At 38.9% G+C, this 65,673-nt stretch overlaps 1 protein-coding gene, 1 long non-coding RNA gene and 1 pseudogene across 6 annotated transcripts; 1 reads left to right on the top strand and 2 right to left on the bottom strand.

Moving 5' to 3' along the window:
• Positions 1-11,050: 11,050 nt before the first annotated feature.
• LOC145780803 (uncharacterized) lies at positions 11,051-16,115 on the top strand. The gene is made up of 3 exons (XR_014290673.1): positions 11,051-11,149; positions 15,519-15,795; positions 15,996-16,115. It is a non-coding gene; the product is annotated as an uncharacterized LOC145780803 (long non-coding RNA).
• A 5,431-nt stretch (positions 16,116-21,546) lies between these two features.
• LOC145781005 (uncharacterized) lies at positions 21,547-65,173 on the bottom strand. Of its 5 annotated transcripts, none has more exons than XM_082592702.1 (12): positions 65,053-65,173; positions 44,783-44,879; positions 34,065-34,193; positions 27,662-27,793; positions 26,918-26,981; positions 26,638-26,767; positions 26,360-26,507; positions 23,334-23,410; positions 22,893-23,040; positions 22,499-22,655; positions 22,272-22,354; positions 21,547-22,039 (listed from the first exon to the last, which is right to left on the bottom strand). In XM_082592702.1, exons 4-12 carry the CDS (start codon positions 27,671-27,673, stop codon positions 21,995-21,997), a joined length of 864 nt encoding a protein of 287 aa, XP_082448828.1. In that variant the 5' UTR covers positions 27,674-27,793; positions 34,065-34,193; positions 44,783-44,879; positions 65,053-65,173; the 3' UTR covers positions 21,547-21,994. The 5 variants fall into 5 exon arrangements, 4 of the variants coding, with proteins under 4 accessions (XP_082448828.1, XP_082448832.1, XP_082448830.1 ...); XR_014290692.1 differs by having other exon boundaries at positions 21,984-22,039; positions 22,808-23,040; XM_082592706.1 differs by lacking the exon at positions 34,065-34,193.
• LOC145781251 (general transcription factor II-I repeat domain-containing protein 2 pseudogene) lies at positions 36,295-38,085 on the bottom strand (annotated as a pseudogene).
• Positions 65,174-65,673: the final 500 nt, after the last annotated feature.

Below are 65,673 nucleotides of genomic sequence, written 5' to 3'. Positions count from 1 at the left end.
TCTACGTGGCGGAACTAGTAATGCTGAGGATTAACCCGAAGCAGCCAAGATGGTGGGGCACTGTAGATCAGGACTGGCCGACCTACTACAGTAAACTCTTGGCCACATATACCTCGATGAAAATTTTACATGAAAGAATAAAGCTAAACAGCGTGAAGGGGGCCTATCCCTCAAAGTAAGGTTCCTCGCTCGGTCCGAATTCTGATGGTTTGCAGGTCAGACCGGACCGTCAAAAAGCTACTGCAAACCAACAACAGAAGCAAAATATTCGAAAACAATGGAAGAAGAAAACTTTTAAGATTGCAACGTGGAACGTCCGAACCTTGTATCAGAAAGGAAAATTGGACAACATCATTAAAGAAATGAAAAGAATGGATATCAAAATCTTAGGCATATCAGAGATGAGGTGGAATAACAGCGGACGAATAAATAAAGATGGCTACACAATTATGTATTCTGGAAACAATAAGCACTCAAGGGGAGTAGGAGTTATAATTAATCCTGAATTTGCAAACAATATTATTTCCCATCGGCAGACTGCGATAGTGATCACAATCCTGTTGTTGCAAAATTCAGATTAAGACTACAAAAACTGAAAAGGAAGAAAAGAACTATTCACTTCAACTGGAACGCATGTAAAGAAGACAAAACCATTAAAGAGAAATTCCAACAAGCTTTCACATTGCAAATGACAAGTAGTAATACCGAAAACAAAACTGAAACGACGACCACGGAAGAACATTTTAACATTATCAAAGATTCGATTAATAAAGCCAATGAAATAGTTCCTAAAATAAATTACCAACGACATAAAAACTGGATGACAGAAGAAATCTTAGAAATGATGGAAGAAAGAAGGCAAAAGAAACACAATAAAAGTGAATACCAAAAGTTGAACAAACAAATAAAGAAAGCATGTAACAAAGCCTGTGAAAAATACTTGAATGACGAGTGCACATCAATCGAAAAATTATATAATCTCAGCCCAAGAGAAACACATCAACGAATCAAAACGTTAACTGCAAAGCACAATTCTACGTCAAAGTCAGGATTTTTGAAGAGTAAAACAGGTGAAATACTAATGGAAGAAAATGAAATACAGAAAAGGTGACAAGAGTATTTATCTGATTTATATGACGATCCAGATCGAACTGTAAAACCTTTCAAATTCAGTGAACCAATGTCAGGACCAAATATTCTAAAAAGTGAAATTGAACATGCCATAAAACAAACTAAATTGAATAAGGCTGTGGGACCAGATGAGATCAGTACTGAGATGCTAAAAACACTTGAACATGTAGGTGTGGATGCATTGCATGAACTCTTCAATAACATATATGATTCAGGAGAGATGCCTACCGACATGAACAAATCAATTTTTATCGCATTACCTAAAAAACCGGGAGCAAAGGAATGTGAAAATCACCGCACAATCAGCTTGACATCACATATTACAAAAATTTTACTACGCATTGTCATGAACCGAATCAAGAACAAAATCAACGATGAAATTGCTGAAGAACAGTACGGATTCATGCCAGACCGCGGCACAAGAAATGCTGTATTTGTATTAAAAAATATCGCTCAAAGATCAATTGAAATGAAGAAAGATCTGTACATCGCATTCATTGATTATAAGAAAGCTTTCGACCGAGTAAAACATACCAAATTACTGGAGATGCTAGATAACATTGGAATTGATGACAAGGATCTACGTATTATTCAAAACCTTTACTTTGATCAAATTGCAGCAATAAAGATAAATCACAACATTAGCGATTGGATATCCATCAAGAGAGGAGTTAGACAGGGATGCGTGCTCTCTCCAAGCCTTTTTTCATTATACAGTGAGATCATCCTCCGATGTCTTGATGATGAAGCTGGCGTAAATGTTGGGGGAAGTAACTTTAATAACCTGAGGTATGCTGATGACACTGTTTTGGTGGCTGATTCGGAAGCAAAACTACAAAATTTGTTGAACAAAGTAAATGAAAGAAGTAAAGAATTTGGAATGGAAATGAATGAAAAGAAAACGGAAACGATGGTAATCACAAAGAAAAAAGAAAATGAAATTCCAATTTGTCAAATTAAAATGAAAGGAACAACTATAAAACAAGTAAAAAGCTTTCGATATCTTGGAACAACAATAAACTGGGACGCCAAAGATGATAAAGAGTTCAATATACGTATTGCTCAAGCAAAAGCCTCTTTCCAGCAAATGAAAACAATATTATGCAACAAGAACATATCTTTCGCAACCAGATTCAGAGTATTGAAGTGTTACATTTATCCAATTTTTAAATGTAATTCAGAAACCTGGACAATTACCAAATCAATTAATAAAAGAATAAATGGGTTTGAAATGTGGGCATTCCGAAAAATGCAGAGGATTTCCTGGACTGACAGAAAAAGCAACCAAACTGTTTTAAATCAAGTCAAACAAACAAACAATCTTCTAAAAAATATCAAAGAAAAACAACTTCAATTTTTAGGACACGTGCTGCGAAAAGGAAAATTAGAACATCTCTCTCTCACAGGCAAAATTGAAGGGAAGCGTGCCCAAGGCAGACAAAGGTTAACATACTTAAACCAACAAACCGACAAAACTAACACCAACATACACCTAATACACAAAGCAAACAACAGAGAATCCTGGAAACTTTTCATACACGAGGCAGTCAATGCTTGGAATCAAGTGCGACAATAAAAGAAGAAGAACACTGTCTGCATTTTGGTTTGCAAATAATCGCTTAAAAGTGACGTCACAATATGAAATGAAAACACTTTTTCAATTTTATTTTTCATTGCTGGCGCAAAAATGAAAAAAACGATAAAGTAAACACTCAAGTTTGGCTCTCTAAAGAACAGGATAAGATGGCAAAACCAAAAAGTTTAAAATATGCATCGCTAAAACAACGTTTGGAAATCACTACCTTTTAATTTGCACAGCCACCAAACCAACTTGTTAGGAGTTCAAATGCAAAGGAAAAGAACAGTCACCCCCATAAAAAAAACAATAAAAGACAATTTATTAATATTATGATGCTAAAGTTAGAGTGAGCAGTCATTGTAACTGCACAGAGAAAACAGAGCAAAGAAATCTGAAGATTCAAACTAGGAATGAGAAAGTCTTAAATGAAGCTTCACCCTGACGCTTAGCCTCAACTTGCTAAAGGCCAACATTGGTTGAAATGTCTCAACTTGCAAGTTATATGGATCTAGTTCTAGTATACCTCACCCAGTGGCCGATCCAAGAAGAGTGACCTCCTCATATTATGTTATGTTCATCCGCCTTATTTTATTTTGTCACCACAACTCAACACTTCACTAAAACTCACCAAGTGATCATCAACCACAGTTGTTAATACAGCAACCGAATTCGAGGCTGCCCGTCTGTTTTGCGTCTTCGTCAAGGTCCAACAGCTGCTGTTTGCCGAGAACCAACGAACTTATCAAAGACTGAAACACTGGTCGAGTAACTGACCTACAAGCAGGCCTGCTTGTACAATATTCGTACGCAATTCTTATGCAACCACCCACGCCATCTATCCGGAAATATCCCAGTCAGCAAAATTGACGTTTTTGCATCGTTTCAACGTCGCCAATCGTTAAAAACGTGTAGAAAAGGAAACTTTTCTGGCTGGGACATACTCCACCTACTCAACTGTGGAGCTTATATCATTGATACAGAAACCTTATTGATCATTTGCAGTTTTTTGCACCACATACTCTCGCAACTGGCATCGACCAGTGTTGCCAGATTTTTTTTTAAAAAAGAGCCCAAAAATGCGCCAAAGCAACTTAAAAGTAGCCCAATTTGCCGTCGCGACGTCGACGGTTGAGCAACGAAGGCGCAGGCTTTCTAGGGGGGTTTTTGGGCATGCCCCCAAGAGTCATAGACAAAGCAACATCTTTGTCCATCATGCTGATTGTGTAGATACAAAATACATACATTAATACTAATAATACAACATACAATAAGTACAATGTTCAATATTGAATCAAGCATTGTTCAATAGAAAAAAACTTAGACGAGCCAATGCTATACAAACTTCATACAAATTCCTATTTTCAAATTCAAGATACAAATGGTTCCATAGTAGATGCTAATGCATAGCATAAGCCCGTCAACTCAGATGAACTACCAAGAACCAACACCCAACAAAATTCTATCATCAACTGCTGAAGCTTCATTTTCATATATAGAGCTGTCATGCTTCCGCATTGATGACCGGGGATCAAACAGTATTTTTCCAATTGTTGCAGCAAAGTTCTGATCCTCACAATCGCTGACAAAAGTTGAAGTCCGATACGATTTCGCAGTTTGGTTTTGATTGCAGAAACTCTCGAAAAGGCTCGCTCAACTACCGTAATGCATTGCTGATTGGTATAACTATAGGCTACATTGTTAGTGTCAATTGAGCAACTTCTCTAAATTTATACTCCCCTGCAGCATTTCTAAACTCGTACACCTTGGTACAAAAAATACAAGAATCTATCATTGTTTTTCCCTAACAAGGAAGACCAGTTTACATTCAGTAAGTTTCTCCACTGACATTCAATTTTTCCCACTTTAATTTATAGCTTAGACACCAATAAAAGCTTCAAAAATTATGGTACGGTACCGTACTATACCAAGATCATAACTACCGGTACCCTATAATTTCCGATATTCGATACAAGTGCAATTTCGCTTTCGCCACTCGCCAGTCAGTCCTTCCATTCTCCCGGATGAAAATGAATACAGCATTGCTGTAACAACAGTCAAAGCTGCTAATGGTCAGCAGTAAATTTTAACAGTAAACGTCATTTTTTCCGTAATAAACCGAAACTTTACCCACATTTTCAAAGGCTGGTCGGATTCTACCAATTATTCAGTACTGCCAACTCAAAATTCACTGTCAAACAACTTAAAATTCTGCCAAATCTAGGCGCCGTCTCGCGCCAAATCAGAGACTAAAAGTAGCCCAAAAAAGCGCAAGTCGCAAACCAACATTTTTTGGCGCCAAGCCCAACTAAAAAGAGCCCAATTGCAGATAAATCGCCCAATCTGACAACACTGGCATCGACATTTGAAGAAAGCAACGCTTCTCAGCACGGCCATCCACAAGGCACTAGGCCCAGGGCCGTTAATAATTTCGGTAGCAATGAGGTCCTTGGGCCCAAAATCAATACAACTTAAGAAAATACACCGAGGAGGTTTCTTTAAGTTTTCGGGGTTATAAGCCCATAAAATTATCTTGGTTCAGGGTCAAAAAGTCCCCCTTGTGAGCACTACTGACTAGACCTATACAACGCAAATTGGGCCAATAGACCAGAGATGTAACAGCACTGCCTAGCTAAATATTCATAATCAGATGGATCCGCTGACTGCAACTTGGTTCAACAAATGAAGGTCTACAGCGTCATTCTGATCAGGAAACTTGAGAAATAAGCAGAGGCATGCGGCAAACTCAAGTCTCGAGCCAGCTACCTCCCAGAATGGACTGGTTTCGTTGAATGCACACTGGTTGAATTTGTCCGGTTTGCCTAAACAGTTTTGAGACAAAAATAAAAATCGTCGCCGCAATGGCGTCATCTGGCGAATCTCATTCTCTATGAAACATTTTATCAGGTTAAAATTTTTGGACATATGGGTATTGGGTACACCACTAGTCAGTTAGCCTCCATTTATTTGAAAATTATTCAAAAACTATATAATTTGAAAAAGTGAATTGACTGAAAAGATTTGATGCCAGTGGGAAAAGCTTCGTTTGCAGCTACTTGGCAGAAATGCAAATGCGAACTCGAAGATTCAAAAACATAACGTTTGTCCCATATGGCTACTTACGCCGTCTTGTCGTGATTATTAAGGTTTTTAGAACAATTGAATCCAAAATAATTATGGTGAAATTTTATTTTTTTGTCAATAAACATTTTCAACCCAATCTACCCAATGTTTTTGCAGCCTCTTTGCCAGAGCTCAGTTCGAACAAACTCATTGTGCTCGGTTTGAAAGAAATAAAGAAAAAGGAGAATTGATTATAAACAAAATGTTCGAAACTTTACACTATTTGTTGCAATGATTGGTTGGTTTGGTTTTGAATCTTTATCCTCGGACTGACAAAGCCTTGATTGGTTATTCCTGGTACTTTCGCACATTTGTAGAGGCTCTCGACGCAGGGCCGGTTACTGAGACTGACAGCGACAGAGTGAAGTTTCCGATTGTTGAAGTATTGTTACCAGGAAATTATTTCATCCACTAGTTGCCGCTAAATGGAGAGCAGTCCTGAAATGCGTTGCTAAAACACACGCCCCGAAAGAGCCAAATGATGAAATGAATGAAAAAGCCAAAAGAGAAATGAGAGCCGAACTAGCGCTGCTTGATTATGTCGGGCGCATAACCACTGAGCTAACGGACGCACTGTCACAAGTTCTCTTTTAATCTCGGCATGATGTCCAAGAAGCGTTCATCAGAAGGGCATGAAGTTTGAAAACAACTTGAACGTATTCGAGTAGATCAGGAAGTGTGTTTGTACTTTTGTTAACAAAGTTGCGATTTATAGCAAATTTCCTAGTAAAGCTCCATTGAAGGCTTATTACTTTAGAATTTTTTTTTAATTTTGTTGTAGATGAACTAGCGACGTACAATGCTGTAATGGTTTCATGAACCAAAGTAAATTTGTATCAAAGGTGGAAATTTTTTTTTATTACACAACAATAACAACACAGATAACAAACACAAAGATATTGTATTCATCAGCACATCAGCAAGATGCATGCAAGTTCGAGTTCACAAGCCAACTGGTGACAAATTAAACTCAGTTTTATTGTCCGTTAGATGGTACTGCGGAAGTTTTTAGACAGACATGATGTACATCAGTCGCGTCGCTATCCAGATGTCATTGGTTCAAAGGTCACCCGTTCAAATTCTTGCAGAGTCATCTTTATATGGACACACAGTGTCGTGTCCAATAAAAGATCGAGGAAGTGAGGGGGTCAGGGAGGGCAAATGCTGCACACTTCGACTTTCGGATGTAAAGCCAGACCCATTTAAACTGCATGTTTGGAGAAAGAACGTAGATTGCATGGAAATGACAAAGCAGTTGAAGTGGTTAGTGACAAGTTCTAGATGTTTGATCATTTCAATGTTTTCAAAGCTGAAACTGAAATTGTGCAACTTCACGATTCTCAAAACGCCGTTGTAGAAAAAAGGTAAATGGGTGGGGAGGGGCGCAACCAACTGGGGAGAACAACCAATGGAAGCAAACGACGGACGAGGGCCTCCTTGGTCAGTTGTGTTGTCATACATGGCATTGTGATGTCACCAAACTTAAAGGTACCGTGCATACCCAGACAACAAATCGATCGTTTGCAGACGTTGAATCAATGTAAAAAACGATTGATTTGCTGTCTGGATAGTCCAATATAAGATTGTGCTTCCCAAAAATATTACACAAAAAGTTGATTGGATCCTCAGATCGTATGTCGAGCACTTTGACAAAGCTGCTGTGCTGTGATTGGTCGTGGGAATCTAAACATCACAGTTATAATTAATGTCTGGCAACTCTACTATCGTATTGCTAGACACTTTTCAAAAAATGTGTAATGGTCTGGGACGTATTAAAATTCATTCTGTTTTAACATTCCAGTGCTGTCGCTTCTACCTTTTACTGAACCTATACAATGTTTTTTTCCATCGATGAATGGCTCAAAATAATTAGGAAAATCCAAAGCATGAACTTTGAAGGCTGCACATTTTGAAACACAATAATGCCACAATGAATACAACAACTACGGAAGACAAACCAAAAAGTTCTTGAAAAATTTCTGCCTTTCGATTGAATACTTCCCACCCCTGTCCCGGGTCACGTCCTTACCCAGTTTCACGCGAGTCGCGGAATCTAACTGATTCTTTTATTTATTATTTAGAGAAGCGCGCTGTGTCTAGACTTGTCACGTGACATTGTGTCGCATTGCTTTCATTTTTGTATCTTCACCTTCAACTCGCCTGAAGTACAAACGTGATAATTTCTAAAACCAAAACACTGGCAACACTGGAGAAAAATAAAACTTTCAAAGACGTTAAATCAACGTAAAAAGAACTGATTTCCTGACTGGAAAAACAAACTGCACCAATGCGGCAAATGTTGGTTTGTACTTTGTTATGCAACAATCGATTGAAGTCAGACAAGTTGTTTCAATGTAGTTTACCATTGTTGTTATGATTAAACAACAAACTTCTCTAAAGATTTCTACTGCATCTGCCCGCAAAGCCAGGTTAGAAAAAGGTAACACATTAATAGGAATTGACCTATAAAAGTGTTGAAACACTTTCTTTCTCTAAGAAATTATACGAACGCAAACAATTCACAGAGTAGCTTGTCAGAGTTCCTAAACCTTGGAAAACTAAATCAGAAATTCTAGGAAAGTTTTGATGAAATTTTCAAACTTCAGGTGGCGGTCATCCTTTTTAAATGAACAGAGAACTAGTTTATTTAAAAAAGATTGAACATCTCCGAAGTTGATCACTGCTGTGTTTGTGGCCAATCGGGAGCTTTGTTGAAAGCTAAATATCTTCTCAGTGTCGGCATTCGATCATTGTGTCGTCACTTGCATCAGTTTCGTCGTTGAGCCGACAAGTTGATTGTGACATTGAAGTATCGTTCGGTTCATGAGCGCGGTCGATCGCGAGCGAGTCGCCGCGATAAGCCTCCACGCAGGTTATTGAAGAAACAAAGCGAAGCTTCTCTCTCCGCGGCGCAGACCACAAAGAAACAAAGAAAAAATAGTTTATTGAGCACATCGCGCGGCTCGACCAACCTAGCCCTGGAAATAGCCTGCGCGACTGTTGTGCGCTGATGCATTGTGACCCACACAGACGCAGAACAATCAGTTAGATTCCAGTATTTATTGAGAGGACGTCATTGACTTCGTTTGCTCAAGGCAGTTGTTAGGTTTTGGAAGTTTATCAAAAACCAGAGTTGCCCTAATTTAACTTATTTTTTGCTGATTGGCCGCTGAACCAGCCTTAGTTTGGTAACAATCACACGCGATGTTACAAGGTCAGACAGAGATTCCGCAGCTTCCTTCTTATTGTTGCATTGTAGAATACTCTACATCAGACTTGTCAGATGAAGGGCATTAAAGTTACAACCAATAAAATATTTTCGCTAAAATTTCTAACTTATTTACGTTAAAAGTACAACCACCTTCCCCTGTCTACCACCAGCATTGAACTTGAAGTGGGATTTGAACCGGTATCTCATGCATCCCCACCATACTTGTGGCTCATAGGAAAGTATTCACAGTAAGAAAGTTCAAAGTCAGATTTAAAGAAGTTTCTGCTTTCAAATTTCAAGTGGTGACGTCACAATGCCATTATCGATCAGTGACGTCATGATTTTAAATGAAGTTAAAAGGAGGGGGCGATACTGGGCAGAGACGTCATTGGGTCATGAGGCGCCGGTGACTAGTTGTGGACTCGGACAATGTGAAAATAAAAATATAAAAAATTTCACTCAGCGCATTCTTTCACCGAGTCTTGGAAGCATCTTCGGAAGTTTTAATAGAATTCCTAGCTACTACTGTGAGGTAAGATGGCAGGTTCGCGACGTAAACGCTTTTATTGTGAGTTGTGACACGATCATTATTGCAACACATTGCATTTTGTTTCTCGGCAGCCGATTGTGTCAACAATTGACAGCGATAGACACCTCGTTTCTGTTGTTTTCTCGTTTTCTCGTTTTATCAAACAGACTTGAAAGACGAGAATTGTTCGTTTTACAGAGCGTAGCATGAAACTGATTGTTAGCATCGCTTCTACCTCACCTCGGGGCTCGTTTGGATTTACCGACCGACCCTGCAAATAGTTTGTGCCACAACAGAAGGTTCTTCGCGCAGTCGCGAAAATAATATGCAAATCGCATCGTTTCCGCGAACAACAATGAGGAGCATCGATCTGCGGATAGCAGCTTTCTCAAATTTCGCTTCCGATAATTAAGTCGTGTTTGGATATTTCCAGCTATTCCGAGTAGTTGCTGTTTTGCTTCTGGTAACTTCCCAACGAATACAAGTTTCCCTCTTAGCGGCACCTAGTGGATGAAACAATTCACGGGCAACAACATTTTGGTTCAAAATCTGTTTAATTCTTTAATTACATATTTTGAAGTCTACCAGTAATCTTGGTTTGCTTATCCGCAATACTTTCTGCTGCTTCCCATTTCATGGCATTTCTCTTCATCAAGTTTGTTCCTGTTATGTTGTCCTCAATCTTCAACGATCTTCAATCCACCACGTTTTCTTCTCCTTCAAATTTGTCTTCCAGTTATGCCTCACCAGTAGCGTTGTCCAAGAGTAACTTTTTACTCTGGCCCTGGATGATTTTATGGGCCTGTAACCAGGAGGGTAGCCAGGACAAAATTTCAAAGGGGGGAAGGGAGAATGAGTATTATTGAGTAAAAATTATTAGTAATAATATTTTTAGTGATAATAATTAGTAATAATATTAGTAAAAATTTGTCAAATAATGCTGCAACAGCGGGTGAAATGTTTATTAAAGTCTCATAAAACCAAACCAGGTGAAAAATAATGGGATTGGTTCAATGACACTGACAGTACATCAATATCTATTGGCCAATAGCTTAAAAGTTTGTCAGTCGGTGCATATATAAGAATATTTTGGGGAGAGGGAAAAAATTCTTCTTTGCCTGTAACACATTCAAGGGGGTCGGGTACTTAAATAAACCACCTGGTATTCTTTGGGTGTAGCTGGTGTCAACTGTTAGCTGGTTTTAGATATAGCTGGTGTCTTTTCTTGAAGCGCCTTGATTTGGAGCCTGAGAATTTCATTGGTACCGGGCCCAAAATATTCTCTCAACAGCTCTGTGCCTCACAACCCCCTAGCAACCCACCTCAGCAACAGCGGCCAACAATACTTTAAGCCTAAGGTTTAATTGGTTCACTTGTCATTAGGAACTCACGATATATTGATGTTTGGTCTAATTCAACTTTTGTTCCTCATTCATCATTCTAAGGTTTCTTTCTTTAATATGATTTGCAAAACCGCAGATGAGTGTCCGCGCCTTGCATCCAGCCTGGGGGAGTAGGCCTAGGTCACGTCAGGACAAAATACGATTCTACGAAGTGTGAATGACAAAAGTAAAGTTTGGTGAGTTGAAGTGTTTATGAAAAGTTAACGAAAGTGAACGTTGATTCAATGATTGGTTTCTATGAAAAGAACCAGGAGTTGCTGCCTGTGACTGTGGTTTCCATTACAATCCAGTGCGTAGAAAACGTTGACAAATAAATCTTGTTGAAAACTTGTTGGATTATTTTGTTAGCTTAAAGAAAAAGCGTTGACCGAGGAATTGCTACTTTGATCACGCGACTACTCCGCAGCTGAGATGCAGCTTGATATTTCAAGGCAGTAACGATTCTTGAAAAGTATTTAAAGGGAACAGTAGAGTTTCGACGAAACAAAATATTTTACCTTCTCTTGCTCGCTTTTACGTATTTCGAGATCTAACGTTGCAACTTTTGCTAGAAAAGCCACAACCTGTTGTTGTTGCAATTCAGTTGGTGAATTGTCTGAGCATTTTGTGTTGAAAATTTGTGGAAATCGAAATTATTTTATCAACTTCTGTTCCACTTTTGACGATGATTTCATAAAAAAATATGCACAAAAGTTTTCTGGCTTGGCTTGCTGCCCTGTTCCGATCCCAACTGATCGTCAGCTCAATAAGCAAATCGTCTGCAGCCCGTGACCTAGATAGCGCGATTCGCTTCTGTGACGTCACTAGGATAAATGAACAAGCCGGACTTGAGGTGCTCAAGTCGACCGTCTTCAGGCTTGGTCGCGACGCTGACAATCATTTCATCTATCCGCGACGTTGTATCAACGTCCGGTGGTGGGTTTGCTATTGAACTGATCAGGTGTTGCCCTAACGCGGTGGCTGTGCGCGGTCATGCGTAACGCCAGACACCATTATGAATCATCAATGATGTCTGGCGATAAGCAAATACAGTAAATCAATGTCGAGCTGCCATTGAAGTGCTTGTGACGACACCGGCCGAGACAGAGTGAGGAGAAAATACAAAACGTGAAGTTGATTTTGTCGGCTGATTATTCTTTTCAACGCGTCATGAAGACAATATCTACATTATCTAGTACAGTAGTTTCCAACCTTTTTGTCTTGGTGGACCACTTTTGGTGCCTTCGAAGCGGTCTCGGACCCCTAAAAATTTATATTTGAAATTTTAGTTTATTGCGTCTCCTTATGGAATCATATGTTACATAACTTTCGAAGCAACACAATAAGAGGAATTTGCTATAAATTCGCAACGCACTTGACGATTGACTGAATTATGTTATGAGCTACACGGTATCAAACATCAGTAATCTATAGCCTATGCTCATTTGATGTTTTTCTATAATTTTTATCAAAAGTTAATAGAATACTTGCGACCGATACAAGGAATTTCTCCCTTTTTTCATTTGTAATCAATATTAATTCGTAAAAATCACAGTCATTGCAAAACTGTGAGTGCTGATAGAATGCTGACTAACGTTTGCATTTCCAAGTTAAGCATTGATCAACAATCTGCTGTCTCAAAAGAATTAAGTTGAACATAGCCAACATAGCCTTATTAAAAGGTTTAAGTCATTTATGAAGTAGCCTATGGTATTTTTTAGTTAAGAAACCAAACCTTTGTGCAATGTCCCTTGCAATTCCAAACGAAGCACCAGTGCGTTGCGACTTACAGTTTGAGAATCACTGTAGGCGCATACATAAAGCACAAATAATTTTTAAATTTCGTAATTTATCAATCATGCTGAAAACTCGAAAACTTTCACTGACCCCCTGAAATCGCTTCACGGACCCCGGTTGAGAACCACTGTTCTAGTATCTTCATGGAAGTCATTGTTCAACGGCGATCTGCGCTCCTTCCATCGACAACTCCTCCACTGCAAGTAGTTCGTCTTTCCATGGAAAATCTCGCCTCATTAGTTCGGTTTGCAATTGAAACTTCTTTTCAGTTCTTTGCGCACGACATTTTCTAGCGCTGAGGATGACTGCTGGTACGGCGCTCGAAACGTCAGTGAAAAGATTTGTTATTGTGATGTATCTGTTGGTATTGTTTTGTTTGTTTTTATGTTTTCTTTTATTATTTTTCTTGTACAGCTGAAAATCTGGCTCTTGACATGATCATACTGAGGAATGAGGATGCTGTGATAGCGAAATCGATATGTGATTACAAAAATGAGGCTGGTACACTGTTTGTTGCATTGAGTAGCAAGTCTTATAGTAATGATACGAGGCAGTTAACCGCTTCAAGTGGACAGTTTGCTGGGTTGGTTCACGAAAATAGAAAAGTTTTATGAGTTACCTATAATCTGTTAAAATATTTAATTTGTTCTTGTTCATTTGAATTTTTTTAGTTTGAGTTGATAATTCGACCCGCGCATAAATGCGGGAGCCTGGTGTCAATTGTCTACGTGGCAGTTGGTATGATGGGCTGTTGCTACGTCGTGGAATAGTTTCTATGTCATCACAATGAAAATGTTATTTTGAATATTCAAAATGGATCCGGTCATTTATTTCTGTTGTGACGTCATCAGTGAAGTTAAAGAACCAAACGCCGAGTGGCGCGCGTGGACGGCCGCGTTGGACAGTGCTTGTTTGGGCAAACGTTGGGCGAGTTTATGTTATGAATATTGTCTCTTTGTTTAACATCCCAGCACTAGGTTTCCTTTGCGAGCGGAAAACCCCGAACGATTGTCGCGCTATTTTGACAGAATGGGAAATTCCTTGAGGTCTTGTAGCGTTGCCAGTTGGCGGTCGACATGTGCTGAGAGCTAGGAACTCTTTTTTGTACGGCTTTCTCTTGGCTTGACGTGGTTGTAATATTTGATAAGCAACTCATCTCATGATGACTTCGAGTTTAATCTTCGAGTTTAAAAAAAAAACGATTGTTGCAAAACTAACCCGCGCGTTTGAACTCGTTGCTTTGTGAGGTAATAGTTTGGTGATACGAGTGGACGCAGAAGCGCAGTTGGTCTTCTGAAGGAGGATGACGAGTGCCCGGTTAGTATGGGCAAGCTGCTCCACAACTTTGATCTTACTTGTTATGTAGCTTTCTATGTTGAACTGCAGGATGGTGGGGCGTCTGTACTTGTTGACTCTTCTCCCTGTTGCCTTGTGCAGCTGGGCCGTCCGGTGGAGGCTTTAATTGGACAAGTTTAGTTTGCTACGTCACCAGATGGTGCGCGCTGGACCGGTCACGTGTAGCTACTTGTTCTCCGTTCGCAGGCCACAGGTTAAAAATAACTCGAATTTTTGTTCACCTGAAGATAACCGGACAATGATAGTTGTCGTACCTTTACCTCTCTCCGTGGCCAACAAACCCTGTTTTTCTGAAAGAACCCAAGTACCCAGCTAATTCCCAAATAAAGATTGTATCGTATTTTCGCCTCTAACATAACATGGGCGTGCAATGGCTTGCCGTACAAGCTGCTGTAATGTCAGTTCATCACAAACGAAATAGAGGTTTAAATTTTTTTTACGATTTTGAAATTTTGTCGACTATTTTTGAGTGATCTGCTGGTGTGTCTTGTAAACATTCCAGCGTCCCCCGGCTACTACGGTCAACCGAACCTGAATGGATCCAGTCGGTACTCGGGAACAATGTTGGACAAATAGGTGGCGAGTGTTGCCGAGGTTGTCAGCACTCACAATTAAAAAGTGACGACTTGAAACTCGAATGGGGCCTCTTTTGTTCCCATCTTGAATGGATTTGTTGAAGTTTGTGGAAAACTTGGTTCTCATCCTTCAGGAAGCAGATCTTGCGAAATGATTCGATTGTTCTCGGAATAATTGCCAGGCTCCTATGACGTTTCATGCTCCACCAATAAAGCGGCTGTCTAAGTTCAGCTGCTGCGTGCAGTGGTCGCACGGGGTGATGGTTCACCGGTTCCTGCGACTTCGCTCGAGCGCGGCAAAGAGCTCCACCGCTTTTCTGCGATGCAAGCGATTCTTATCAATGTCGATTCTCCGAAGTCAGATATCGCCGATATCCTTAGCGACTTATCAGTGGATTGCATTGTTGACCGCTACGCCGTCAACCAAGATAAAGCGAGGGCTTGGTATGAGGCTCAGGGCTGGATAGGAGTGGGCGTGTTATAAATTCCTCAAGTGTTATATTGTCAAAACTAATTTTTTTAATTATTAAAAGTATTGAGAGTCAGAACAACTCATGAAGTTAGATTAAAAGATAATTGACGTAGAAGCTTCTTTGTTACTCTGGTGGTAATAACCAGTTTATGTGCTGAGCCCAAGTTTTTTCATCACCCAAAATTCCTAAATTTCCCGGCTGGCAACTGACCGGTAGATCGTCTGGCTGCTTAGTCGACTCCAGGTCAACAAAACAAAGCATCTGATTTTGTTTTATATCAAATTTTCGTCGTCATGAATAAGGTAGAGAACTAGTGTTAGAAACAATAACATTCCTGATAAATTCTTTAACTTTTCACTTTTCAGTGTTATCGACCCTCGAAGCGCATGGAAGGTGGCGCGCGTGGAATCTTGCATGGAACTGCAGCATCTGAGTGTGTGACTGGCTGTCACTTTCTAAGCGGATCCTTCAAAACTCTCGGCATTTCCTTCGCAACAACAATGCAACCACAGACCGGATATCGAGCAGACTTTCGCGATCCCGCAATCAAGGTCAACTTCCACAAAAAGCTTTCTCGGTCTGGGAAGTGCTGGAGATGCTTTGCCACTTTCAACTCAGGACTTAGTATTTTGGGCGAGAAAAGTACGTTGTACGTTTCATTAAATTTTACGACTTCTGTGGTTTCTAGAACTCGACAGTCTCTTGCGGTGGAAAAATTTAAGTGGAATTTCTGAGAATCCAGACTTTCCTCCCAGGTCGACGTAAGAATTTTCTCAAGCTCAGTTTGATGATGCATTTAAAAACATCATTTGTGTACATTGAAACTACGTTTATTATTATAGATTCAATCGACTTGCACCAATCTCAAGACCGTAATTTGAAGGAGCGTCTTGTCGCTAGATGGCGCCAATGAAGACGGATCAATTGTTCAAGTTGGAGTTGAAGTAAAAATTGCTAAGACGTAAAATTCTAAAGTAACAAGTTGGAAAATAAAATCCTAATTCTCCAAGATCTGTTGTGTGTGCTCTGATGTCATCATGGCCGAATACAATGATATAAAATGACATATCTTTGAGTAATAACTTTCATAATTATTTAAAATTATCTACATTTTTAGATGTATTGAATTATTCTGATGAGAGCATAGAATTTTGTTGAAAACGATTGAAATTATTATAAAAAAATAATGGTCTTAGTTGCTGTCTTCGTTCGGTGCGTTGCAATTGCTGGGTGAGCAACGAAGTGGGTTTGTACCGATGACCAAATGCGCCTTGTTGAACTTCTCTTTGGTATTTCTCACTTTTGTTCGCTTTGTTTTGGCGACATTTCCTCACGGTTTGTGTTCTGTGCAAACGAAACTTTCTCGGGATTGTGGGCGATCTTCAGTAAATTGTCTGACGAATGACGTAGTTGGTACACGGGTGTTTCTCAACATCGGAGTGTAACAAGAATTGGACACGTGTATCACCCCAGTATCGCACCACTAGTTTATGCCACGGAGATCTCGATCACTGCTTTTGACAAATAATTAAGTTCTTAGTGAAATGAAAGCAACCGAACAAGCTGTCACTTAAGTCTGAGTGGTCATTATAGAGCAACGGGTTTGCTGTCAATTTTTGCTACAATCGACTGCTGAGAAACGTTTGTTGCCCGATTGTCCTAATGGCTAACATGGAGGCTACATTGGGTTGGGTAGCGAAACGCAGTGCTCGCTGTTCTACAATGAGTGTTCAGCCTTGCGCTGATGGCATAAAAATCGCTTCCTTCTTCACAGTGTCACAATACTCAGAACGGTAACGACTAGAACATCACACAACTAAGGCGAAAGAGCCATGTCCATTGAGTCCTGTCTTTGTCATGAGTTACCAAGGAGGGTGGGGGGGGACTTGTATACCAGTCCCAGGTATACAAGTCCCCCCACCCCCCTTGGTAACTCATGACAAAGACAGGACTCAATGGACATGGCTCTTTCGCCTTAGTTGCGTGATGTTCTAGTTGTTACCACTCAGAACAGCTCAGACGCGCCATTTTGTGACCACTAGTCGTGACACATCTTTACCAACAAATAACACTGGTTTACAAGAAATTTTTACAGTACAAACTAACAATCATTTCCAAGTAGATTTGGTACGCTGAGCTCGAATCTGAAATCAAAATTTGGCTATCACGTCAGGATTTTATGATAATTGACTTTTTGTTCTTTTTCTAGCAAATAGCAAACATTTGATAGAGTTCATTGTCTCCAACGTTGTATTTCTGACGTAACAATTGTGTTAGCACTATGATGTAAGAGTTGCAATTGTTTGAGATAATGCATTGGTGTTCAGCGATTTTGTGACATCACCATATATCATAATTGACTGCTAGTTTTGTATGTCCCTGTCAAGGTGTTATGTCATCTGGGGACTATGTCATTGTTTTCGAGGTTGTTTGTCATGCTTTTGCTCAGTAGCGTAGCCAGAAATTTTGAAGGGGGGGGTTTTGACGACCCAGCGGCGGGGGTCTGGGGGGCCTCCCCCAGAAATTTTTGAAAATTTACTTTGAATTTGGTGCATGAAAATGTGGGTATGAATATTCCTGTAAAATGGTGCTGTCCGGTGGCATAGCAAAAGGATAAGATCATGTTTTCTTCGGCATTTTTCGGAAATAAAGCTAAGTCTCTATGTTTTCTTGTTGCTAATTCCTGGCTGAGATGTTTAAATGTTTGGTATTGGCAAAACTCGTTCTTTTAATGCAGTTTTGTTTAAACTTAGGCAATTTTTTTTTAGACTGAAAGCATCATTTTCAATATCATGACGTCACACGCGTGCCAAAGGGGGAGGTTGTAACCCCCAAAACCCCCCTTGGCTACGCCACTGCTTTTGCTGTAGTTATACGTAGCCAGTGCTGTGCTTTGTCAAAATTAGTATTGTATTTGGAAGCGCTTAAGTTGTACTGTACAAGGAAGCTGTCAAGTCGCTGTATGTTTGTTATAAGCATAGATCGCAAGAGGTATTGCAACAAGTATGAGTACCAGACCAAGTAGCTCCAGACGAGGTTGATTGAACATCTAACGAAATTTTTGCTTTGTATGCGAAGCGTAGACCTACACTTTACCTTCTAATTCTGTGAAGCAGTCCACCAGGCACAAGCTTGCCTGCAAACAATACTTTGATATAAAGTTGGAGATCAAAACATAAGCCACACTTCACATATTGCTATAGATGTAGTAACACAGAGCTTCTGTTGTGGTTTGACGGTAAATGGAAGGCTATGACTTCTGCTCTGTCAATGGTATGGCATGAGTAAACTATCATTACCACAGAAATATATAGTTGCTTTTGTAGGACAAAACTATAAAAATTTTAAGGAGAAAGAAATCTAAAGTTTAATATTCAGCTTGCCTTCTCTTCATCCTCTATCTATGGTTGTGAGCTATTGAGCTTCTTCCATCTAGAAATGAAGAGTTCTTATTGACTGATGAACCTGCGAGTTTCTTACAATGCTGTAAACGTTTGGCCACCAAAGGAAAATCCTACAATCGAGAGAAAGCGTACGTGTCTAATTTAGGCTTCCAGAAGTAATACACCTGCCTTCGATTTGTGTTGGGGTTAGCTATGGAGTTTGGCTATGGGTTCAGGTGGAAATGGGTTTGTTTATTTGATAAAAAAACTTTTCTGCTTGCAAAACTGATGCCAAACTGGTTGTTATATTTATTGGACCATGAGTCGGGCACCCTTTGCTTGACGATGGCTTCAAAGAATTGTTAAGCCTCCCATGCTAGAAGGATGGGTTGGATTAAAAGTAGCAGCTGACAATCTTTTTAAAAAATTCAAGCATGAGCAGTTTAGTGACGTTGTTAGGAACATATTGAAAGCATTGTTTAGCTTGTTAACATTTTTGTTGACTTTTTATCATTGTTTTTAGCCTTCGAATATTTGATGGACGCTGAAAATAATTAAATATGGTGCTTACTGATATCTTGAAAACTTAACGTGATAGAGAAAATTGAAAATTTGAGTTGAGCTAAGACCACCTATTTACATGTTCTGTATTAATTTTTTTTTTTTTTGTAGACCAGTGTAATCAAAACACACCTCACCAAGTATCCTATGAAAGGCTTTGACTTGAATCGCAATTGGTTGATAACAATACCTCACCATCTTGGGCGTGCCAGCGTATGAGGTAGTTGGTTGTATACTTGAACGGGAAGTGTCCGATCTTCTACCTCACTCCCTGCCGCTGTATGTCAGCAGAGAGCACCTTATCAAATGTAGTGACGTATGGAATGATACAAATCGTTGTCCTTCAGGAATGATGAACAGGTATGACATTCCAATTCCCAGGTATATTTGAAAGTTGCAACTTGAAACTCTACAAAACTCAGGGTACGAATATTTTTGGCGGAAAATGTCCCTGAGGCCCTAAAACGTGACTTATGACGTCATCACGAGTTAGGCACTCAGCCCACTTCCCGCCTGGCTACCTCCGTCACAATGAGGGGGACCACGAATTGCCGAGTCCGGTTCAGATAAACAACATCATCTCCAGCAACCACGTCAGGCCAAGCATCACCGGTCGCGTTGGCTGTTCTTTTTCCACATGCGTTGTTACGTCATAATGGGCTAACCTGTAGCGGCATTCAGACAAATCGTTGGTTTGTTTCGATGGTCATGTAGACGCATTGATTTGCAATGTTGCAAAGAATCACGGCTTGATCTCCTAGTCCTACCTAACCATCTCAATGCTTGTAGCGCTCTCAATAGGCCCTATCACTTCTCACTCGTATTCACCAATCAGCGTCAGTGCCGGTCTTAGGGTATTTCGGGCCCTGTGCGGAATATGCTTTGCGGGCCCCAATGACAATGATCCAATTCAGTAGTGTAGCTAGGTATTTTGAAAGCGGAAGGGGGGGGGGGGTGGTTTGACGGTCGGCGGGCGAAGCCTGACGGTGTATTCACCGAAGGCGACACTCAGCGGCGGGGGGTTTGGGAAACCTCTCCCAGAAAAATTACTTTGAATTTGAGAGCATGTTCAACAAAATTTGGGTATGAATATTACTGTAAAATGGTGCGGTCCGGTGGCACAGCAAAAGGATAAGATCATGTTTTCTTTGGCATTTTTCGGAAATAAAGCTATGTCTCTATGTTGAGACTGGATGCAACCTATTTCGTCCCCTGAACAATTCGTACCCTGAAATCGGGGTACAAAATAGGTTGAATCCCTAAACATTTGTAAGGCTGACGTGATTGCATAGCACGAACAATTGTTGAGAGAATATAATTTCCAGCACATTCTAGGGCGCATCTAGAAAATGTTAATACTGTATCCCTTAGCTTCCATTTAAGCAGAAAAGCTTTGGATTTTTAGATTGCTTCAACGTTTGATGACATTGAATCAGCGTAATAACGGTGAATTCTTCGCTAAGAATGGATGGCAGTACCTACTTCTACACTAATCAGCGCAATTTAGTTCAAGTGTTACATCACAATGTCTGGCTTTGATCTCCGAGTAATATTGATAAGGCAAGGTTGGTTACAAAATTAACTCATACGAGTAGGCTAAGTTTTGGTATTACAGTAAGAAAGAAAAGGCCCAGAAAAAATTCTTTAAGTGAGAATGAATACGATGAACCTACAGTACTTGCTCTTCATCACTTTCGCTCACATGACACACAAAAATAAACCTAAGGATAAAAGCCGATAGTAAAACTTTGCACAGCAGAAAACAGTAACGTTAGTACAGAAGTTTTCCAACTCCTGCCCAGAGCATTGTGACGCAAGAAGCCACACGACCTGTTCGGTGGAAGTTAATCAGTTATGTTGTGTACTGGGCAGCTACAGGGCGCTTTGACTCTCCAATGGCCAGGTCTGATGAAAGCCTTTCAAAGTGAAGAATTATCAACACAAAGTGATTAAACATGACGATCCAAGTTAAATCTCGGGTGTCCGCCGTAAGACTTAATTTGTCCGCCGAGATAGCTGCTCAGACTGGACATGTTTGTCCGCTTTCAACAAAATCGAATTTCGACCTATTTCGTCCCCTGGAAAGATCGAGATAAATTTGAAATGTTTGCGGCAACTTCGATCAGCGACTTCGGCTCTGTTTTTTTTCTCAATCTTTTTAGGGTACGAAATAGGTTGCACCCGTTGAGTCTCTATGTTTTCTTGTTGCTAATTCCTTTGTTGAATTCGCTTGTTGAATTTTTCCATTGGAAATGACAAAAATTACTGCACTTTTTGAGTAAATTGCGGCCCCCCCAATTTGCGGGCCCTGTGCGATCGTACGGTTCGCACACCCCAAAGACCGGCACTGATCAGCGTGTAAGGTTTACGCGCCCGCATTATGACGTCATGCTAGCCCATCGACTGTCCACTATGTTGTTACAACGGGCAGATTGCAATGATGTGAATTGCCGGTTGTTTATTGTAGGAGCAACTGCAGGTAGCCAGGAAGTATAAAGCAGTGTTGCCAGACTATGGGAGAGCGCAGGAGATTAGGCAAAATTTTACAGCAAGAGAGCACATTGACGCTTGGAAGTAGATTTAAACTCGAGCAGGTAGCAAAGAGATCGTGACACGACAATCTTCATTGCGTCCTTTCTTTGAGACAGATTCTTTGGCGCAAAAAACATTACAGTGAAACCACAAAAAGCAAATGATAGAATGCAACAACTCACAATCCGAAAAACCCTACGACGTGGAAGCATGCATAAAGGAATAAACAAACATCACATGAGCAGCGAGCAAAAGTAAGCTTGGAAATGCAAGCACCTATGATTGTAGAAAAAAATCAAAAAATATAACTCAGCAAATATTGTCATCGACTTTTCCACAAGAAATGATTGGAGCACTGGAGAGCGCTACCACCCAACATACTCCAGACCGGCCGCGATTTCTAGATGAGGCTGAAAGAAAACAAAATAAGATGGTAGCGTGAGTCTTCGGTCATAGAGACACCGCTCGTTGGCGGGATCAGCACTCCTCTTACAAAAGTTGGATGAACCACCCCTCCTACTTGTTTGGATTTAGCTGAACTGTTTCGCAATTCGATTAACAATTGAAAACATTATCGCCAGCTACTGAATGACGTCATCATTGTGAATGTGATGTCATGTCGATGATGACGCAATAGCTCACCGGTGACAGCAAGAGCATCCAGTCGCTGTCGATCAGTTTGAATCCGAAGTGACGAGGGATTGGGAAGCCGCGCTGAAGGAGATCTGTGAGTTTGATGTAAAATGATGATCAGTGATGTCCTGGTCTTCTCTCAAAGCCTTTACAAGTGCGTGGAACTTTAAAAAATTAACTTGGAACGCTTCCCAGCCTAAAACATCTAAACACTTCCACGAACACTGCAATCTCACCGTTGAAGTCTGACATCATCTCCGGAAGAAGTTGGTCAAGGATCTTTGTGATCGTCTTCCTCGGCAGGACTGCGTGACGTTTGATTGACGTCATTGCAACAACCTTCCCGGTCAATTGGTCGTCGGTGAAGTTGAAGGTCACGTTCATTGTGACGTCCTGATGCCGCAACAAACAATACATAAACGGCCAGGTAAATGATTCACTGAAAGAACGCAAAATAACGTCGGTTTGACATCAACGTTGGAGTAAGAAAAGCAGCCGCCCACTAGCATGAAGCGCAACACTGCCAATAATAATTAATTGGTTACCTCGACAACGGTTTCCATCTACTACGTTGCTAAGTAACAACGGTGTCGCTCCACAAGTCCTTGAACTAACAATCACGTCACTCACCACTATCGTGGGCGTGACGACAAGCAAGGTTCCGTTACTTAGGATTCCTTGAGGAATGATGTGGAGCCTGGATGGAATTTGTATTCCAACTCCTTTGGGAATCGTAATGGGAAAGCTACGAGCGAAAGCCAAGCGAACTTGGAACCACCTGGACAACAATTTATTAATCAATGATTTTGCATTCTCTTTTACCCTGGCAACGGTGACGTATTGACTGACGACAGATAACGCGATAACGAAACGGCAAGAGTAGGGATTCGGTCTTTCTGTCATTACTTTCAAGTGTTCAGCATACGGGTTCGATCCCAGACCAAGTCACGTCAAAACACACGGCACTGGTCAATTGACATTGGCATCACGCGTTGCGAATATGTCGTTACGCAAAAAAAACGGCCCGGCTTGATGCAGAATCGAACACCGGTGCTCCAGAACTGAACGAACCTTTTCACTTGTTTCCAGTTGGGATCTTTCCGGAGTATCTTCCTCCTCGGTGAGATCCGGATGCCATAAGAACGCAACTAAACGTGGAAGTTAGTTAATCAACCAGTGCCGTCATAAAACAGAAGCGCGGCCAGATAATGCACCAAGGAACAGGCAGCGACATGTTATGAGTAGAGATGTACCGATACCAATATTTTGGCCGATACCGATCCCGATATCACTTTTTTAGGCCGATACTGATATTTTGGCCGATACTTTGGTGTTACAAAAAGAAGCAATTTTGGTATTTGCAAGGAATTAGATCAAGGTTTTAGTAATGAAAGTCCACCGTAATTGAGGACTGGGGTATATGGGAAGAAACATTACATCATAATTTGGGTTTCTGACAAATTAATAAAGGGTTTGCGCAAACTCTCGAAATAAGCTATCATAATTTATAATAAGATGTAAAATGTAAACCAAGTGATTTGTGTAGTCGTACAAAAACTATTGGACAAATAATGTGCAACCTAAGGGCGCTTGTCGTTTGGTTGAAAAGCTTTTGCCAGGCCAAGACTACCCAGGTAGCAAAAATGTATAATTTTGCATCGTTTTTACGTTGCTAAACGTTTAAAAAACCTGTGTAACTTGGTTGTTTTTAGTAAGCTGGTTCTATCAGTTTGTGATTTAATTTCCACCTTTCGTTGTAATAAACTCATCAAGCTTAAACAATGTCATGGCAGAGTAAGTAGGCTCAAAATGAAAGCAATGGGACTACGAATCCTCACTAAACTAATCAAAATAGTCTTGTTGCGCCTAAGATGACAACCTCATTGTGAAGAAAGGAGCGTTCTTCCCGGCTATCAGCACAAGGTTGACACACTAGCCATTTCAATTCTTGTCGATGTCAATTCTTGCTACAAAACGGCTGCCGAGAAGCATATAGTTGATTGGATAGTCTAAATGGCTAGCGTGGAAGCTACTCCGTTGTGGTTAGTGAATCGCAACTGCTCGCTGTACTAGTGAGTGCTCAGCCTTGTGCTGATAGCCGGGAAGAACGCTCCTTTCTTCACAATGAGGTTGTCATCTTAGGCGCAATAAGACCATTTATTGATTAGTTTCGTGAGGATTCGTAGTCCCATTGCTTTCATTTTTAGCCTACTTACTCTGCCATGACATTGTTTAAGCTTGGTGAGTTTATTACAACGAAAGTCAAAAGGTGGAAATTAAATCACAAACTGATAGAACCAGCTTACTAAAAATAACCAAGTTACACAGGTTTTTTAAACGTTTAGCAACGTAAAAACGATGCAAAATTATACATTTTTGCTATATGGGTAGTCTTGGCCTGGGTTTATCCTCTGCAAGAGTAAAAAAGAAACACAAATGATAAATATTGGAGAAATTGAGTCTCCTTCACAACTTAAGAATCGAACAACGCAAAACTGATAAAACAAAACGTTTTGTTTGAGTGAAAGAATCACTGTAAGCAAACAATGCCCAAAGGTGCGCGCATGAAGTCATGGGGGTGTGAGGTATCAAAAATTTGAATAGGTTGTTATTTTTCTACATCAATGTGACGTTAGTTACTACTTTAAAAAATCTATATCTTTGCTTCTGCAGAAAATCCGCAGCAAACGCCTTTTGTTTACATGTTTAGTATCGGCCAAATTTTTCCCATACCGATGGCGATACTCAAAAAATGGCCGACATCACCGATACCGATATATCGGTACATCTCTAGTTATGAGAATCTTTATCCTCGGAATAAGTTGCAAACATCAAATGATAAACAGGGGTCTCCTACAAGTCAGCAGTTGTGAACTAAGCAAGCGAAAACTGAGCAAGGGACAACTGAACTAGCAACATTTCAGCAAGTGGCAGAAGTGGTAAATGGTGAAACTGAGCAAGTCGGAACTTGGCATGTCACAAGTCAGCAAAATGAGTTTGACAAGCAATACCAAGCTAGTCCGACCTGAGCACGTAAATCTCATTTGCTGACTCGGGAGTAGCTGCAGTGAACTTGCTGATTGTCGCATGTCGAGTGGTCCGTTTTTTTGTCGAGTTTTGCCGAGTGGTCCGACGACCGACAAACAGTAAATGCAGGAACATTGAAGCAACCACAGCGACTTCTACCGGTGAAGTATTTGTGAAACCTATTTGTTCGGCATGTCAGACTTAATTGACCAATCACAAAGCAGGAATCGATTCACACTTATCGGGAGGAAAAAATTTCTCCAATGACGCATGACTTAGTGGTGGAATTATTTTACCATCTTGAAGTGAGTGTAGGCTAACAATAAAGTACATTTAGATCGAACAGAAGCAAAAGTATTTACTAATTGTGGGGCGCAGCGTAAGGTCTATATTTCAGATTATCAACTCTGTTGCAGAATTAAAACTATCTTTTGGCTTTTACACACTATGCTATATTTTTAAGATTGAAGTGATTTTAAATATAGAACTAGGCTGCAGGCTCACAATGAGCAAGTTACAATCATTCAGTTACCACTGAACTATGGACTTCTGAAAGCTTGAAGGTCTAAATAAATTCATCTTCGACAGCAAACAGAACCAAGAAACTTAAAAAATATTGTAAATTTTAGCACTCAGTTATATTTTGATGGTTAAACTTAAAAAGATTTTTGTTGTAGCACACTTTTATGAGTAGATGGTAATTAACAACAAACAATTTCGTTCAACGACAAACTATATGCTAAGAACTTTTTTTGTTTTATTTAGACAAAAAACTTTCAAGAACGGTGAGCTTTAAACTTCAAACAAACTTCCCATCAAACTAATTGTTGCATTAATCGATGTAGCTGTATAACGTTATCTGCAACTACACAATGAAACTTCGCCCAATTCTTCTCGTTTAGAATGAAACCGGCATCTCTACTTGCAGTACGGTAGTGAAGACATATTTCTCTTCCTGAGAAAAAATGTGAATCGTTCCCTGCTTTGTGATTGGTCAATTTGGTCTGGCCATGCCGAGCTGTGACAAGTTTTACAAATACGTCACAGGTGAAGCCTCCAACAATCTGCACCTGTTTGATGCTGAACGAGCGATGGAAGAGCCCGTTGTCGTGGAGGGCGTTCAGGACGCTGGAGAAAATCTTTAGGTGTATGGAGAAAATCACCATCTTGTTGCTGTTGACCATCGATGGAATGCAGTCGGTAACAATTTTAGGGTAACTTTGGAAAAAAAACGTCGTTAAAACATTAAAAGGCTAGGATGAGATGCTAGAAGTAAACAAAGCACTACCAACGTTTGAAGTGAAAACGGTTGAAAGACAAGGCGGCAGCAAACAATCTTGGAACTCACCTGGTGTTTGGTAACAAACGGTTCGCGAATGAAAATCCATAGAACGGGAAGCCTAAGTAATTGTCTTGGACATCCAGTGACGAGGTAATCCCGAGATAGATGCTGGTGTTGTAGAAAAGTGGGTGCAGAGCTGTAATAGCGGCAATTGTTTACCAAAAAATCCGTGCGGGCAACGCAGAATTACCAGTTCCGCGCTCTACAAACGAGGTATTTAAGACATTGCTGGCAAAGTACTTGGGAATCCTACATACAACCTCGTAAATCTAACGAAGCCACCCACCGTTGGCGTTGTCAGTGAGTGCAGAAGAGTGCTCCATCGTGATGCTTGTGAGAGTGAAACAAATCTGCAACATAACGTGTCACAGTCCGATATGAGGCAATGACGTCATTGTAACAACAAGCGGCCGGACTTTCCAGATTGGAAGGTCAGGAGGTCGCCAATGGAATGCTTTGTCTGCAACTTGTGAGCGCCATGTTATGGCCGGAACAGGGCACCGATAAAGTTGCCTTGACAAAATGTGAGATTGCTAGGTTGTTGAAGCTAACTACTGTATTAATAACCAAACGTAGAAGCGACAGATGAAGTTTATATCAAGAAGTAGCAATCAAGTGTTAGTCTTTCGTAAGTCCAGCATCAATAAAGAACAAACAGGCGAACAACTGTACAATGTTACGTCGGAAGCCGAAGTGCTTTATCAGCAGCTCTGATGGTCTGTGTAGAGTTATGAGCATGCTGATGTCACACAGTTATGTAGACTGTAGAGGAACATAAGTCGATGCGTTTAACTATTTACCGGCGCTTTCCAAACAGCTATTATGTGCATTTTAAAGTCAGGCCCTTGAAGATTTATTCTTATATTTTTCCCGTTTATTTGGCTTCTGGTATACCGTGTTCGTCTGGGACATGACGATTACAAACATGGGATGAGACCATGAAGTTGAGCAAAGAAACCCCATAAAACAAACCTGAAAAGCAACCAATTGTAAGATTCAGACAATTGTTGGCAACACTGTTGTAGTTTACCGCGTTTTCCATTTGATGACGCACTTCGACACCGACCAATGTTAGAACGGAGCCATGAGAGGGATCTGCGAGGGAGTCATTCAAGCGGAACGTGATGTCTCCAACTGTTGCCGAACAATTTCCAGGTTTCAACTGAAATCAATCAAAGTTTGCGACAATCACGTGAACGATCCCGATTCATGACGAATCAATTGAAGCGTTATTGAATGACGTCACACACCGCCATTCCTGACATCACACATATCCGGCACGCGCAAACAACGCCCACAAGTCAAGGGCAATATTGACTGTGAATGTATAATTAAGCTATCAGCAGCAAGACGGCACAGGTTTGTGTGGTGGTGCCGCCATCTTCGTTTAACCTCTGAGATCGAATCTATTGTCTTTTACAGCCCGAGATTGGAGGCGTCTTCCCTACTACACAGCAACCAGTCCTTGATCGCATCAGCAATACAGCGAGCACAACAGACGTGATCCCCAGGAAGGCTATGCCATACAATGACGCATTTTTTACCTCCATAAATGGCATATTTTTATATAGCATTCTTCCGATGATGATAAAAGCAGAAACATATTATTTGGCTCCAATGACGTTTCGCGCACCCTGTCAATGCGCATCCTCAGGGCGAGTGACGTACAAAACGAAACTTTGAAAATAAATACTAGAGCACGCGTAGTGACAAATAAAATGCTGAGCCAAAACAGATTTAGAATTTAGATAATTGTTTTTGCGTGAAACAATAGAAAATGGTCAAAAAGACTGAATATGTAGCCCGATGGTTCCCAACCTTTTTAGACTTGCGGCACCCTTCAGAAGATAAAAATATTTTGTGGCACCCCATGATAGACCAACAATTTTTCACCTCAAATGCAGCAGGTTGTTGGAATAAACCTTAACAGTTTCATATTCCAAAAGTTTAAAAACTGGAATTCATGGCTTCTCTGCTTGACTTTCAGCTCTAATACAGTGTGGAGAAAAGTGGACACGTTCGCTTGTTGTGCGTGTCCTTGGGAAAGACAATTAATAAAAAAAACTTCAGAAATCAACACAATACTAGTTCAATTTTACTTGGAAATTGAATGCCACTTCGGAACGAAAAAAATAGAATAAATCTTTCTTTTCGAAGTCAATGTGAAGGTTAATATGTCGCTATTCTCTTAGCAGATAAAATTGGCAAACGTGTTTCTATGCACAGCATTCAACTACTGAGCTACAAATTCATTGACACTGCCATTTCAACGTCGTTGTAGAAAACACGTTCTAGATGAAATTTATATCCATTGTTCAAAAATACAAGCATTTCAAAATGCAAGTCACTGAGTCCTGCCCGCTTTGGCTTCAGCGCGTCTTTTCCAACCGAAAAAAGTTCCCTACAGCAGCACTGGAAGGAATGGGGGTTACACTTAATGAACAAACGTTTATAACTCGCTATTGGGAAAGCTCAAGGACTTGCTTCTGTCTGAAAAAAAGCCTCCACAATTGACTTTTCTTTCCGTACCGAGGTTTCATGCCATGGCACCAACACACCAAAAAAATCATCCTTGGAGTCATGACTGGTGTTGTTGGTGTCATTCTTGTCGGTATCAACGTGGCTTGATTTCCCGCAATAGCCGAATAATTTGTGTTTTAATTTTTTCACGCATTGTTTCTATAAGGAATCACCAAAAACGATTCTAAATTAGAAAGAAGCGGGTAGCGGTAGTGCGACTAAAATAAATGTAGCGCCTCTTTGCTACACTGGAAAAAAATAGCGCCGCTACCACTACCAAAAAGGTAGCACGCTAGTAGCGGCATTACAAAAGTAGTGCGCTACTGCCCATTTTTGGGTACCACAGTAAGAATTTGCAAGCACGCAACATCACATGCCGGAATGGCCCGATTCGGTGAGTCCGATTCGGTGAGTTCCCTATTCGGTGAGAACGTTTTTCGGTGAGAGCCCTATTCGGTGAGTTTTTTTTTTTAATTATTGCGCGCCGTAGCCAAATTATCATTGCCGTTATAGGGTTAGGGGATAGGGGTTGGGGGTTTTTGGGGTTGAGGGTTTTTGGGGTTATGGGGTTGGGGGTTTTTGGGGTTGGGGTTTGGGGGTTTTTGGGGTTGGGGGTTTGGGGGGTTTTTGGGGTTGGGGGTTTTGGGGTTGTTTGGGGTTTGGGTTTTTGGGGTTTGGGGGGTTTTGGGAGTTTTGGGGGTTTGGGTTTTGGGTTAGGGGGTTTGGGTTTGGGGTTAGGGGTTTTAATTAGGCTACGGTACCCAATAATTTTCAAAGTAAATTCAAAAAAATCACCGAATAGGGCTCTCACCGAAAAAGGCTCTCACCGAATCGGACTCACCGAATAGTAGCAGACCCAACTGGTACCCAAAAAGTGGGCAGTAGCGCACTACTTTTGTAATTCCGCACCCGAGTTGGGAATCATTGATGCAGCCTATACAACTACACCAAGAACAAAAACGAAGGAAACAAAATAAAGATTCAATTAGGGGTCATTCTTTGTGAGGTCATCCAGGCCATGTCACCAATAGTTACTGATTTTCATAAAATTTGATACAATTGTAGAGCTCAGTTTTTGGAGCAAAATGGTACCAATTTGAGAAAAATTGGGTCAGCACTTTAATACAAAAATCGAAGTAAGTTTTTAAATTATTACAACAAACAGAGTTTTCAATCTCTAAGTAAGGAATTTGATCAACGTGTTGCTAATGCATCATGATTTTTGTATACAACTTTCAATCAACTTTAGTCACGCTTGAGTGATTTTCCACGTTCTTGTAATCACAACATTATTAAGGGTTGTTTATACGTTTTCAATTATCAGATTATAAACTTCAGTTCAATTTGTTTTTATTTCTGACCATCACAACAAAAACAATACAGCAGAGGTCTAGAAATTTTCAGAATCGGTCGAAGTTGCGTCACGGATGAGTAGTTACATGAACGCCGTAGACTTAGAAAATGTCTGGAAAATCACTGCGTTACAAAAATTATGATGCATTAGCAACAAGTTGATCGAATTCCATACTAAAAAGTTGAAATCTCTGGCTGTTGTAATAATTTTAAAACTGATTTCGATTTTTCTTTTTAATTTCATGCTTGAGTAATCACAGAAATTCTTCATTTTCAAAGGGCCATAGCTTAAAAAGTACTAACCCAATTTTTTTTTTAAATTAGCACCATTTTGCTCAGATAACTGAGCTCTACAATTGTATAAAATTTCATGAAAATCAGTGACTATGTGTGACAAAATGGAAAATTTCTGGATGATTTCACAAAGAATAACCCTTAGGTCAAAGTTTCCAGTTGTGTTAATTAGGAATGAATTCTTCCCATCAAGACTTTACATTAATTGCCATCATCATAGAAACTGAATCGTACGAGACCACGCAGCAAGTTTCCATCGTCACGGTTGAGTGCATTGCATCTTTCAGACAAAATATAGCAGTTCGCTTCAGTTTTCCCAATTTTCGTTATAACCAGTTGATTCTGTGGTTTGTGTCCGACTCGGATTTCACAACCAGGGCTAACTCTTGTTTATTGCGTGAGTGCGTCATAATCGAAGCACAGGATTTCACGAACCTCAATTGTTGTGAAATGGAGTTGGATCTTTGGGTAGGGATAAAATACTAAAGATTTGGTAGTTGTGATAAAATATTACCGATGGTTCAGAAACTCCCTGTACGTATGAAGTGGTGGTGAAACTGTTATAAGCTTCGCTGGTCGTTCGTTCTACGCGACGGTTGATTGAGAAATGAGTGCGTCGCTCAGCCATTTTCTTAGAAACTATTAAATTTTAAAGTGTTCTAATTTGTTTTTTTATCACTTACTGTGAAAATCGATCTGTTGGCACGATTGTAAAGAGTTAAAGTCAAAGCAGGCAACGTTGCAGATATTATTGACAATAATCGCGTGTTTTAACTTAGCAATTTATTTGCCACCACCCGGAGTAGCTTATTGAGGTGTAGCCTATATGTTTGATATTTTGTGTTGAACTGGTAAGTAACTTGCTCTGAGGATGCGCATAGCCATGGTGCACAAAATGTCAGTGAAGCAATGAAACAATTTATTTGCTTCTGGTTCCACTTGTTCAATGCTCATACGTCAGATAAACGTTGCAACTATTACTGGAAAACTGAAAAGTTCTGATGAACATTCAAACTTTTCAATATTGAAGAGCGGAATTAAATAGCTGCACTTCGTTTCCGGGTAGTGCACGAAGAAATCAAGTAGGGACTGGTTGAAACATGATCAATTGATAGGGTTGCCAATAACAGCGCAGACCTAGAAAGTAAACTACGTTTTCACAACCACCAAGTCCATTGCGGTACGCCTCCTTTTGGAGCTGTCAAAGAGTGATGTAATGTCATGGAAAACTGCATGCAGATTGCTATGTGACATGCTTATGTAGGTTGCTACGTGACGTGCATACCTCCCCGTCAGGCGCGGATTTATGGGGGGGCCCAGGGGGCCCGGGCCCCCCCCGAAATGTTGTGAAGAATTATTGTTGAAATTCTATGTATCCGCATCAAATCGTTTAATATGCGTCTAAACAGCTGATATTAGTCCCACGGCGGACTTAAACTTATCCGGGGGGGGGGGGGTAATTTTTTTGTTATTATTATGATTAAAATCATCCATCGATCAGACTCCTTTATTCCGTTATACAACTGCAAATACATTTTAATAGCAAAATTTGTTGAAGCTGACTCAGCTGAAACCAACGCTGAACCAAATGACGTCAGTTGAAACAATCTGAAACCTTGAATGGCTGTTTTATAGTTTTTAGTCTTCACTATAATTTCAATCAATTGCCGTCTATGCTTGCAAACATACAAACATCCATTTGGTCATGGACACTGCATACAGGGTTTTAAACCAGATTTCAAGTTTACTTTGCATGCTTAGCAATTTTTATTCAAGCAAAATGTATTTTTCAAACATTCACAATTGATGAAATGGCTGTTTCTTTTAATGTCTATTTTATTATATGGCATATCGTATATGTCGTAGTATAGTGGCGTAGCCAAGGGAAGGGGGGGGGTTGGAAGTTACAACCCCCTTTGGCACGCGTGTGACATCACGACATTGAGAATGATGCTTTCAGTCTCTATGCCTCAAAACAAAGTTTTCCTAATTTTAAACGAAACTGCATTAAAAGAGCGAGTTTTGCCAATACCAAACATTCAAATATCTCAGCCAGGAATTAGCAACAAGAAAACATAGAGATAGCTAGCTCAATTGGTTAGCCTCATGGTCGAAACACGTGTCTATCGCTGTCTATTCGATGCTACAATCGGCTGCCAAAATAACTAAAACATAGAGACTTAGCTTTATTTCCGAAAAATGCCCAAGAATTGATTGATTGATTGATTGAATTTTTATCCTCGGACTGGGAAAGCTTCAATGCAGAGCTTAATCCTGGCAGTTTTGCATACTTGTAGAGGCTTTGAATCACTGACGCAGGCCCGGTCACCGAGATTGACAGAGTGAAGTTTCCGATTGTTGAAGTCTTGTTGCTGTGGAACTATTCCATCCATTAGATGCCGCTGAATGGAGAGCAGTCCTTAACGTGCGTTGCTCAAGCGCACACCCCGAGAGTCGAACCAGCGCCGCTTGATCTTGAAGCTTCTTCGTTCCAGAAGTGACGCGCTAACCAATTGAGCTAGCTATCGAAAACGTGATCTTATCCTTTTGATATGCCACCGGACAGCACCATTTTACAGGAATATTTATAGCCTACCCACATTTTTGTTGAAAATGCTCTCAGAATGCACCAAATTCAAAGTAATTTTTCAAAATTTTCCGGGGGCTGCCCCCAGACCCCCTGCCGCTGGGTGTCGTCTTTGAAGAAGACACCGACGGGCTTCTCCCGCCGGCTGTCAAAACTCCCCCTTTCAAAATTCCTGGCTACGCTACTGTCGTAGTATCATTGTTCATATCTGTTTTATCTTTTTCTTTCCGTTTAATTGATTTTCAAATTTTCTGGCCCCCCCCGAAAAAAACTCCTAGATCCGCGCCTGCTCCCCGTTGAGTCCAACAATTACTGGCCAAGTCACGTCAATGCTTTTCACTTCAACACGAAGAACTTCCAACTTTGACAAATTCAATCTTAAAAACATCGTTTTCATCAATGTATTTTTCTGAATAATATTTCATTCTGTGTCTATTGCGCAATATCCAAAGTAACACAATAGCAACAGGAGGATTGTTGTAACCAATCGTGCTATCGAGGGGTGTGAATAGAGCTTCATCCCCTTAATTATATGTTAGAGCACCACATCCTCAATTATCTCATACAATACTTAAAGCAGGAAAATTCTGTTTAAGTGGGGCAGGGTTGAGAGTTGAGAGACCCACAAGCAAACACTGCATGAAACATACATGTAGTTTGAAATAGTAAAAACCGGTACCTTCCTGTAAATGCAGCTGACGCATCTCTAGATAGGAAAGGAATGATCCTTCCAAATGGGACAACCCTCGATGCGTTGATGTTTACCTCCATTGTTACATTTCCAGTGGAAACGGACTCAATTTGAATGCTGAAACATAACAAACCCAAAACTCATGTTTTTCTTCATGTACTGTAGCCTATTGGTTGACTACTGTTGCCCAGAAATGACAATGAAATAAATATTCAGAGATGGGCAGTAGCATGCTACCCTTTTGGTAGCAGCTGCAGCACTACTTTTCTTTCAATGCAGCGGTAGTGGAGAGGCGCTACATTTCTTTCAATCGCACTCCCGCTACTTTCCAATTTAAAGTGAAAAAAATGACTCGTTTGTGGAGAATTTTTCATGGAAATATATGCGTGAAAAAAATCAAAGCAGGAATCATTCGACTATTGCGGGAAACATCAAACCAAGTTGATACCGATAAGAGTGACAATAATACCAGCCACAAACGGTAAGGTAAGAAAAGTCAGTTGTGGAGACTTTTTTGAACAGAAGCAAGTCCTTGAGCTTTCCCAATTGGCGAGTTATAAACGTCTGTTCATTAAGTAAGAAGACTTTTTTCGGTTGGAAAAGACGCGCTGAAGCCAAAGTGGGCAGGACTCAGTGACTTGCATTTTGAAATGCTTATTTTGGTAGGTTGGTTTTGAATCTTTATCCTCGGATTGACAAAGCCTTGTTAGGTTATTTCTGGTAGTTTCGAATACATGTAGATACTTTTGACACGCGGCCGGTTACCGAGATTGACAGAGTAAAGTTTCCGACTGTTGAAGTGTTGTTGCCGGGAAATTATTCCATCCAATAGGTGCCATTGAATGAAGAGCAGTTCTTAGAATGCGTTGCTCAAGCGCACACCACGAGAGTCGAACCAGCGCCACTTGATCTTGAAGCTTCTTTGTTCACGAAGTCAAGCGCTAACCAACTGAGCTATCGGGGCGGACGGACATATTGTGTCTGTGAAAGATACATAATACATTTTACCAAGAACATGTTTTCTATAACGACATTAAAATGGTAGTGTAAAAACGAATGCTATCACGGACGGTAGCATGCTACTTTCAAAGTAGCCAATGTCTAGGGGAAGGAATGGACCATGCTTGACCAATGAGCCACCCTCCTCTGAATTCGAATAACACTTTATTATACATTTTTTATGGATTAAACAAGTTGCGTTTGGTTCAATTTTTGTTCTTGAAAAGTTCTAGGTTGAATTTTCAAAAATGTGAGTTAGGAGGTGGAGTGATTTTGGAGTGTTTTAATAATTTGGAGTTTCAGACAAACTTATATACAGCTAGCATCGACATCTAAGATCAGAAATTGTAGTGGGCTATATAGCCAAGAATTTAGTCCCGATACTTTAGATTTCATTTCATTATAATTACGTAAAGATCAGATGGAACTTTGTCACTGACTGTTGTCACCCTTGATCCACTAAAATTTTTGTCCCTTGAGCCATGGTTTATCGGTGGCACATAATTGAATGAAGAACAATAAACAAGTTTAATTCATTTTATACATTATTGTGGACTGTGTTTAATGTTATAAAATAAGTAGTGAAGCAAGTGAGCATTCAATGTTGACACTGCATCAGAAGGGTCAGTTTGGGAAAGAGGAAATGAAAACAGCAGTGGAAGATTGAAAAACCGTTAAATGATATCTGTAAACACTTAACAGTGTGTGCATTGAACCATTATATTCATTGCCCTTCAAAAAATTGCTTCTAACTCTTTCAAGGTCGAAATGGGTCGAGTGGTTTAAAGTTCATACCCAGCGGGTCAAGGGTCCAAATACCTTTGAACCCTTGAGCCATTCCAATGACCGTCAGTGTTTCCAATTCTTTTTGTTAATTCTCTGATCACATGTGGTTGACTTTTTCATACAATATCCTGAAGTGATCATATCATGTTATGTTGAAACTTCGTCATCATAGAGTGATTGGTTAACCGTTTATAACTTTAAATGTGAAAACGTGGCTCGTCGGTCTATACCAGGGGTGGGCACACTTTTTGAATTAGGGGCCAAAATTATTTTGTTCTTAGACTGGCGGGCCAAGTGATCGAGCCGCCACTTACATATAGTTTGTCACACGAATAACAAAGGGACAAAAAAAACGGAAGATTAAATTAACAAATAACTGAAAAATATAACCAAAAAACAAAATCGAATTTAAATACGACGTCTGACAGGATTGTCAAGCTTTATTTTTTGCCAAAGCATCGAAATTTGGCATCATTTTGGTTGTGGCGATAGTCAGGATAGATTTGAGGTGCGCATCACTCAGCTGAGACCTGTGGCTAGATTTGTTAAAATTCATCAAGCTGAACGTCTGTTCACAAATATATGTGGAACCAAACAATACCAGCATTTTTTGTGCCACCTTTCGAATTTCTGGAAATCTGGTGTTGCTTAGCGATGCGTAAAACTCATTTAGCTTCAGGGCTTCGAATTTCTCCTTTAAAACGTAGTCACTCTGAAGATCGATCAATTCCAACTGCAGTTCTTGTGGTGCTGTTGCAGCGACTTGTGAAAGTGGAGCCGAAATAATCTGAAATGGTTTTTGGAGTTTTTCGAAATCAAGAAATCTACGGCAAAATTCGTGGTGCAAATCATTTAGTGATTTGCTGTATTTATTTGCATGTTTAGGGGCTTCTTTCATCGTCAGTAATGTGGGGAAATGAACAAAAGAATTGTTGGACATTTGTGCTGAGAATAAAGCCAATTTTGATTTGAAAGCCGTAACGCTTGTGTACATATCGTGAGCGAAGAGTTCTTTCCCTTGCAGCTTTGCATTCAGCTCATTCATATGTGTTAATATATCGACAGAAAAAGCAAAATCACAGAGCCAATCTCTGTCCTCCAGCTCAGGAAATTCATCAGCTTTCCCGATTGACTTCAAAAATGAGGTAATTGCCTCTTTAAGGTTCCAGACTCGTTTACATGCTTTACCCAAGCTTAACCAGCGCACATGAGAATGATAAAGCAAGTCCTGGTGATCAGAATCAATTTCCTCAAGAAACTTGATAAATTGGCGATGGTGAAGTCCTCTCCCTTTTATGTAGTTGATCAGTTTTACTACTGCCTTCACTACATGATTGAGCTGCAGTACAGATTTACACAGGGCTTCCTGATGGATAATGCAGTGCAAAAAAGTTATATCCACCCCAGCATTTTCCTCATTCATCTTATCTTGAAGTCTTTTTAGCAGTCCAACATTTTTTCCTGTCAAATTTGGTGATCCATCAGTGGTGACATTCGTAAGTTTGTTCCATGGTAATTTAAACCTGTCGATCACACTAGTGACTTTAAGAAAAAGGTCCTCTCCTCGAGTAGTCCCTTTTAACGACTCCATTGCTAAAAGTTCTTCTATTATCTCAAACTTGTCATTAATTCCTCTGACGAAAATCAAAAGCTGTGCCGTGTCTCTTACGTCATTACTTTCGTCCAGCGCTAACGAATAAAATACAAAAGAATCTGCTTTTCCTTTTAACTCGTTAGCTAAGTGCTCATCAATTTGTTCTATACGGCGAGTTACAGTTCTGCGTGATAAACTGATTTGTTCATATTTGCTTTTTGCATCTGGACACAAGAGACTTGCTGTCTCTACCATGCACTGCTTGATAAATTCTCCATCGGAAAATGGTTTGCTTGCTTGTGCTATTTTGAAAGCCAGTAAAAAACTTGCCTTGGTGATTGACTCAGAAACTGCACTCTGCTGAAAAAGAGTGCTTTGCTGAATCCGAAAATTTGCCACTAATCTCTGAGAAACGTCCTTTCTTTGCTGAGTTGACAGGCTGCTATGATGGTTTGCATGATTGGTGTCAAAATGGCGGCGGATGTTGTATTCTTTCAAAACAGCAACGTTTTTTTGGCAAATAAGGCATACCGCAGTTGATCCCACTTCGGTAAAAAAGTATTTCGTCGTCCACTCCTTTTTGAACACTCTGCGCTCACTATCGACTTTACGCTTCTTCGCTGCACTCATTTTAACAATATAATTTATTAACAACTTAGCAATGTCTATTTCGCTTAGCATTCCACACTGACGAAACTGTTGATAAAAACACTAAACTAAGAAATATGGTACATTACTGGTTAAATTGACTAATAAAACTTTCTGTTTTTAGTGAACCTCCCAGCAAACTGTCCACTTGAAGCGGTTGACTGTCTCTTATCTATAGTCTCGTTCTGTTGCTCAACACAACAAACAGTTTACCAGCCTCATTTTTTTAAAAAAATGAGGCTGGTAAACTGTTTGTTGTGTTGAGCAACAGAACGAGACATTACTGGTTAAAAGCAGAAAGCACTGTTGCGTCAAGCGACGCACAAATGTACCTGTGACATCATAATGCTCTACATTCTACATTGTATCGCTATTTAGAGACAAGAGGTATCTAATCCTCCTATTGAAACTTCACAATAATAAAACTTGCAACATGTCGATAACATCCGGCGGGCCAGAATACAAGAGCCGGCGGGCCGGATTTGGCCCGCGGGCCGTAGTTTGCCCATGTCTGGTCTATACCTTCTCCTATCTCAGTAAGAATTTCATGTCAAATTAAGCGATGCAATCGATATCTGCATTTTCTGTTTTAAGCTAACTGGGTTCTTGGAACAAATTTTTGCTGGTCGGGATAACTAGGCTACGGTACCCGATAATTTCCTTTCAATCCAAGCTGTAGGCCACACATTTGATGATCCAAACTAATCATTTTAACTATTCAAAAGTACTAACTCATAGGCTATACATAAACATGATTTATTTTTTTGTTTGTAACATCTTTTTTTTTTTTTTTTCCCTTTATATCTTAAATTTTTCTGAAGGTATTGCGACCGTGCCAAATTTCTTTCAACTCAATAACTTACTTCAGTCACAAGCACGTTTTAACGTTCGCGTTTTGTCGCTTCTACCTTTTTCTCGACCTTTGCTATGTTGACGTGTATTGTTTTTGATATGATGGTCACAAATAAAAACAACTGAACTGACATGACGAATTCAAGCACGTTTTAACGTTCGCGTTTTGTCGTTTCTACCTTTGCTATGTTGATGTGTAGGCTATTGTTATTGATATGATGGTCAAATATTTTATTTCTATTTTGTTCTGCACGATTTCAACGTTTAGCGACGTTAAAACGATGTAAAAACGGTAATGATAATTAGGCTACGGTACCCGATAATTTTCAAAAAAAATTTCAAAAAATTGCGGAATAGGGAACTCTCTGAAAAAGGCTCTCGCCGATTAGGGAACTCTCCAAATGGGACTCACCGAATCGGACTCGCCGAATACTAGCAGACCCTATTTACTAATTGGGTTTCCAGTAAAAGTCTCACTTATTTTTTCCAAATCTTTCTCCATTTCAAACCACACAACTCAATTAACAGTTCATTTTTACATTGTAGTGACAGAATGAAATGGCTAACCAAATGTGTGGCCTATCGTTTTAACGTCGCTAAACGTTGAATTCGTGTAGAAAAGGGAACTTTTGCTGACTAGGATACTTTGAAACTGAGAAACATTCACAGAAGCCCTTCGATTTGTTCAAAGAACCCAGTTAGCCTAACAGTTCATTTTTACATTGTAGTAACAGAATGAAAAGGCTAACCAAATGTGTGGCCTACAGCTTGGATTGAAAGGAAATTATCGGGTACCGTAGCCTAGTCATCCTGACCAGCAAACATTTGTTCCAAGAACCCAGTTAGCCTAACAGTTCATTTTTACATTGTAGTAACAGATAACCAAATGTGTGGCCTATCGTTTTTAACGTCGCTAAACGTTGAAATACCGTAGCCTAGTTATCCCGACCAACATAAATTGCCGTTTTTACATCCTTTTAACGTCACCAAACGTTGAAATCGTGTAGAAAAGAGAACTTTTGCTGACTAGGATACGTTGCATTTTTAAGATTATGTTTTTGAAACACTGTTTTATTGATGCATATTTTAAACCTTTTGGTTTTGTCATCTTTTCCTTTTGTTGGTGTAAAATTCGTGTGACTACTTTATCGCTCCCTAATCAGGGCTTCTCAAACTATGGGTCGCGACCCCAAATGGGGTCGCGTAATGAAATTTTGGGGTCGTAATGAAATAGTCTAATTTAGTCTAGTGCCAGTAGGTTGTACCGATGCTTGACATTTGTCACATTAAGAACATGGAAGCAGCTGACTCGATGACTGATATAGTCTTTCGCTGCTTCCTGTCTGTTGTGGTATCTAGATGGCTATGGTGCTATTCTATTCATGTTGTGTATAATTGTACCGCGCTATCTTGCAACAGACAAAATAAAAGTTTTCTCCCTCTCTCTCTCTTGTAGTCTTGCTATGATGTCAATCGACCGCAACCGTCGGTGTGAAATGTCGAACGATAAAATATAACCAATCGTAACAATTGATGCATTGTTACGCTATCATTGCTATAACGTGCTGACCAAAAGTAACCTTACCGCTCGCATTATGATTTCAGAGCAGCCCAGCAACTAGTTTCTGAAGGAACGAAGACTAAAGTTTAAAGCAGATGCAAAATTAACTGACTATGGATCAGTGGTTAGGTTCCGTAGATTCATGTGGTAGCAATGTTAAAGTCATTGTTAATTATAATGCAAGCCAAAAACAACCGAAACAAATTGAGACAAAAGAACTAACCCCGTTTTAATGTCATTAACGTGAAATCGTGAATGTCCCCATAATGGGGTCGCAGAACAAAAAAGTTTGAGAAGCCCTGGGCTACATGATCGCGCCAGCAATGAAAAATAAAATTGAATTGTAATTCGAATCCTCAACTATTAGAAAATTCCAAATCCAACGACGCCTTCTGCTTAGAGAATTTTGTATTTCATTGATTTCATTCCACAATATCGTTTCTTTTGCATTCCAATAAAGCAAATTAAATTAAAATGAAATTTAGTGATTATTAAATCAAAATGTTTGCTCACATCATTATTATTATTTATGTCAGACAAGGCTGTCTATATCCAAAACAATGAAAAAATACACCAACTGCAAATGCACAAAGGATGGATGGTCATTTTATTTTTGTTTGGATGTGAAACGCCGAAACATACATAAAACAAAAACTGACAGTGTGCATCCAATGAGAGAGTGCGAAAGACCGTAGCCCTGAAGGCGTAGGAGGTCGTCGAGTCTGCACTCTCTCATTCAAATAGTTAAAGTATTGCGTTGTTAATATTGTTGCAAATTGACACAAAAAAGAAGAAGGAAGGAAGAACAGAAAAAACAAAACAAATACAGATACTACAAACAATAACAATAATTAACATAGTCAGGTAGTGGATGTCGTTTTTATAGCTCTTGATTATTGAAGAAGTGTTTTTTGCACATTTTACTGAAATATTTGAAGCCTTTGTTCATGTTTTTTTTTCATATTTTGAGATAAACTGTCCCATACCTTGATTCCCATGCATTTTAAACTTTTTTGAAATAATTGGGTATTTGCCAGTTTAGTATAAAGTGAATTGGAACTTGAACGTCGGGTGTTATACGAATGAATAGAGGATACATGTGTAAAGAAAGTTTTGACGTTTTCCGGTAGTTTATTATTATAGAATTTGTACATAAATTTGCTTATTTCTAGTTTATAGGGGAAAGTGGTGTAACGTGGACCAGTGTGTAATTTGGACCAGTCCCCTAACTCAAAAAATAAAAATCGTTTTGTCAGTATTTTCGAACAGCTTGAAAGAAAAAATAATAATAGCCCGGATGTGAAAAACTCAGCTCATTAGGTTTAGAAACGTGGACGGGAGATTGGAATTTGTGGTTTTGGGTATGCTGATGTTATTTTGGGGAGTTGATTGCTAAGCGCTGAGACGTTATTGGCATGACGTTTGAGTCTGATATGATGTTGGTATTATCTTTAACCTATAAGGAGATGTTGTGATGAATTACAAGACTTGTAACCAAGTGTGGAAGTCATAGTTGGTAATTTTTAACAGTATATGACAGTGTGTAATTTGGACCAGTCATCTCACCTATGCAGCATCGCGTCAGTTCAAAATTCCCAAAGCTGTAGTGTTAAAACATGTCCATAACAGCTACCAATAAATATGCTACACAAGTGTCAAAAACCATTGGTCGACAACTTGATCTTCCCGAAAATATTGAAGATCAACTGATCAAACATGTTTTGGAAATGGAGTGGAGATTTTATCATGGTTTAGGGGCCATAGATTTAAGAAAGCTTGCATATGACATTGCGTTTTCCAATAATATCAATACCCGCTTCAACAGTGAAAAGGGTCTGGCTGAAAAAGATTGTCTTAAGGAATTCTTGAACCGTCATCCAGAAATTTCATTTCGAAGACCTCAAGCAACTTCAGTTGAAATTACATACTCCAATGGTCCAAAATACACACCCCAATGGTCCAAAATACACACCATATGTGTAATTTGGACCATTTTTGAACATTTTTTATTGCTTAATTATTCTGTATTTTTTTATTGTATGTGATTTATATTTTCTACACTGGTTTGCAAGTACCTAGACTGTATCTGGGTGAAAAATAATACACATTGACCGGAAGTTGGCTGAGTTGTGCTTATTTTTCTTTAAGGGGTTCAAAATACACACCTTTCCCCTAAGTAGAATTAACAGTTAGTATTTTATTTTCTTGATAGAGTGGCAGTAATTTAGTTTTCATTTCAAATGCTCCTGTAACAATTTTAATTATCTTATTTTGTCTAACCTGAATTCTATTCAAGTATTTTGTGGGTGCGCATCCCCAGTTGATAATTCCATATTGTAGGTGCGAGTGTACAATGCTATAATAAATATTGATGAGAACTTTTCTAGTAGTGAATTTTCTAAGTTTGCTCAGTACGCCTGAAGAAGAGGATAGTTTTTTCGAGAGGCTATCAATGTGTTTATTCCAGTTGAGTTTGTTATCTATTGTGATTCCTAAGTAGCGCGTGTGGTCAACTTCTTTAATTATTGTATCACTTAATTTTATTTGCATATCGGAGAGTGTAGTCTTTTTATTGTTAAAGAGTATGTAGTTAGTTTTACTCAAGTTGAGTGTCAACTGATTGTTATCAAGCCAAGTGCAGAGTTTACATAATTCTTTATTCATTATCGGCTGGAGGTTGCTGGTAGTTTTTTGAGCCAAATAGAGAACTGTGTCATCAGCATAGAGTAGAGTTTTCAAATTAGTTGCATCGGGAAGATCGTTTATGTAAACTGAAAACAAAAAGGGGCCAAGTACACTGCCCTGAGGAACTCCAATAGTAATATTTGAGCGAGAAGAGTTGATTTCCCCGCCATGTACATATTGCTGCCTATTGGTTAGATAGGAATGAATAAGGTTTTTAACGTTTCCCCTTACGCCATAATGATTCAACTTGTCGATTAAGATTTCGTGATTAACTGTATCAAATGCTTTTTTGAGATCTATAAATACTGAGCACACAATGTGATTGTTGTTTAGTTCATTTATGATATCTTCATGGAAGTGAGTAATTGCTAAATTGGTTGAGTAGTTTTTGCGAAATCCAAATTGCAAAGGGGAGAAGAGTTTATATTTGTCCCAGAAATTAGCCAAGCGTTTGTGAATGATTGTCTCAAATATTTTGTTGAAAGGCGATAAAATCGATATCGGTCTGTAATTCTGAGGTTCCTGCTTGGAGCCTGATTTAGGGTCACAGACATTTAGGGTCCAAAGGTCACAGAGCCACTTTGGATGTCATCAGTTTAAACGTTTAGCGACGTTAAAACGATGTAAAAACGGCAATTTCTGCTGGTCGGGATAACTAGGCTACGGTACCCGATAATTTCTTTTCAATCTAAGCTGTAGGCCACACATTTGGTTAGCCTTTTTATTCTGTTACTACAATGTAAAAATGAACTGTTAGGCTAACTGGGTTCTTGGAACAAATCGAAGGGCTTCTGTGAATGTTTCTCAGTTTCAACATATCCTAGCCAGCAAAAGTTCCCTTTTCCACACGATTTCAACGTTTAGCGACGTTAAAACGATAGGCCACACATTTGGTTATCTGTTACTACAATGTAAAAATGAACTGTTAGGCTAACTGGGTTCTTGGAACAAATGTTTGCTGGTCGGGATAACTAGGCTACGGTACCCGATAATTTCCTTTCAATCCAAGCTGTAGGCCACACATTTGTTGATCCAAACTAATCATTTTAACTATTCAAAAGTACTAACTCATAGGCTATACATAAACATGATTTATTTTTTTGTTTGTAACATCTTCTCTTTTTTTATTTTCCCTTCATATCTTAAATTTTTCTGAAGGTGTTGCGACCGTGCCAAATTTCTTTCAACTCAATAACTTACTTTGGTCACAAGCACGTTTTAACGTTCGCGTTTTGTCGCTTCTACCTTTGCTATGTTGATGTGTATTGTTTTTGATATGATGGTCAAATATTTTATTTCTATTTATTTCTGCACGATTTCAACGTTTAGCGACGTTAAAACGATGTAAAAACGGCAATGATAATTAGGCTACGGTACCCAATAATTTTCAAAAAATCGCGGAATAGGGAACTCTCCGAAAAAGGCTCTCGCCAAACCGGACTCTCCGAATCGGACTCGCCGAAACGGGCCATACCGTAGTAAATAAGGGTCAGCTTTCAGAAACTGTGGACCGGAAGATCCTCACAAAGTGTTCAAGACAAACCCGATTATTTTCGATGTAAAGTTCTATGTAAAGCACACCTCTCAATCTTGTAGGGAACAGGTTGTTGTCCAACCAAGTCGGCAACTTGAGCTGATTGAAACTGACTTTTCACCCACTTCATGAGAACATCTGAAACTGTCAATTTGCCTTGTGTTATATTTTAACCATTCTCGAAGCCAAACCCCTATTTGTCGGCTGCGTAGCCGAGTGGTGAGAATGTCTGCGCGACGTTCGAAAGGACGTGGGTTCGACACCGCTCCAGAGCACGTGGCTGTGTCTCGGCAAAGACACTTAATGGCAAGCCAAAATAAGGGGAGCAGCTGACTCGAAGACTATGTCACTTTGCTGCTTCCTGTCGTCTGTTGTATCGCATCTGTGATCGCAGTGTACTGTATGTTATCGCAATAGGCGCAAATAAAAACATGATTATTATTATTATTCGTCATCACTGGTATACAAAGAAGATATCCCAGGTGCAAAACTTTGTTTCAAATATTTTTAATACTTTCAATGACGAATTAGTTGTTATATAAAAATAATAAAAAATAAGTGCAAGTGAAATCCCATAAACTAATGAAGCCAGAAACCAATTAGGAGAAAGTCATTAGTTGCCAGTAAAACAGTTCCAGTAACACAATGCGACAAGGAATGAGCCACTCAGTCAGGGTCGAATTTAGAGAAAGAAAGGCCATAGGGTATTCCCTTTTGAGGTCCCCAACCTCTACCCTAACAGCCATAGAGATGGGTATTTCAAACAAACAATCATTGATACCGTAGTGAATTAGTCATGGAGAAATATGCACGCAAGTCGGAAGTGTTGAAATTAAACATTTAAAAATAACCAAAGTTTGTTATTACATTGTAAACCTTTTGTGAAATATTACTGTAAAATAGGAAACGTTAGTCAAACATAATAATTGTAAGTATTTTGTTGTTAATGTTATATGTTCTTTAAAAAAATATTGAACTTACTAATTTTGTATTGCCAGTATGAAAAATGCTCAGTCGCAACAAGATAATTGTAACCAGGTTTTTTTAAAGGTTTGGTTTGGGTGACCGCTAAGTAGTTTTAAGATACCGCAAGTGTTTCATTTAAATCCCAAAAAATAGCCATATTTGCTTAAACAAAGTGTGCTTGTTGGCTTCTGCTTGTCATGTTTCCACACGTAAAAACTGATCATTATGCGCCATAAATCAGAAATAAACATTGACGAGTATAGTATATAACCTTTTAAATGCTCAACATCAAAACATCAAATTTACTGTTGAAAAATCTGATGACACTATTGCCTTTTTAGACGTTGAAGTAAAAATAAATCATGACTCGTTTGACACACAAATCTGGAGAAAACCCACCAACACTGGCCTACTTTTAAATTACAATGCTTTTTGCCCAAATAAGTGGAAATCTGGATTAATCTTGTGTCTTTTATCTCGTGCCCGTTTGGTTTGCTCGACGGACTTGTTGTTCCACAATGAAACTAAAAAGTTGAAAAATATGCTACATTTAAATGGATACCCGTCATACTTTTTTGATAAAATATTAAAAACTTTTTTGGATACGAAACCGAAAGATAAACCCGAAGAAGACGATTTTAGCAACTTTTTTGATATACCATTCTTGGGAAAAGATTCGGTAAGATTTTCAAAAAATCTAGCTAAAATTGTCAAAAAGAAATTTGATTGTGACATTTACCCTGTTTATAGAACGTTCAAAGTAGGCAGATATTTTCAGCTGAAGTCGCCTACGCCCTTTGCTTTATGTTCTAATGTCGTTTATAAATTCAGTTGTTTGCGTGATGCAAGCCTGACATACATCGGTATGTCAACAAGACATTTATCGACTAGAGCTGGGGAACACCTGAATTTGAATTCTATACAGAAAAGCGCAATTAAAGATCACATTTTTTCATGTACAGAATGCCAAAATAACGTTTCTATCAAGCAGTTTGAGATCATGTCTAGAGGCAGGTCTGAGTATCAAACTAAGATCTTGGAAGCCCTGTACATAAAACGTCACAATCCACTTTTAAACAGACAATTGTATGCTTGCGGCTCGTCTTTCTTGCTCTCTGTATTTTAAAATTAGTTTTTTCGCACCTTGCCTTTTTACCATATCATGTGACCTGTTTAACACCTTTTGATGCAGTTACCTTTGATTCTCGTGGAGCCTATATCGTTGAGTTTGAGCTAGTCAGAAGTACTGTGCAGTTTTTTGTCTTTTTCTGTTTATAGATTTAGTTAACCATTGTATTTTTTTCAGATGTAGTTAATTTGTATGTATGTTATTCCTGAAGAGGACATCTTGTGATGTCGAAAACGTTCGATACTTAATTTGTTGCGTAGTTTTATGTTTATGTAAATGTAATAAACTTGAAGATGCTAAACTTGATCACGTTGCTCGGCTTCGTATGCCTATGGTTCAACAAGACAAACTCTCTACCGAAGCTCTAACATAAATGAACTTTAACATGTAGGAAAACTTTAACATATAGAAACATTCCGCATTGTGGTTAAGTGAAGGCTGCAGTGCTGATTAGTTAGGGTGTTGCAAATTTTACAACCTATGTTCCAAGTATATATAATTATTTTTTGCCCGAAAATGTTACAAAACCCACAGAAAAAATTTTTTGCAATAATTTTAAGCTTTAGGGGTCCCACGCTCACCACGGAAATTTCACCATTAGCTGTAAATGGTAAAATATTCAAACGCCTGCAAAATATACATTTTATATGATAAACGTGTCATGTTCATATCATTTCAATCAGCATTTAATGGAGAATATTTCTAAACCGCAAAAAGTACATTTTCTCAAAGGAAAATTGGAATTTGAATTTTTTTATAAAAATTTTTTTACAAGTAAATGCGGAAACATAACATATGAAAAAGTGTACAAGAAATGCAATTAAACAAATAAATGCATATTAGCTGTTCAGAGTGATGACTGATGAAGAATAGCCTACTCCTTTAAAATACAGTAGGCCAAGCCTACTGTTTTCAAAGCTGATCGAGATCGGATGTCATTGCGTTGACATAATGCTCGGATCTTATTATCAATTTCTTTTATTTGATCATCCATCATTCTATCATCACTGCACTTGACCTTTCTGCTACTCAGGCATCTTGTAATGTTGCCTATCAGTCTCTCATTTGCCATCTGACTATTCTTAAATGAAATCCAATCTTTAGGCTGGCCCATTGATATGCAAGGAGAACATTGGCTTGTGACAAAAGCAGCCAGTGGACGATTGCTCCAGAGCAAGTGTCTGATGTTTACTGCAGTGGTTGAGATCTTTGATACATCTGCAGATTTCACAGGAGGATTGGTGAAATAGCATGACAATGCAACATTTTATGGAGACAACCAAGTCATCGCATGTTTCAAAAAACAGGATTTGGTATGTTTCACTATGGCAGGTTGTGACGATTTCATCAAATCACGATTAAGCAACACCAAAGCTTTTTTCACAGGGGTCCCACTCAAGACTTTCCTATTTTTTTTATGATTTTACGCCAAAAAAGTAAAAAATTTTATGATTTTTTATGAATTTTTTTGGTTATTTTATGATTTTTTTATGATTTTCCATCAAAATTTTATGCTTTTTTTATGATTTTACATCAGAGCTCGATGTTTTGTTTTATTTAATTTTTTAAAGTATATATTTCTTTTTACACTTTAAGGACACTCACAGCAAGGCAGTTGAAACATTTCACGAACAACATAGAATTTTAAAAAATAAGACTGAAAATGGCGTTCGTTCAATTTCAAAGTTAACTTACTTGTTGGGACAAAGTTAATTGGTAAAGAATTCACTTTTACAATCTTTTCTTTTTAATTTCAGTTTGGAGCCTAGCAAGCACTTTCTCACATTTTCTTTTACGATCACGGCCGATGTCAATTCTTGCTTCAGCTGCTTGAAGAACTTTCCGATTCAATGCTGTGTTTGACAATGCCTCCTGAAGCTTTGCATGCCCATCTCCAATAATTTCATCAGCAGCTTTAATGTTTGCTTCAGTTTTTTTAATTTTATCTTCATTTTTTTCGATTCCCTTGTTTTTCTGCCATATTGTTGGCTTCAACAGTAGCCTGAGCACTTTCTTTCTCTTTTCTCAATTTTTCTTCCAGGGCTCTTTCCTGCTCAAGGTCAGCCATATACTTTGCACGAGCACCCTTCACTTCTGAAACTAGTGTTCTGTTAATGGGAAAGTTTACCTCATCATCATACCGATTTAATTCATCTTCCACCATTCTCAGTGCAACAATTGTGATTTCTCTAAGAAAACTTCTATGTGAATCAATCAAATGTTATTAATGGAGAAACCTCTTTCAGGACTGGCATTACCGTGACTTAATGTTAGAACACATTTTGCAAGACTAAGTAGTTGCAGATATTTTTTTATCCCAGCATCATCTAACAGGCCTCCAATTTTTGTCCAATAATAGTCAATTCTCTTGTAGGAAGACACTTTTGGTAAGGGTGTTACAGTTTGGCTGCCTCTTACAGTTTGGGTGTTACAGTTTGGCTGCAATTTGATTAGTGCCTGAGTCCAGTAAGAAGATTGGGAATTGGTGTATTTGTTACTTTCAAGATCAGTCTTTTTGTAAAACTCATCTAGAATATCCTTAGATTGATACCGTAACTACTGTAGTCTTGCCTTATCATAAAGCTCTTCTCTTGAAACAGATACATCATTGCAAAAGCATTTGCAAGGCACTTTTTAAGGCAATTGGAGACTGATTGACGATAGACGTTGTAGCTCCAACATCATTTCTTTTTACTGGGTGCAAAAATTGTGCCTGCTTAATAACAGATGACTGTAATGGCAAATGATGTAAACTAAAAGGTAACTTGTAGCAACCACAAAAAAGTTTAGACAGTCAGATTTAAATTTCTTCTTGTCAGCTTCAGTAAGGACTGCAATATCACTGTCACTGACTAAAAATTTTGCTCGTGTTCCAGCATCAATCAAGTTCAACGGCTTCTGAAGTTCTTTGTTTGTGACATCAAGCAAAAGATTTTCTGACTCTGTGGATGATATGTTCTTTTTTTTGATCAATTTGCTAAACAAAGCCATGATTAGATAGCACATTGCTGAGTAAAGAATGTGAATCAGTGGCTCTTCACATTGGAATTGGACTAAAAACCGTTCAAAGTCACCAGAAGCAAATCATACAAATGAAATATAAGCTTCAATCAAAGGATCCTTTAATGCTTTTGAAATCCTTTTGTATCTCTGGGTGGATGCAATGTTTGACTTGAAGTTTTTTTGCTTAGGCAAAAACTGCAGGAAGTAATGTCAGAGGTCCCACTCAAGATTTAAGGACATGTCCGCCGTGAATTTCGAGGCCTGAGTAACACATTGCTTGCAAATGGCCTCAATAGTTTCCTTGCCTAGCTCTACGCTTTTTCCCAAAACATTGCTGTCAAATTATCCTTTTACCATTCTTCCACAATAACTGCAATGTCTTGAAATCTTGTCAGCGTCTACTTGTCTATGTCTAATGACGTTTAAAACATGCAATGAAGGTATTTAGCTACGCTCCTTTTCTAATTCCAGCTCCACAGACAACGCTGGACTTGATTACGCAACCACAGGTTTATCCTAAATCAGCTCATTCAACAGACGGCGTTACAATCGTTACACAAATAATTAAGCTGTTATCATGGTTGGAACTGTTACACATTGCACTATCTCAATTTTTTTTTGATTTTTACATTCTCAGTTCTCCATCAACACTAAATTTTATGATTTTTTATGATTGCGTCTAAATTTTATGCTATTTTATGATTTTTTCCAAATCAAGCAAAATTTTATGATTTTTTATGATTTTATGCCGAGTGGGACCCCTGTTTTCATCTTCTACAGCACTTGGCTTGACATAAATTGAAACGAACATTGGAGAATAAACGTACAGCAAAAATTGAAAAATATATTATACTCTAGTGCTGTTTTTTGAGAGTTAGTCAACACGAGAGGATTGAAGTTTAAAATTCTCAAATATCCACTGGCTTCTGTCAGCCACCTAGGAAAGAATTGCCTCTTGTTTTCGGAACGGAAACTTTAGCAAGATCTGTGGAACATCCATGAAAGTGAAGCACACTAGTGCCAAATAGCAAGCTTGGTCATTAGGGTGGAGTGAAAAACATATTTTTTTTTTAATCAAAAAATCAGATTAACCAAAAGTGGCGTATGGACCTAAAACCAACTTCTGAGAAGGTTTTGGGTTTGTGCCACCTACACCCAGGTAGCCCATAATTTTTAAAGGTCATCTGAGGGTCAAATTTCATGAAAATCCCATAACTTGGAAACCGGTTAAGCTAGAATGTTGGTTTTTGGCTTAAAATTTCCAGAAGGTCCATGTTTATATATGCTCTAATGCAACTTTTGTCTCTATTTTAACTGCATAAGCTGATAATAATAAAAATTGACGTTTTAGTTTGAAAGCTATGTCACGTGAAGCATTGAAAATGCTATATTTGAACTATTTGTACCCATAGTTATGTGTTAAGGCATAATAGGTACAAACTGACTAAGTACTGCTTAAAATACTTTCTAAGTAGTTAGTACAAAGGATATGCAAGCAACAATCATGAATATGTGACAAAAAAACTCAATGACAAAAATAATGTAGCAAAGACTCATATGCAATAATGTTACAATGTTATTTGACATTAAGTTTCAAAATTTACATCTTTGGTTTCTATGAAATTTATAAGAAACTACTTACAATCAGGGTCGCATAATTATAAAAATTATCATGTGGTGAAAAAATATTGAAAACCTTCAACCTGAAAACATCAGGACTATCAAAGTTAGAAAAAATATATTTCGACTCTGATCCATTGTAAAATTGGGCAAGGCTGACTCTGGTTTGGTAAAAGACCCTTGCCAACCTTAATCCACCACTGTTTGCAATCAGTGTTACAGAAACCATGACATCAACTCATTTATAATTACACGTATCCAATAGCAATACACAGCCAGGGGCTCCGAGAGGGGGGAAGTCGGGCAACTTTCCCCCCTAGCATAATATTGTAAAGGAAAAACAAATGCAGAGAAGCATGAATTTGAAACTGCTCAAGTAGGCTTCTTGAATGAGGCAGGTTTATTTTGAATTTCCTATCTGGTCTAGTTACACTTGAAAATGACACAAGCTACAGTAGATCAATTACTCCAAAAATGATATGACCACGAGAGTCAAACCAGTGCTGCATGATCTTGAGCCGGGCGCATAACCACTGAGCTAACAGGGTGGACTTACGCCTGGCTAACGCAGTTTTTGAAGTCAAGGTTCCGTTGGTCAAGCAAAAATAGTAGGCTACACGCTTAGCCAAACGCAGCAGCACCAGTTTTCAAGTTAAAACAATAGAAAATTGATGATGCAGAAATCAGTAGGCTTAACAGCATCAAATTTTACGTCTTGAAGCAGTTTAACATCGCCTACCTTAATACGAGAATGATTTGTTCTTGATGAGATACATTTGAAGTTACATATACTATGATCGAAAAATACTTGGAACTGCCTATTTCATTCAAAGATTTTTTTTTTTAAGTTGGTACACTATCATTTTAGTGGCAAAAATGGGCCCCCTCAAACGTGAAAAAACGAAAAGCTACTCGTTTTTCCTTTAGGCTACAATGTTATCCTAGGGGGGAAAGTTGCCCGACTTCCCCCCTCTCGGAGCCCCTGGCTGTGTATTGCTATTGGATACGTGTAATTATGAATGAGTTGATGTCATGGTTTCTAAAACACTCATTGCAAACAGTCGGAATGGCCCGTTTCGGTGAGTCCGATTCGGTGAGTCCGATCCCTTAATGGGGGATTTTTTCAATTTTTTTTTTTAAATTTTCGGGTACCGTAGACTAACTATCATTGCCGTTTTAGGGTTAGGGGTTAGAGGTTAGGAACTCACCGAATCGGACTCACCGAATAGTAGCAGACCCGCAAACAGTGGTGGATTAAGGTTGGCAAGGGTCTTTACCAAACCAGAGTCAGCCTTGTCCAAATTTGCAATGGATCAGAGTCGAAGTATTTTTTTCTGACTTTGATAGTCCTGATGTTTTCAGGTTGAAGGATTTCAATATTTTTTCACCACATGATAATTTTTATAATGCGACCCTGATTGTAAGTAGTTTCTTATAAATTTCATGGAAACCAAAGATGTAAATTTTGAAACTTAATGTCAAATAACATTGTAACATTATTGCATATATATGAGCCTTTGCTACATTATTTTTGTCATTGAGTTTTTTTGTCACATATCCATGATTGTTGTTTGTACTAACTACTTAGAAAGTATTTTAAGCAGTACTTAGTCAGTTTGTACCTATTATGCCTTAACACATAACTATGGGTGCAAATAGTTCAAATATAGCATTTTCAATTCTTCACTAGGGTGGCCAAAAAAAATGGAAATTTTTTATTTTTGTTTGCACACCCTCTCATTTGAGGAGGATTCATGAAAAAATGACACTGTGAAAATTTGAAGTGAATCCGACAAGAGGAAGTGCTCTCCCACCGACCTCAAAGTTTGCTTTCTTTGGCATAATTCGTCAAAATTCCTTGAATATGTGACGTAATTCTTTTTTGACTTATCTACATTGCAGTTGCAGCATTTTTGTGTAAACCATTGTTTTACTCTGAATTTATGATACAATAAGTGTTTCCACATGCAGAAAAACAGAAATAATACACAAAATAGATCACATTAACAAGCGTTTGGTATGAAATTAAATGCACTGAACTTTAGCTAAAACCGCATAAAAGTACGTTCACCAGTCACGATCGCAACGCTTCAGGTGACAACACATTGCCCAGAAATTGCAAGAGAAATGTTTGTAAAGAGTCAAGCCATTGGTTGACTTTATTGCACTTGTTGGAAGCAGCTTTCTGTGGTGCTTGACCACTTGATAGAGGAGCTGGCGCTGTTGTTCATTTTTTGTATGGACTTCATTGAAGTCAGTAGCTAATTTGACTGCCTGCTCTGCACAATCATTGACGGCTTTGAGATGACGCCAAACTTTGCATGCTTCTTTATAATCATCACGATCACGCCATGTGTCAACAGAAGCAGTGACTCGAAAAGGTTAAGTAAACGCTGTGTTACAAACTGTGCCAAAGAGAGACGTTTAAACTTGACAATTTTGTTTGGGGCATCACGACGAACATCTTCGGGAAATGGGTCTTTCTTAAGAGCATTAACGATTGCCTTCTTTTCATCATCTGTGTTATTATCACTGAATAAAGGCAGTGCAGCAAGATCCTCACTGATGTACCACAAGCGCAACCTCAACTTTTTTCTGCCACTTGAGAAATTGCATTGTCAACCTCTTTATAATCCTCTGTGAGCTGTAACATTGCTAGGTCATTTGTAGGGGCAGATATTGATGGTGCTGCAAACCAAAAAGTGGCATAGATGGTAGTAGTTAATATTACTTCATCTACAACTGTACTGCATGCAAGTGGCAGTGTAATCTTATTGACCTTCATCTCGTAGTAGACGGCGAAGAACCACATCCCATACAGGCAGCTGACATGGCCCTCAAGAGAGTCAACAAATGGACACCCACTCTCTAGTGTTGACTCCCTTGAGGGGCTATGTCAGCTGCCTGTATGGGGTCTGGGGTGTGGTTCTACGAGATGAAGATCAATAAGGTTACACTGCCACTTGCTTGCAGTACAGTTCTTGTGAGTGAAAGCTAATATCGCTACCACTGCAAAGACTCACGTTGTTACCAAACTAAAACGCATCCATCAAGAGCATATAGGAGAATCAAAGCACAAAGAGAGGCGAAATTCAGCTTCCCAGCTGACCTCGGAAGCTGACTTCACCCAGAGCTTAAGTGCATTATTTGATATTGCACATGCTAACTGGGAATGCCGCATAACAATACCAAAAGACTGTCAGTTTTTGATAGACCAAGGTGGTGCATGACAGATACTGATGACAACAGAGGACCCAATGCATCGGCAAGCTGCTGCAAAGTATAGAAAGCGCAAAGATGATGAACAGAGACGCAACAGAAATCGCATTGATCCAGTACCATCAAGTGCTGCTGCTTTCTCATCTGAAAATGATTAGCAGATGAAGATTCTTCCAGTGACCCACTGTTTGCACTGTAAATCCAAATAACACCAAAACAAAAGAAAACCCAGTAGGAGCAGCCATTACCAAAACGCTGCATTATCGATAATCCACTGTTTAATGCAGCACTGAACAGAACTATAACATCAAGTCGTCAAGCAATGATGATCGTCACTCCTGCTCTTGCTGCAGCTGGAATTGATATAAATGAATTGACAATGTCACATTCCTCTGTCATGAATTCTCGAAACAAAAACGTGAAAGCCTGGCAGCTGCAGTGCTGCAAAAATTTAAACCAACAGTTACAGTTCCACTTGTTGTTCATTTTCATGGTAAACATTTGACTAATGCCAATGGCACAAAGTGCGAATCTTTGGCCATTGTAGTTTCTGGTATGCATGTTGAGATACTGCTTGGCATTCCGAAGCTGCCTGTTGGAACGGGATCACTAATGGGCCAAAAAGTAGTGGAATTCATACACGAGTTGTAGCAGAGCACTTAGCTGCACTTTGTTTTGACACGACATCAAGCAATACAGGAATCCACACTGAAGCTATCACTGTCATGCAGCAGGCATTTAATCGAAGGCTGCTATTTCTTGCATGCCATGATCTCAAAGTCGTCAATGATTGTGCAGAGCGGTCACTGGGCAGTCAAATTAGCTACTGACTTCAATGAAGTCCTTACAGAAAATGAACAACAGCGCCAGCTCCTCCATCAGGTGATCGAGCAACACAGAAAGCTGCTTCCAACAAGTGCAAGTAAAAGCCAACATGCCAACAGCTCCATTAAATAAAATCAATGGCTTGACTCTTTACAAACATTTCTTTTGCTTTTTCTGGGCAATGTGTTGTCACCTGAAGCGTTGCGACTGTGACTGGTGAACGTACTTTTATATGGTTTTCGCTAAAGTTTAGTGCATTTAATTTCATACCAAACGCTTGTTAATGTGATCTATTTTGTGTATTATTTCTGTTTTTCTGCATGTGGAAACACTTATTATATCATAAATTCAGAGTAAAACAATGGTTAACACAAAAATGCTGCAACTGCAATGTAGATAAGTCAAAAAAGAATTACGTCACATATTCAAGGAATTTTGATGAATTATGCCAAAGAAAGCAAATTTAGAGGTCGGTGGGAGAGCACTTCCTCTTGTCGGATTCACTTCAAATTTTCACAGTGTCATTTTTTCATGAATCCTCCTCAAATGAGAGGGTGTGCAAATAAAAATAAAAAATTTTCATTTTTTTTGGCCACCCTATTCTTCACGTTACATAGCTTTCAAACTAAAACGTCAATTTTTATTATTATCAGCTTATGCAGTTAAAATAGAGACAAAAGTTGCATTAGAGCATATATAAACATGGACCTTCTGGAAATTTTAAGCCAAAAACCAACATTCTAACTTAACCAGTTTACAAGTTATGGGATTTTCATGAAATTTGACCCTCAGATGACCTTTAAAAATTATGGGCCACCTGGGTGTAGGTGGCACAAACCCAAAACCTTCTCAGAAGTTGGTTTTAGGTCCATACGCCACTTTTGGTTAATCTGATTTTTTGATTTGAAAAAAAAAATGTTTTTCACTCCACCCTATTGGTCATCTCTCATGGACTTGTGATTGTTGCCGAAAAACTCAGACAGTAAACCCTCCAAGCAATCTCCAATCATTTTTTGTGTCTATGCACTGGGTTTGATGTTAGGTTGTTGGAGATTGGACTCCGTTAGGTCATCTTTGAAACGAGATTAAAGACAGAATCTTCCACAAGTTTGTCTGATGCTTTCGTGTTTCCATCATATGCTGTAATTATATCACCCAGATTCCAGATATAACTCATTGTTATGATACAGGCATTCGAGGACAAGTACATCATGACCATACTTTTCGTTGATATATAATACTGGGTTATTCTTGCACATATACCTTTTACATGACCAGTGTTGACAGCTGTTGTATCAGTCATTATGCTGATGACATTTTTCAATAAATTTGAATGCATGAGCTGCTTCAGTGCAATGAAGCAGTTGTCCCCAGTAATGCTGGTGTCTTTTCGAAATGTTTGCAGCGCTACAAAAAAATACTTTCACAAAAAGGACAGCAGCCTTTCTCTTTGAAAAATCTTTTTCCCATCGTAGCATAATTAATGAAACACTGCATTATGCAATTCTGCCTCTTTACCATCAAGGAGAGTCTTAGTAAGTTTGCTGGATCTCCTATAGATAGAATGTTATATGGTGTCGTTTGGCATCTGGAACTTTCAGCTGCTCTGCCCCACAATCCAATAACCCTTGAGATAGTCGCTTGCCAGATGTTTTGCCCCTGAGATCTTTCGTTCCGACTTCTCAGCCCTACAAGACATTGCCTACCATCATGGAAAGCGGGGGACTACGAGTGGCAAAACACCGTAACCGAAATGATATTTTATTCGAAGTTGGGAAGGGCAGAAACATCTTGTGCAGTGGTTGTCAATGGTACATACTGTTTCTGCGGACTTGAATTAGACTACTGAATGTTCTTTGCGCTTGCGTCATCTAAAACTCGCTTATTTTAAAGCACAGTAAGAACTGATCTTACAGTAGTTTCAAGCGGTTTTAGTCTCTACGATAATCTGTCGTAAAGGCTTTGAACTAAAGACGCAGGCCCGGTTAACGAGATTGACAGCTAGTGAAGTTACTGTTTACTATTAAAGTGTGGTTGTCTCTGAATTATTCCATCCATTAGGAGCCACTAAATGGAGAGCAGTCCTGAAATTGCCTGACTCAAGCGCACAACCCAAGAGTTGAACCAGCGTTGCTAAATCTTGCAGATTCTTTTTTCATAAAGTCAGGCGCTTTTTATCCAACTGAGCTATCAGTGCGGATATCGGGACAACAATAAGTTGTCATTGTGTTAGGAATAGCGTTTGGCAGGACATAAGACATTTGTTCTTAATTATACAACAAAGACGCTACTATTCACTAAACTTTTGGACACTACAAGACCTATCTGTGATTCAATTCAAAGTTCAAATTCAAGATACTTTTCTCTGTGATTTGATTCGAAGTTCAAATTCAAGAGACTTTTTGTCCCTTATCGACTTCAAATAAAATAAGATTCGAACTGGGGTGATCCATTCATCCGTACAAACGGAAAATGTGGCAAGAATTTCTGAAATGCCGAAAGATCCGGGCCGAAAGATCTCAGGGACGAAACATTTGGCACCCAGATAGTCTATACGATGTTAATTTTATAATCGACTTGAATAACATGTCAAATAGCAGCCACTGTATGAAGCAGTCTATGTATATCAACTAAATACGCAAGTCTTGTTGTTTTAAGATAACCTCTGAAACGTCAATCGCGTCTTCGTATTGATAGAATTATTACGTTACTTTTACAGACATAAAGCCTGTGTTTACTTAAATCCATATATCTCTTTCCACGGAGTTGGTGATCTATCGAATTGTACAAAAACAAGTTACATTTTTAGCAATTCCTTATTCTTCCCGAAAAACAAGTTAAATAATTGCTGTCAGTTTCTAGACAAGAGACTGGGCTTGCAACGATTGACTCATGAAACGGCACCAGAGTATCTGTAGTGTGTTGTTTTAAAATGCTATTTTTAACTTCCATTGCCCTAAAAAACAACTTATGTCATCTTGTGGGCTGAAAATTAAGCGTTGTTTTTCATCATCCATTTAAACGTTGGCATAGCACGGCCAACGGTAATTCAACGTCTAAATATTGTGTGTCTGTATGTGAATGTCAATACTTGATGTAGCACAACATTTCTTCGAAGCTTTCGCCGCATCTTGAAAGATGTTGTATGAACGTTAGCAAACAATTGTTATCCGCTTGCTTGCTTCAACCAAGGCATATTACTGAAGCTATTTTTTCTTATCGTTGTCTTTATATAACGCACATCCTCTGCGTTTTGCTGCAATCAGCATAAAAGCTTAGCAAAGCGAAGTCTGTTTACTTGTGAAAGCATAGACGAGCAATGCTCTCTGAGTTTTGTATTAGCTGCATTTGGTAAAACGAGATGTTTAAATCTTAACTCTTAAAGCATAAATTGAGAAACTTTATGTTAAATATTTCTTGACCATTTACTAACTGTAAATTTTGTATTCTATTTGAATAAGATGCACTAGTAGAATCAATTGCTGTATGACTGTTACGACTATTATAATTGGATTATTGCTTGTACGGATTATCACTTCAAGCCCTGATTGCTGTCTCGGTGAGTCTGAACTATAATCACCAGCTCTATCTAGAAGTGAAGTAGCCTATATCTGCCCACTAAGTTTGTTAAACGACCTTGCGACCTTGTGGCTGGACCTTGCGACCTGCAACCCAGTGACCTTGCGACCTGCAACCCAGTGACCTTGCGACCTGCAACCTTGTGGCTGAACTTGCGACCTGTAACCCCGTGAACTCGAGATCAGCAACTTGTGATCCTGTGACTTTGTGACCTTCTGACTTTGTGATCTTGCAACCTTTCTGCCATAATAAAATAACAGAACTCAAGACCCTGTTCGGATTCAATTTCCTTGGCTTGTTTCTCTGTCTGTTGTAGGCGCATAACCGTATTAACTGAGCGAGGCATATAATAATCCAATCCACTGTTTGGCGCCAGTGAGAAAGATATTCTTTAACGTAGAATTCGCGTCAAAATTCTACATACGATGAGAGCTTTTTAGTGCTCAAAACACAAGCCTTGTTGGAAATAATATCTGGCCTTAACGATGATCTTTGATATTCAACCTCTGAGGTGCTATTTGTCATATCCAACATTTTACTGATGTTGTTCAGCAACTGTGATGAGTGAAAATAGAGCTAATATCAACCTGTACCATGAAACTGTGAAATTTTTTAAATTTTTTTTTCACAAAACATAGTTTTTGCTTAATCCAGCTCATTCTCCATCAAATGTTGATCGAAATGATATGCAACATGACATGTTTATCATGTAAAATGTAGATTTCACAAAAGTTTACAAGTTTTACAATTTATGGCAAACTATGAAATTTTGGGAGTGAGCATGGGACCCTTGTTTTTTTCTTTTTCGCTGAGACTTTTCAGTCATTTGTCCAAAATGATTTGAAAAAATTCGGTAATTTTTTGTTTATTTTGGTCATTTTTTCTGATGAAAGTATTTCCTTTTTGACCAAATTGACATTTTGACCGAATTGACTATATATTTTTTCGGACATTTTGACCGAATTGACTATATATTTTTTCAGACATTTTGTTAAAAAATCGGTCAATGACCAACAAAAAACTCAGGACCCTTAAAAGTTAAAATTTTTCCCAAACAATTTTTTGTTGTTGTAGTTTCACAATATTTCCGAGCAGAAAATAATACTTGGAATATTTGCTTTAAAACTTTGTTGAAAAATGCAACACCCTAGTGGTTTGTCAAGTAACCTTTTTAATGCACTCAGTCATGGCCCAGAAGCCAAGACAGGAAAAACATCATATCAATCCTTTCTTTCATTGTTGATGTTATTTAATTACAATTAACAATTAAACATGTTGAATACAAAGCACAGAAAACTATTGAAACATTCAAATAATTGGCAAGTTTACTTAATATCTTAACATACCAAGCTGTTGCCCACGTCGATTGAACTTAGCATAAATACCATGATGCTGACATGATGAAACCAAGTTGAAACTGGTCAAAAATATCAGAAAAACCACTCGAGTCACTTTTCCTTTCATTTTGGATAGTCTTAGATCAAAATAATCATCACAAACCTGCAGTTGCATAAAACGGCACACAATACAAAAAGTCTGCAGAACCCACCAATGAAAAGATTATTTATCAAGAATTAAAATGTCATGCATCTGTTTCTTTGAATCATTGAGGAAATCTCTACCCTTGGATTGAGAAAGAATTTTATGAAGCTTATTCTTGGGAGTTTTGCATACTTGCAGAGGCTTTGAACCACTGACACAGGCCGGCCACCGAGTTTGATAGAGTGAAGTTTTTGCTGGTTAATACTTGTAAATTGTCTGCCCCGATAGATCACTTGGTCTTGACACTTGACTTTGTGAATGAAGAAGCTTTGAAATCAAGCGACACTGGTTCGGCTCTCGGGGTGTGCGCTTAAGCAATTTGCATTCAAGAACTGCTCTCCATTCAGCGGCACATAATGGATGGAATAATTCCCAGGCAACAACACTTCAACACAATCGTAAACTTTACTCAGTCAATCTCGGTAACTGGCCTTGCATCAAAAGACTCTACAAGTACGGTATGCTAAACTATCAGGAATAAGCATCAAGCAATCATGGCTTTGTCAATCCGAGAATAAAGATTCAAAAACCAAACCAACCAAATTACTGCATCCACTACGTACCGCTGAATGAAGAGTAGTCTTTAAACTGAGTCGCTCAAACATACACCCCACGAGATGAACCATTGTTTAAAAATGGCAGTGGCTATTCAATCGGCGCCGGTCTTTGAATCTGAAACACTATTTGACCGTCATTATACAGTCACTTTTTTTCTTTTTCTCTTTCAAAGCAAAAGACGAGAAGCGCGTATATAAGTTCTAATCCAACCATTTTATCCAACTCGATATGTGGCACGTGGGATACGTCGCTGGCTCCTATTCTAGAGGGACTGAGTTTGATACTACCCGGAAGCGTTCTTTCTTTTTTTAACTAAATTTTGACCCGAAGTGCATTTTTGTAGTCAATTTTTAATTTGAGTTGCATTACATTTACATACCATTACCATTTTTTTAAAAGAAGCATTGTATAACTAACTTGTTGAGAGCAAAAATGTAATGCTTCGTTCGGCAAACACGGTCACATCAATCAATCATTTTATTTTTCGTCATTAACGCGTCCGGGACGAAAAAGATACTAACTACAAAAATCGATATAGACCTACAAGCACGTTAATGAACGGGAAAAGGTGGCAAAACCTTGAAAGGTTTAAAACGTGCCTGAATGAAAAATTATGTAGTAGGCTATATACCGTATCAGTAGTTAGCACAGCCACAATCGGAAAAATACCCAGAGAAATTCTCAAATTCCGGCAAATTAAAAAAACTCTAACTTTATTACTCACATTTGAAAAGACATAAAATATAATTAAAAACTGACTACAAAAATGCACTTCCTGTCAAAATTTAGTTAAAAAATAAATAAAAGAAGGAATGCTTCCGGATAGTATCGAACTCAATCCCTCTAGAGTCGTAGCCGGCGACGTATCGCACGCGTCACGTAACAAGTTGAATGAGTTGGTTGGATTTAGAACTTATATGCGTGCTTTTCGTCTTTTGCTTTGAAAGAGAAAAAGAAAAAAAGTGACTGTATAGTGATGTCATGACCGGTCAAATAGTGTTTCAGATTCAAAGACCGGCGCCGGTCAAATAGCCACTGCCTTTAAAAATTGATCCATGGTAGACTGATAGAGAATTTGAAAATGGAGAGGAGGACCATTGCTCAAAGTATTTTTTATGAGACTCTCTTAAGGAGCTCGTCATCAGAATGAAGTCAACTTTATTGTGGTTGGTGGTTGAAGATTTAGATAAAGGGGATGATGACTTGACACAGTGTCCTGTCAAAGACACAGTCACATGCTTTTGAGCAGGTTCGAACCATCGGCCTTTTGAGCGTCATAGCCTATCAGGAATCTCATCACTCAACTACACAGACAATGTTGCAAGTCACTGTGGAGAGGTTTATCTTGATTAGAAGATCTATTCAGAAAACAATGTTGAAAATTTCGACCAATTAAAATGGAGTAATTTTGGACTGAACAAAATGATAAAACATAATACAAATAAAATAAAGATTTGGTAAAAACAAATTGCTAATAAAAACAAACTCCTAAACAGAGTTAGACGAAGTGCTGCAGCTTCTAGCAATGAATGAACCACCGTGCAGGGGGTACTTTTGGACCAGGGCCGCAACTTTACAAAAAGGTACTATAAAAAAATCCCCTTTGCTGAAACTTCAGCAATAATTTTAAGACCAATCAAAGCGGCTTTTTTAGTAGAGCATGCAACGAAAATCAGTGAAGCATGATGTCATTTTTTCACAGATTGGGTTTGCTGTTCATTGCAACTTGCGAGGCTGTTTTGTTTAACAAGTTTTAACCTAGTTGAGAAGGAGCGATAATATCTTCCTGGCGTCAGCACCACCTGACTACTCACTATAGAACAGCGAATTTGGGGCCCAAAGATCTCATTTGTACCGGGCCCAAAATATCTTCTCAACGGTCCTGGTCGCAATAACTTAGTAGAATTTAAAAACTCATGAAGAAGAAAAGAGAAAAAAATAAAAGTTTTTCAAAAATTTTTGAATAAAAAATCAAAGCAAAGACAAAAAAATGGACAGTTGCTATATTAATTGTAGCGCGGTGGTGACGTAGGCCTACTGCATGATGAGACGCCCTCTCATACCCAGCCGTCGTTCGGACGACAACACCTCTGGATACGATGGCGGCGTGAGGTGATCAGGACAGGGTAGTCTTCAGTGTTACATTTATTCTATTTTCAGACATGGGAACGAAGGTGTAACACAGCAAGCATAACGAAATCCAAAAGACCATTGAACGGAAAACGCCAGAACTGAAGATTAACAGCCCCGAAACCAGAAACTAATAATAACAACGCTATGCTGCACTACGTTACAGAAATCTGAAGGTTTTGCAACTTTATCATTTAGTTTATACCAAAGACAGGCAAGACACAACAATACCACAGGGTTGAGCATTACAACAGTATATATTTTACATATTTACAAAATAGTTTAACATTCAAACGTTTTCGGCTTAACCTAAGCCCTCATCAGGAATCTGAAAATATTAATAAAATACAATAAATTTCAACTTCTTGAAGGTAACTAGCTAACTAATTGTAAGCATCAAGAAATACGCAGCGGTTAAAAGCAATAGTGTGGAAAACAAACAGACGGACGGAAAACAAAATTACATTAGAAAAAGGCAACCACATGACTACAAACGAATTAGCACCACATTTACAATTGAAAAAGCACGCGAAACCTTGCCTTTTTTGGACGTTGAAATTAAAATTAATGCTACCGAATTTGATACTTGGGTTTGGCGCAAACCAACCCATACTGGTTTGTTTTTGAATTTTGACGCATTATGCCCATCGAAATGGAAATCTGGTCTGATCATGTGCCTATTAGCTCGGGCTAAAATGATTTGCTGTAATGATGCTCTTTTTAATACTGAAACAGAGAAATTAAAACAAATGTTCTATAATAATGGTTATCCAAAATTATACTTTGAAAAAATATTGAATCGCTTTATCTCCACGAATTCCGACCAACAAGAAAAGGCTGAAAATGAGTTAAATTTGAAGCATTGTTTGTCCATTCCGTTTGTGGGAAAAGATTCTAAAACGTTTGCTCGCAAAATCGGACAGTTTATGAAAAGTAAATTTGATGTGGACGTTTTTCCTGTTTATAAAACATTCAAAATCAGTTCGTATTTTCAACTAAAGTCCCAGACGCCTTCGCCTCTCTGTTCAAATGTCGTATATTGTTTTACATGTCCGTGTGATTCGGCATTGACGTACATCGGTATGTCCACCAGACATTTGACCACGAGAGTAAGGGAGCATCTGAACTTTAGAGACTTAAAGAAAAGTGCCATCAAAGACCATATTATGGAGCGTTCCTTTTGCACAAATCGAAAATTCTCTGCTGACTCATTTAAAATTTTACGCAAAGGCAAATCCCAATTTGACACAAAAATTCAGGAAGCGCTATTAATCAAACGCTACAACCCAAATTTAAACAAACAATTATTTGCTGGCGGCGCGTCCATTCTACTAAACATTTACTGAGTTAGATGGATCACGTTCCCTGTGGTGCTAATTCGTTTGTAGTCATGTGGTTGCCTTTTTCTAATGTAATTTTGTTTTTCGTCCGTCTGTTTGTTTTCCACACTATTGCTTTTAACCGCTGCGTATTTCTTGATGCTTACAATTAGTTAGCTAGTTACCTTCAAGAAGTTGAAATTTATTGTATTTTATTAATATTTTCAGATTCCTGATGAGGGCTTAGGTTAAGCCGAAAACGTTTGAATGTTAAACTATTTTGTAAATATGAAAAAAATATATACTGTTGTAATGCTCAACCCTGTGGTATTGTTGTGTCTTGCCTGTCTTTGGTATAAAAAAGCAAACTCTCTCCCGAAACTATATTATCATTTAGTTTAGTTTGTTAGTCAGTTTTATAAGTTACCATATTGTCCACCCCGATAACTCAATTGGTTAGCACGTCACTTCTGGAACGAAGAAGCTTCAAGATCAAGCGGCGCTGGTTCGACTCTCGGGGTGTGTGCTTGAGGATGCAACCTAGTTCGTAGGCTACCATGAACAGTTCGGACCGTCAGATCGTACCTTGAAAAGATCGAAAAAAAAAAATTAAAAAAAGCCGAAGTCGCTGATCGCAGTTTCCGCAATCATTTTAAAATTTTTCCCCTGAAAAGATCGAGAGAAAAAATAGCTCAAAACCGAAGTCCGCTGATCGCAGTTTCCGCAAACATTTTTCCGCAGTTTCCGCTAACCCTAACCATAGAGTAGTCTATGCTCTAGCCCTAACCATCGCTGATCGCAGTTTCCGCAAACATTTTTTCCGCAGTTTCCGTTAACCCTTACCCTAACCATAGAGTAATCTATGCTCTAATCCTAACCTTCGCTTATCGCAGTTTCCACAAACATTTTTTCCGCAGTTTCCGTTAACCCTTACCCTAACCATAGAGTAATCTATGCTCTAACCCTAACCTTCGCTTATCGCAGTTTCCACAAACATTTTTTTCGCAGTTTCCGTTAACCCTTATCCTAATTCTAACCATAGAGTAAT

This window comes from Aplidium turbinatum, chromosome 12, assembly GCF_918807975.1.
Source record: "Aplidium turbinatum chromosome 12, kaAplTurb1.1, whole genome shotgun sequence".
Taxonomy (NCBI): domain Eukaryota; kingdom Metazoa; phylum Chordata; class Ascidiacea; order Aplousobranchia; family Polyclinidae; genus Aplidium; species Aplidium turbinatum.
The sequence above is the reverse complement of the archived record's forward strand: the minus strand, read 5'-3'. Positions and strand labels throughout refer to the sequence as shown.

What these genes read in the sequence shown, in the direction of transcription:
- LOC145781005 (XM_082592702.1), bottom strand. An exon ending in GCTCGTTCAGCATCAAACAG is followed by an intron (nt 23,411 to 26,359) that starts GTGCAGATTGTT and finishes TTCCACGTTTAG; the next exon opens with TTGCGTTCTTATGGCATCCG. An exon ending in GGATGCTCTTGCTGTCACCG is followed by an intron (nt 22,040 to 22,271) that starts GTGAGCTATTGC and finishes GTTTTCTTTCAG; the next exon opens with CCTCATCTAGAAATCGCGGC.